Here is a 72,089-nt window from a genome sequence, read left to right on the forward strand (position 1 = left end):
CCCTTCTTCTTTAGACTCTCTGTCAGGTATTTCGTCACAAGCATAAAGTCGTTAACGCACGGCCTTCATCACTGCGCCCTCCCAGCATCCTTCCTTTCCTCTGTTCTCAAAGAGGCTGGGTTGCTTTCTTCAGCGCCTTCGCACATTCTGTTCCTAAAGCGTTCTTGCTCAGGTTAATTCTACCTCATGCTAGAAGCTCAACTTAACTGTCACTTCCGTGACCACTCTCCCTCCCCCAAAACCAGCTCAGGCCTCATTATCCTTCCTCATTGGTCCCTTGGTAACATTCATCAAATGTGTAGTGAACTCATTATCTGCATAATTATGTGTTCATTATCTATCTCCACCAACAGGCCATGAACACCACAAGGACAATGACTATGTATGTCTTACCCACGGTGTATCCCCATGGAATACACTTTTGACCTGTGGCACATAGGTGTTTGGCATGTTCTGAGTGAATGAGGGAGGAAGAAAATAACAATTGGCTGAGAAAAAGAATATACCCTACTCCCTGTCTTCTACCATGAATACTTTTAGTGAGTGCTGAATACCTAAACCTCTAGACTGATCCAAGCACACTTCTTGATCTGCCTTTGAACAGTCTACAAGTTCAAAAGGCAACATTTGCCAAATGTATATAATTTTTTCCATGACAAAGGGATTCTTCACTTAACAAAAAAAAAAAAAAAAAATCCCCTGGAAGGCGTTTTTAAATAGTGCTTTCATTCCCTCTGGTGCCCATAAGCCGTATTAAGAGCTCATTAATTATCTGCCAGGGAGGCTAGAACTAAGAGGCAAATGGTGCGGACAGTTGCCAGGGGAAGAAATGATGATAAATCAGCCCTTCAGGAGAGTGTAAATCATGGGAAACAGGACTCAACTTCTAGGAGTGTGAGTACACAGCTTACTGGGAAAGGAACTCCATCCTCACCAATGAGCTTGCTGGGGGTAGAAATATCCTTGACCTGGAACCTAATTTCCATCTCAGGAAGGCATCCCATCCTTCCCCTTGATCAATGCACGGTTTCTGAGGACGTCTCTGAGCTGCTGGCGTGGGACTGGAGAATGGCCCTACCCTGTCTGTCCAGTTCACTCGGTACACCCCAAACTCTCCACAGCACTCGGGGCTTCAGGTGACCTTCCCTGGTTTAGGGGTCAAATATTTTATGAGCACCCAGACCATCTCTAACCGGGGTGCCCACTACCCTGGAATGGAGGAAGGCCGTCCTCGGTCATGTTGCTGGGACTGCTCAGGGAACTCCATCAAGAGAGAATAACATTGATGACGTTGCTAGTGGGTGTCAGCACTGTCTACAGGCTTCTGTGTACCCTTTATCAAAACTGTGGCAACACAGGAAGCGCTCCTCAGTGAGAAGAGGCTATCTGCAGAGCTTGCCTCAGCAAGGGAGTCAGACTCCATTACCTGCACTTGGCAGAAAAAAAAAAAAAAAATGAGCCAGCAGGAGAGAGGGGAAGATTCCCCTGAGTCCAGGGGAGGCACGAGGAAGGGTGGGTATATGGACTAGACAGAAGAGGACATCTTGTGAGGTTCATTAGATGAGCAGATTTTACATTCTCTGGTTGGTCTCAAGTGGGAAAAGAGAAAAATTCAGGGAGTCTAGCAGTCAGTGATCAATCCTGGGAGAATGGGGAGACTTACCACAGTGTGGTCAGGGTTCTATTTTGCATGCATTTCTGCCATCGCTACTATCTATTGTGTATTCAGTCTCTCTCTAGAATGGCCCTGCATCTGCTTTCTGTGAGGTGGTTGCATTGGTTCCTTCATGGGCAACAACCAGACCTGTGACCCATCTTCTGAACATTTCCAGATGCCTTGAGGAGTCAGCTGGTTCTGCCTCTTCCTCCCAATTGCTCCTCCCTTCCACAGGCTGGAATCTGTACTTGCCAGGATTATTGTATATAAGCAATAGTCCCCCATACTTTTCCACTCTGCCCCAACCTTTTGTTGCCATGTCCCCCTGGGCCCTTCCCCGTGGTAGACAAGTCTTCAGCCTTTGGTATGGACATATTCATCTAACCTCTCAATTCTGACCCCTTCAGAGACTTGAGGACAGAGTCGGGTCTACGATATATTCTTGCCTCAGAGCCTAGCACAGCACCTGGGCTACAGAAAGTATGTGACGAATGTCACATGAATAATTGAATGGCTGCTTTGTTGTGGCTGCCAGCCTCATGACACAAAAATGAAAATAATGAAAACAACAAGCACAGGCAAATGCAGAAGAGCTTATGAGTCATCTGCAGGAGTGCTCCTGGCCTTTGATCAAGCATCCGCAGAGCCCAAGTTGGCTTCCCTCTCCTGGTCACTTCTCTGCCTGCTTCTCGTTAAGAAATGGTCCCAGATATGACTTCTCTTCTCTCTTCCATATTTTCCCAGCATTTGCAATATGGTGCATACAGCAAGATCTCAACATGCATCAGTCACCTGATCTCAAGGCAGGTGACAGTGGACAGAGCTGACAACAGACAAGATCACAGGAAGGACAGTCACCCAGGTCCAAAAGATATGAACTGTTCCTCACATGGAGTACAATGACAGCTAAAAGACCAATTCAAACAATCTCACTGTGAGATATGGGCAGTAGTGGGAACTGGGGTATGGCTACCCCAAGCTTTTCTTTGGGGCACTATGAGAAACTGACAAGAAAAGCCTCTTTATCTATGTCACAGGGTCCCTGTCTTTATGGCTGAGATGATCTAATTAAGTCAGGTAAGAGTCCCCTTCTTGGTCTGTCTCTGCCAGATAATTAAAGGAAAATCAAAGCTTTGAGCCTGAAAAATTGTCAACACTCCAGTGTTTAGCCATTTGTAAATACAGCACCAGCCAGCACCTCTCCAGTAATGGGTGGAGAGGCAAAGCCATTTTCCCCACTCCCCAGGCTCAGCCTGCTATCTGCAGTTCTGCATGTCGGTTGTGCAGTGCTAATCATGACCCCGAGGCCTTACAAGATTCGGAAAAGCCTTCCAAAGCATCAAACAGAGATTAAATTGTCTTGCCTGTAGTTGCAGCATTAATTTAAATTACAATTCTTTGGAAACCGATATTGGATTACCAGCTCTCAAAAGACATGAAATTTTATCTAAGGGTGAGTCTTTATGAACCAGGATGTCTGGTTGGTGAGAATGGTTTTCTTTGTGGGAATGGGATCTTTCTAGATGTATGAGAGTCTTAAAAAAAAAAAAAAAGAAACTTGATTGACTATGAAAGCTACCACTTACTTTGGAATGAACAACACAGTTTACCAGAATTTCAGTGTATTTTCTCATCCTTAACAGGAACTCCTCAGCAGAGTAGATGATGCAGAACGGCAGGAAGATGGCAGTGTCCCCCCAACTCCCTTTCTCTTCTCACACCCAGGTCTTGATGTGCTTCCATTCCAAAACTGCAGTTCTTCCCTCCAGCTTTTGGAGGCCACTTTATCAACTGGGTGAAAGGTTGGAAGTACCCCGAAATGTGCATTGTCTCAACCTTCCCCCAGTTGTAAGGGTGACTGGAACGGTGCGGGGCAAAGGGCCCATCCACATTGTCTCAGACAAGGACAAATGAACTCATTCTCCAGAGCTCCCCTGTGCTTCATCAAACTGGATGAAGCAATCCCTAGGCCCGCACTTGTGATCACAGCCTGGTTGGGCTCCACCTCTTCCTGTTCCTGCTTGGCCCTGGTAGCACCTTCCTAACGAACCGCTCAGACCTGCAGCCCCATGTCCAGACTTGCTCTGGAGGATCCCACATAAAATTCAAGGTAAACCTTCACTCTCTGACAAATGGGAAAATGGACTCAGAGAGTGTAATCCAACCAAGGCCACATATGCTCTATCTAGAACCCAAGGTTTTCCACTTATCAGCCATGCAATCATTATTTATCAGCACCCTCCACTCTGATCAGAATGGAGAATGGAAAGAGAGGTACCCATAGCTCCTAAGTCCATCAAAGGCATAAGCTGCTAAGGACAGCAAAGCCCAGTATAATGTTAGAGCATGCAATACTTCCATGGAAAGGATCCCAGAGTAAGAGCATCTTCCCCGTATCTTCCCAGGGAGATTGTGTTACAACTCCATCTGAAGGCAGTCAAAAAGAATGAGTGCTTTCACTGGACTCTGAACAGCATTCAAAGTGTCTGCAGTCTGACCGTGGACATGCCTGTCCGTCAGAGTCCTATACCCAAGGAAGTTCTGGGGATAGGAACAAAGAGGAGGGGGGAAATGGGAATTAACTGGGTCCACAGTGCGGAAGCACAGAGGAAGGGATGGCCAGACTTCGGAAGAGCCTCACACTGAGAAGACGGGCTTTCTGCCCTTGGCCACCATCACTTCCAGTTGTCCCCAGTTCCTCATACGTCAGTGGCCCTCTTCATGTCACCTTCTGCAAAGCTCTTCAGGACACCACCAGGACCGGAAGGCTCTACAAGCTAAGTCTCTGCATTCCTGAACCTGGCTCACTCTCGCTGAGACTCTGAGGAGTGCAGTTACCCACCCGACCCAGGGAGAAGCAAAGCCAAAAGCTGAACCCAGAAGCACCAAACTCTAAAACCCATTCTTGCAGAGTAATGAGGGAAGGGAAACGAGAGCGGCTTTCTCCTGGACACTCAATCTCCCAGCAGAATAAAGTGCATTGCTAAGTCAGGCTGAGTAGATTCCCAAACGGTAAAGGGAATGAAAGTCTCACTCAAGAGCAAAAGAACCAAATTAAGTCTCACATCACAAAGAAATAGCCTGAAAGGAAAAGGAAAACCTAAATGTGAGGTGGAGCGTAAAAAACAAGAGAAAAGTTCTAACTCTGCAGATAGGCAGCTCTGTCTGCTGGAGGAGAAGGCTAAGGAGAGAAGATGCTGGAAGCCATTAATGGACTCTTCCCTTTAAATTGGTGGCAACTTAAGTGCAATCTCTCTGTATCATTCTGTAAGAAAGGAAAAACCAGCCACCGAGTAAACATGAAAAGTATTACGTGGTTGGTCTGGACCAGGCTGTACTTAACAAGCTCAAGGTGCAAGATGAGACAAATATGTGCTTTCCTCCTCACACACACCAGTTGTGATGGTTTGAATAAGAATGGCCCCCATAGGCTCATATTTGAATGCTTGGTCATCATGGGGTGGCACTATTTGAGAAGGATCAGGAGGTGTGGCCTTGCTGGAGAAGTGTGTCACTGGGGGTGGGCTTTGACATTTCAAAAGCCCATACCAGGCCCAGTCTCTCTGTCTCTCTGTCTCTCTCTGTCTCTCTGTCTCTGTCTCTCTCTCTCTCTCTCTCTCTCTCTCTCTCTCTCTCTCTCTGCTTGCAAATCAAGATGTAGTACTTAGCTACTTCCCCAGCACCACACCTGCCTGCCACCATGCTTCCCACCATTGATGATAATGGACTAACCCTCTGAAACTGTAAGCAAGCCCAAATTAAACACTTTCTTTCATTACAGTTGGCTTGGGCAATAGAATAGTGTCTAAGACACCAATATACAAAATGAGGATAAAGAAGGACTTCAAAAACGGTAAAGTATCCAGTTTGACCTCATGTAGCAGAGGAAACCTTTGATTAGTTTAACTTGACTTCAACTCCTTGAAGAAAACATTATAAAGATAAGCAGGCCATCCCAAACACACCTAGAAAATGACATCTGAAAGGGATGGCTGAGGCTTAGGAATGCCACTTTCCCTGTGAGACTAGCCTCCGAATCTAACCACTTTTGAGCACAGATGTGTCCCCTCCCTTGAGAGTCACCATGTGGGAATTGGAGTCCCTTCTTCTGCTCTACCCACTAGAAGTCACCATGCTCAGGGTCAGGGAGAGGAGTCTGAAATTCTTACTTGATTTCTCTCTAGGGACTCTACAGCCCATTTGAAATGCAGAGAGCCGGGGAGAGAAGTGAAGCCCCATTAACTTGAAGTAGGGCCACTGGAATCTTCCTGCACATGTGTCTCCTCTAATGTGACCTTTGGCCCATTAAAAAATATGACGCTAATCAAACTCTTTTTTTAGGGGCTGTCAAGTGAACCCCAAGAACATGCAGAAGGGCCAGGCACACAGCAGATGCTCAATAGCACTACGTTATCTCCTGTAATGGAATACGTGAGAGACGAGGTAACAGGAGTAGGGCAGACTGGGAAGGGAGTTGTCCTGGCTAAAACAGCCACCAGGAAGCATCTTAACTGAGCTGCTCCTGAAGGCCAGGTGTCAATGCTCAAACTGCAGGGAGCATTTAAGACAATGGTCATTCTCAATAAACCCATCACAGACATTTCAAGACGAGGGAAAGCATGTGTTTCCTAAGATTGTAACACATCCTGGAGTTGCCTAAGTTCCTATGAGTGAGCCCATTTATCAGTCACCCAGGGAGTGTGGATATAGGATCCAGCTCCAAAAAGAAGCAGTGAATTGGCTGTACTCTTCAGAGACCAGAGCCTGGAGAGATACTTAAGCTTAAGGGAGTAAGAACTGAAGTCCTATGGCCTGTCACCAGCAGCTCTTTACCTCCGTTAGATCGGTATTCTCTATGGGGCTTATGAAACCACACATTGCTAAGCCCCAACCCACCCTTTCTTAGTCAGCCTGAAGAAGAGACTGAGAACCCACCTTCCTAACAAGTTTCAGGCAGTAATAAAGTTACTGGTATGGTTCATGTGGTGGATTGAATGAGAATGGCCCCCATAGGCTCATGTGTGAATGCTCGGTCTCCAGTTGGTGGAACTGTTTGGAAAGGATTAGGAGGGAGGTGTGGCCTTGTTAAAGTATGTGTCCCTAAGGGCACACTTTCAGGTTTCAAAAGCTCATGTCATTATCAATTAGCTCTCTCAGCCACATGACTGTTGTCTCAAAATGTAAGCTCTTAGCTACTGTTCCAGGGTAATGCCTGCCTGCCGCCATGTTCCTTGCTATGATGGCCCTGGACTCACTCTCTGAAACTGTAAGCAAGGCCCCAGTAAACTCTCTCTTCTATAACCTGTCTTGGTTGTGGTGTCTTTATGGCAATGGCAAAGTCACTGAGACAGTCCCATACCTTCCTTTGTCGGCCTGAGAGCCTCTGCCTGTGGCCCACGGTGACTCTCCTTCCTCATGCCACTCCTGCACTTGAGTTAAGGCATTGTACTGCATGAGCCTGGGAAATCTCCCAGCTTTGCCGTTCTGCAACTCGGCATGTGTCTAAGCAGTGTAGGGCACTCTCTGCCTAGCTGTGTGGTGGGTGTGCAACGGTAGGGAGACTCTCCGGAACACATCAAGAGTGGGGACCACATTTTTTTTCCCTGTTGCCCTAATTTTCTTCCTTAGTCCGAATTACTCTCTTGACTTCAATTAAGCTTGCCCTGGGAGCCTGAGCCTGGCACATATCTAAAGTAAAGAATGAGCTGTTTGGCCAGGTAAAAATTTCCTAAATGACCTACCCTAGGAGTCGCAGCCCCTATGACTGTGCTTCTGTGACTCAACACTGCCATCTGGTGACCATCATGACGACACCCCCCCCCCCCCCCCCCCCCCCCCCCCCCCCCCCCGCCGCAGTTACACAGGTATATTTCTAAAGACCATAGTACATTAACAGGGGTGCCTGCATCGCCACAACTGGGCTCATTTATTCATCACAGAGTAGCACAGTACATCCATGCTTCTCTGAGAAAAGTACTCCTTTAGTTGGGTGTTACAAACATTAATGTCTCTGATTTTTATTTCCAGTCTGTATTCACTGACCCATTTGAGAGGACCCAGTCCTTGGGAGACTGAAAATCCCACGAGGTGGTTGCATGTCAAGTAATATTCATTTTCGAACTGGTTAAAGGAGTACATCAAAACATTTGGCAAGAGAAAAAAAAAATACAGCCTAACTTTGCTTTCTACGATTTGATCTGAGCAAATAAATAAGTCATTTTCATTTCCAGTTTAACATAACAAGAATATTTTTACATGATAATTTGCTCTTAAGGATTCTAGCTGTGAAGTTTAATAACAGCACACGAAGCTGCCTGTCATCTTGTATCTATGTCCCAATCCTCATCGTGACAGTTTCCATGGGCTCCAGACTGCTCAGCTAGAGGTATTCTAGGCCATGTTTCTTAACAACAGGTAGAAAACTCAGCCCCAGAGTCAGCGAAGAATGGAAGGCTTTTATAGCCCCTGGTCACCTTCTAAAAGGCAAGCTTAAAATGCAGAGGAATGGTTAACCAAGCTTTCCCTGCTAGTCTCCTAGAATCAACCCAGGTAATGGATGGAACTATAAATTATTATATGAAGAGAATTAACCTAGACTCAGAATGTGTGTGTGTGTGTGTGTGTGTGTGTGTGTGTGTGTGTGTGTGTGTGTCTATGTGGGTGTGACATAGGCCATGAAGCCTAAAAAGAGGGCTTAAGGAAAGGAGGAGGCAGGGGTAAAAGGGTAACAGAATATATGTGCGTCCAAGTGGAATGTAGACTACTTGTGGGGTACCCCTTCTCCCCCAAGGGGAATGAAGGAGGGGAGTAGGGGATAGAATCAACAAAAACAAAGTCTGTATGGAAATATGATCATGAAACTCATTACTGGGACTGGAGAGAGAGTTCAGCAGTAAAAGCACTTGCTCCTCTTGCAGAGGACCTGGGTTCGGTTCCCAGCACCCACATGATGGCTCACAACCATCCATAACTCCAGTTCCAGGGAATCAGACACCCTCTTCTGGCCCCCACTGACTCAAACATGTGAAAAATTAAAATAAATAAATCTTTAAAAAAACCCAAAAACTCATTACTGTGTGCTAATTTCAAACAACAGCAAAAGATACAGCCAAAGGAGACTTTGCCAACCAATAACATCAGTCAAGAAAGGCCCTTTTCACACAAAGAATTGGCTGATGATGTCAACATCTGGTTCTCACTGAAGGCTTACTCTGCGTGGGGCTTTGACCTGGGACATCACACACAGCGGCCCCAATCTCAATGCAACATCAGGAAGTCAGAGTTATCCCAACACACGGATGTTCAAACTGAGGTCTGGATGGTGAATCCTCTCACAAGGTTTCCTGGTTAGCCTGGACCTGGGATAACCCAGGCATGTGATTCCAGATTAGTGAATGTCCTGGCTATGGTGAGTCAGGATGAGGGAGAACTGTACTACCCAGGCAAACCCTCAACATCTTCTCACCTGTCCTGCCCTTCTTACCACTGTCATGTCCACTAGCACAGGCCTGTCCTGCCTGTCCCTAGACAGCAAAGCCTCTCGTCAGTGACATTGCATCCCCTTAGGAACACACCCCTACAGGCTACTCTTGCTTTGAGAGGTTGACTGAGCATAAGCATCGTCAAGGCAAGGCTGCACATGGATCTATTCTGTACCCATCTTCATCACAAACTGGCAGAGGGCATTCTGAGCAGGCAGAGGGCAGGATATGTCTGTAGAATGAAGAGAAGACTAAACAGATATTGAAAAACACATCTTCATGTTGACAAATATCCTGAGGACAAGGAAGGAGCTATGCCCATGTTGGTGAGAAAGGACTGTGAGGTTGGGGTTGCCCACAGGAGAAGCAAGGGAAGACACTCGAAAGTGTGCTGTGCTCTAGGATGTCACTAAGAAACAGAGTATTTCTAATACTGACACAGACCACCTCAAACCAGAGTCAGGCACTGTAGGAGGAAAGAGAGAAGCCCTTTGTCATGCTCCCTCTCTGCTCCCATGGCAAGTTTGTGGGGGATATGGAGCACCCCATTTTCTTCTGGTACAGGATGGTCCACTCCAGCATCCCCTTAGCATCCCCTGCTTGCTGCTCCCGTCAAAACTGTGATCTCTCTGATTTAGGCATGGACTCTCTGTTCAGGTCTCCACTAAAGCCCAGGCACCCTTACACCAGCAGGGCTACATGGCAGAGGGAAGGTGGATGCTCACACCAGAGGCAGGGCCACAAGCAGACTTCCCAAGTCTGCCTCTGGAAGGGTGATGTATGTGTTTTCATATTTTCTAGATGCTAATTGCTGACAACATGATTCGGTGGCTCAACAAATCAGAACTGACACTATCAACCTGTTCAATCCATTTAGCATCTTTCATCATCAATGCAAGGGACTTTGTCAACTGAGCAGGGCTGGCTTCCCTGGTGAGGCCAGCATCGTGTCTCCTATTAGTGATGAGCATTACAAGTAAATAGATTGGCTTAGCATGTTAAATTGCATCCAACAGCCCAGCAAAAATCTCAAGCTAATGGAGGACAGTAAAAATCTGTGAAGGAGAGGGCAGACTCGAGTCAATGCACATTTACTGAGCACAGATTTTGCTAGCCAGTTTCTCTACCACTCTGCTTTGCTGCGCCCCACCCTCCACAGCATGCAAAGTGGTCTTTCTACAATGCTAATCAGCAGTCACTCCCTGTTTAACATTCTTTGGTCTCTCTCTCTCCCCTGTGTTTCCTGTCCTCTTAGATCCTCTGGGAACCCAAGCCCTGCTTGATTCCCTGATTCTCTAGCCCCACACCCCCTCCCTTCTCATCCCTCCACACCATGCCACCCACACCTACTAAACCACATCTCACGGCACACACAGATGACTGTAGCCACCTCCAGCAGGGCCTATAGTCGTGCTGACCACCTTTTGGAACAATTTTCTCTGCCCTTTTGTTTACCTGATTCCTCGAGCTTTAGTTCAACAGTCTTACTGTTCTGAAGGAGCCTTCCTTAATGTAGGAGGTAAAATGGTAGCCCCCCAAAGCAATAGCTATGCCCTAGCCCCATAGAACTTAGACATGTGGCCATATGTGGACAAGGATCCTTTAGATGTAACTAGGTTGAAAATCCAAGATGAGACCATCCCAGACTGTGGGAAGGAGAGCTAAATCCAACAGGGAGAAGGAAGACGGAGGCTATGATTGGAGAGATGCAGCCATGTGTCAATGAATGATGAGAGCTATCACAGATTGGAAAAGAACAGGAATGACCCTACTTAGGCCCTGTGGAGGGGGAACTGCCCTGCTGGCACCTGGGTGCCAGACTGAGCTCTGGAACCATGGGAAGAGAACTGTGTAAGGCCACCATGACTATGGTAATGTGTTACAGCAGCCCTGAAAGGTGACCCTGTCACCTTCCTTCCAGAGCCCAGTTCTGTGCTCCCCCAGCCCGCTCACACTCCACCTTTGTCCTTCCTTATGTGGCTCTACAATTGCTATTGACTTTGCAACCAAACCCTAGTGGCTACCAGCAGGTCAGAGTTAAAAAATGAAAGAGTTGGAGCAGGGGAAATGAATCAGTGGATAAAACCCTTGCCATATCAGTATGGGGAGCAGAGTTCAGATCCCCGACATTCCTGTACAGACCAGGTGGGCTTGGCAACCTACCTGTAATCCCAGCACTCCAGAGGCCTAGATGGGGGAATCCCTGAGACAAGCTGGCTAGCTAAACTAACCAAACTGGTGGGCTCCAGGTTCAGCAAGAGATCCCTCAGGGAACAAAAGATGCAGCGTAACTGAAGATGACCCCTGATGCCACCCAGCTTCTGGCCTCCACACACATGTACACAAGTGATCACACACATACACACATACATACATGAAAGAGTCCACATTGTTCTTTAAACTCCAGTTCTCTCACAAAGTCTTCTGAGTACAAGCCTATTACTCAGATGCTATGTTCCTCTAGCATCCCCATGGTCAATGTTTCCCTCAGTCCTTAATTCATTCCATACTTATGTTGACCACTTCCACCTACTTAGTTGGCCATCTGAATCGTGCATCTCTCTCCTTTGTCAAAGGGTGACAAACCCTTAAAATGATTCAGCAACAATTCCATGGGTTTTAAGCCTGAATTCAGTGCTTCAGGCTTGGGCACGTCTTTTGCCCATGGACTCATCTTCACTGAGTTGGAGGGTGGAGCTACGGTGATTGTTTCATTTATTTCCCTTTTTGCAATTGCTGTTTGTAGAAAACAGCACTACGTGGGCATGCACCATGACCATATTACCTGAAGTATTAAGTGAGCAAATGGAAAAATGATAAATGAAAGTTGATCCCAAGTCTCATGCTAAGTTCCATGAAGAAATCCTTGACTTAATCTCCTTGAGAGGAAGGGTGTATAGTCTGCATGAGCCTCATAATAATTAGCTAATGTAAGCCAGGCGGTGGTGGCGCACACCTTTAATCCCAGCACCCGGGAGGCAGAGCCAGGCAGATCTCTGTGAGTTCGAGGCCAGCCTGGTCTACAGAGCAAGATCCAGGACAGGCACCAAAACTACACAGAGAAACCCTGTCTCGAAAAATTTAAAAAAATAAAATAAAAAATGAGCTAATGTTTTCTGCTCCTCCCCAAACCCATTTCAGTGATGGCTAGTGCACTCTCGCTCACTTAGTGGGACGGCAGCTTGTGTTTTGTTTTGTTTGAGACCAAAAAAATCACACGTATCCCACTCAAACTCACTGGTAGTACAGGATGATGTGAACTTCTGCCTTTACTTCCCAAGTGCAGAGATATAGGTATGTGCATCCATGCCTGCTGGTATTATTTCTGATAAATGATAATTATCTCACTATATGTAACTCATTGTCCAAAGGTCTCACTTTGTTTTTAGTTTTAAACACACACACACACACACACACACACACACACACACACACACACACACGGAGACAGAGAGAGAGACAGAGAGTTGTAAGGTCTGTTTACATAATTACATGGAAGCTGGCTGGTAGACGTCATGAAAAATGAAAGAAACCACAGGACATTGCTGGTGGGAATATAACAAGACGCAGACCCTGAGGACAACAGTCTGCAGTTCCTCTACTTGTCAACACTGAGCTACCATGTGACCCAGCAATTCCCCTCCTAGGAATACAACCAGAGGAATTCAAAGCAGGTGTTCAAATACTTGTACATGAATATGCATAGCAACATTGTAACAGCACCCAAAGGTCATCAGCTGATGAACGGATAAACAAAATGTGATCTAGGCAAGCAACAGAATCGTTCTGGACCACAGCTAGGGAGCGAAGCATTGATGCATGATAAAGCATCTATGACATGAAAACATGACAGCACATGAAAGAAAAACCAGCCACAACCCCACAGACTGCCTGATTCTGTTTGTGTGAAATATCTGGAACAGGAGAATTCTTTTATCAAAATGCACACTGGTGGATACAGTGGGCACACCTGTTATCTCAGCACTTGGGGGCTTGTGGCAGTACAAAATCACCCTCCACTACACAGGGAGTTCAAGGCCTAGGCTACATGAGACCCTGTCTCAAAACTAAGAGGGAAAAAAAGCCCATTGATTTCCAAGGGGCAATAGGGTTTCTCAGATTGCCATAGCAAAAATACCATAGGCTGAGTGTTATGAATAACAAACCTCATGCCTTAGAGTTCAGGGCGCTGGCACCTAAGATCAGGGTGCCAGTACCACTGGGGTTTGGGAGGGACCTCATCTTAGACCTGCTCTGGTCTTTCTTGATATATGCATGCTGAAGGAAGCAGGTGTTAGACTCGTTCTTCTTTGAAGGATACTAATCCCAACATTGGGCTGTACTCTCAAAACCTCATCAAAGCCTAATTATCACCATAGGATCTGTTTCCTACTGCTGTCCCTCTGGAGCCAGAGTACCAGCATATGCGCTTAAGGAGATACAAGCATATACTGTGTTACGCAAGAAGTGATTGCTAACGGGCCCGGGGCTGAGTCTTCAGGTGATAAAGATGCTATGAACTAGACACTACTACTGAGTACCTACCCTTGAATATGACAAAAAGGCCACTGGATTATATGCCTCAGTTAGGCGGGATGGATCATACATTCAGTACATTATATGCCAATAAGTATGTTGCCAAGAAGAAAAAGGAGGAAGAGGAAGGGAAGGGGAAAGGGAGATAAGGAAGAAAGGAAAGAAGGAAAGAGTGACTGAAACAATGGAAGCAGGGACACAAGCTCACAAACATCAGGAATTAATCCAGATGCTGGCCTCTGAGTCGAGTGAGTGTTAAACTCTATCTACAACACAACACAGTTCTGGAAGGAAGCCGTATCAAACCCAGGGCAACAATCTGAGCACCCGTCTTTTCTTGAATATATGTTATCCGCTTATTATGCAGTGGTAGACCGTTTAGACACTTAAAATAGTGTAATATTTAGGTCACGTAAACCTCAAGGGTCCTATGCAGTAGGTAACGTGTGTTCTTTTCTACAGATGAGAGAAGTGAAGTTACTTATCAATAATGACTGCCTCCTCAAAGGTTGAACCTGACTAGAAAGGCCAATGCTCCGTTGGGTTGATAAGACACACCCATAGGAAGACGTGAGGACCAAGAAACAACTGGGACAGTTGCTGTCCTTGAGGCTTCCTGGAGGGGAAGTTTTTCTGCGAAGACCTTTCTTCCTACTGTGATAAAAAAAAAAAAAAAAAAAAAAAAAAAAAAAAAAAAAAAAAAAAAAAAAAACACACTCAACAGAAGGAATTGTGAGAAGAACTTGTTTTGGCACAGCTTAGGGGATGCAGGATGTAGCATGAATCTTAGAAGTTCTTATTAATAAAATCAAACCTGAGCCAGGTATTGGGGTGAACACTGGAAGTTCAGAGAGACAGAACAAGCCACAGCTAACCTTACCTGGCCAACTTCTCAGCTGGTCTTGTTTCCTCAGACTGGAAGCCTCTGTGTCCTCATATCCAAATGGCTCTCAGCTGAACTGCTGCTTGAAAGCCTGAAAGCTTAACCAGCCAAATGCTCAACCAGGCCAAATGCTTCTAGTTTCTGATCCTCACGCCTTATATACCTTTCTGCTTTCTGCCTCACTCCCTGGGATTAAAGGCTCGCTTTCTGGGATTAAAGGCGTGAGTCACCATGCTTGGCTGTATCCTTGAACACATGGATTTCTGCCTCTGTAATGCTAGGATTAAAGGCGTGTGCTACCACTGCCTATCCTAAGTATCTAGTGGCTTTTCTGTTCTCTGACCCCAGATAAGTTTATTAGGGTACACAATATTTTGGGGAACACAATATCACCTCAGCAGGATGTCACTGCAGCAAAGTCATGGCTGCTTCAATGGTAGCCTGTTCACATCTCAGTGACTAACCAGGAAGCAGAGAGGGAGATTAGGCAGAAAGCAAGGCTGGGCCATAACCTTAAGACCCCAGAGACCTTCTTCCAGCTAGACTTCTTGAAGGTTCCATAGCTTCTCAAACCAGCACAGTCAGCTGGGGTCCAAGTAGCCAAACATAGGAACCTGTAGGGGCCGTTCTATACTCAGACTCCAACAGTCTTCCAGGGCATTGTGGGAAGGGAATTCCCTGATACTGGGACAGTTAAAATGAGGAACTGATGGACAAATGGCAGCAGAGTGGCGACGTCTACCTAGACCCTGAGTGCACCCTCTAGGAGAGGCTCAAGCCGAAACCAAGGGCTTTCCTGGCTGTGCAGACTGATGAGTCTCACTCCAGATATGCCCAGAAATGTTCAGGTAGGAAGAGCATATCTGTATTCGGGCCCAGAACAAATCCGATTGGGCAGAAAGAAGTAGCTCACATCGTCTCTGTACTGGACACACTGAAACGTTCTGATACAGTTTTTCAATGGGTATGCCATGGAACATTAGTTCTACCTGATGCCAAGAGGAGCCTGAGGGGAGAAAGGAGGTATGTAGTTCAGTATTGCTAGCACTAAATGAAACAAGGTGATGATTTCTTAACCGAGATTTCTCAGCACCTTAGCTAACAGGCATCAAGAATCTTTGAGGGATTGGGATAAATTGAAACATTGGTCCAAACTTGGAGGACCAGGGCCTGGTCTCACAGGGTGCACTGTAGCCTGGCTACCCTTGTCCATTTCCCAACACCTCCCTCCTTATTGCCCAGAGGATGCTTGTGTCTTTCCTTGCAGTCATTCTTCCAGAGCTCTCTGAGAAGACTCATGATCTCTTCTTTATTATGGTTCCTAAACACCCCCTGTTCCTCCATCCTGGCACCCCGCATGCCTTGTATTGCTTCCTTCACCTTTTGCCTCCCTTGGTTACCTACAGCCTTGGTCACGAAGAGATCTCATCTGTGTCACTTAGCATGGTAAAAAAGGGGTCTACACTTCAGCCTCACTCATAGTAACTTGTCAGTAAGTTAGTGGTTATGTTCAGGGATGAGCCACATCTACTTTCAACCTCCTTTGCCCCCTGGAGAGCCACAAGAAGTCCGCACTTACTATCAATGCCGATCATTGTTTGCCCTGTCCACAGGCATCCCTGTCCACACTCCTCCTCTAAGTTCTATTCACCCACTGTGATGTTATCCAAAGTGCCAGGTTCACATAGCAGAACCGTGACCTATCCCTAGCCACCGATGGCCTAGAGAAAATGACCCAAAAGTAGTCAGTAACTGACCCAGACATTCTGGAAGATGAGCTGGACCAGTTAGAATCTCTCCTTTAGTTTCAGTAATTAGATATAAGACACATAGGAGGAAGTTGCCAACTGGTGGGTGGATAGTACACAAAGAACACCTGTTCAAAACAGTCTTTGAAATCTACTTCTATGCTGTTCAATATAGTAACCATTAGCTATTTAAATGTAAATATAAGTTATTTAACTTCAAAAGTTCCAAGTCACCGTAGCCATACTCCACAATCATGTGTTGCTAATAGCCTCCATACTGGAGGATGCCAATGAGAATGGTCCCATCACTGCGCAGAGTTCTGTCAGGCAATGCTACGCTGGGACTTAGCACCAACGCCCACTTACCTTGAACAACGGAAGGGCAACATCAGGGTCTGCTTCTTGTGACCAAAGGAATTTATACCAGAACACGGTTCTGTGCTTTAACCCTTCATTCACTTATAATCAAATTTGTGTCAATGCAAATATGTGTAGTTGAAAGTTTTTAGGGTCCTGCCCCCCCACTCACCGCCTCCCCTACCCCCTCTGCCCCCTCCATTCCCCCCCAGTCTCTATCTCCTCCACAACCTCCCACCCCTGCACTCAGGCTGGTGCCCTCTAATCAGAGATAGCCTCCCCCACCGCCTAGCTTGTGCCCCAGCTTTTCCTCAGCGAGCAGTTTCTCCAGCTTCCTCTCCCATCCCCAGAGCATATTTCTTTATGGTGATTATCAAGTCAAGGTGATTATCAACCATGATTTATAGAGGAATCAATAAAACATTATGCCCTATATGGGCATCTGATCCTTTCCAGCTGTCACTGCCATCCTGTAAGGACATCCCATGTCCCAGCAGGGGACAAGCACAGAGGGATCAAATATCTGCCTTGGATGGCACAGCTTGGAAGAAGCTGAGTAAGGATTCAAATCAAGACATTTTATTCTAAGGTCAAGGTTCCAATGAGCCACAACTCCAATCCTGTCTTGGGACTTCTGCACATCAGAGCTCCAGGATCCTTGGGAATTCTCCATACTTAAGACATCACCTTACCCATGTCTGCTTGCTTGTTCATTAGGCAGGCTATCACTTTGTAGCCCAGGCTGGTCTCAAACACATAATCACCCACCCTGCCTCCACCTCCAAGAATACCTAAATCTCAGTCTGAAGCACCATGCCTGCTCTTAATGCCTGCTTTCTATCAAAGCACACAATCACATAGTTCTTTCTTTTATGAGGCTATTTCAACAACAGACAACAGCTTTAAGGCTGATTCCCCTTGGAACAATTAGTATGACCATGTAAGCCAGAGCAATGAGTAAATAAACTATGGTTTGGTGGTTAAATCTGGCCTGCCACCTGTTTTTGTATGACCCACAAGCTAAGAATGTGCTTTACATTTTTTAATGGTTGGAAAAAAAAATCAAAGGAAGAATAATATTTTATGATGTGTGAAAATTATATGAAATTCAAATTTCAACGTCCATAAATAAAGTTTCTATGGAAAACAGCCATGCCCATTCATTTCTGTGTCTGCAGCTGCTTCTGTGCAACCAGTCAGAGTTGGGGGATTGCAAGAGAGCTTGGACGGCCACAATGCTGAAAACATTTACTCTCTAGACTTGATAGGAAATATCTGCAGACCCCGTCCGCATTAAGCCAAAGGTGTCGTATTCTGATGTCACCTCAGGCATTCTTCATGACGGAAATGGGAGGAAAAACTAAGACCGCACAGTGCACTTGGAGTTCACATCTGTGACAGTAAGACTCCCCAAGGCTGGGGTTGTGCTCATGGGGAACTAGGACCCAGAAACAACGTCTAGTAAAACTTATGGGTGGAGGTAATGAGGATTGTCTCGGAGCCTCAAGTATCCAAACTGCTTCATCTGATCTCTCCAGAAGCAACTTCCAACATAAGCAATACTGCACAAGATGCATTCTGGAAAGGGGAATGCCTGGAATAAGTTGCTGTGAGGGACCCCGCTAATTAGCCAACAAACTTGCATTAGCTGAAGCCTCCTCCAACACGTCAGGAGCTGCTCATGCACACATCATTTTGGTCACCCTCATATCCGGGCCATATCTTTGGTCTTCTAAGTGTCATGAGCACTGCCAGGGGTCAGCTCTACTTTCTTTTGTGCTACATCTTAACTTCTTTCCAGCAAACAGAAGGCAGAGAAGCAGGCACCCGCCTGCAGCCGCCTTTCCCCTGCTTTTCCTCCATTCTCATCAGCAAACACTGAGACTTGATCAGATCCCCACTCTGACCCATTACTCACACATGAAGATGGCTGGCCAGCTCCTTCTGTTCCCATGAAGGACAGAAAAAGGTGACGGAGACACTTCTTTGTCTCTGTTTGGCTTGGGGACAAAGTTAATGTTTAGGTACTACAACTATCCTTTGTCTAGAATTTGGATAATACAATCTCCCTGCCTCCAAAACACTATTCCAATATTCACTGTCATGTACCTTAAGTAATGTTTGGAAGAAAGAAAAGCATAAAGAGTAAGGATATTATATATATATATATATATGAGTATAGCATAAACATACACACTATGTAATTGTGTATAAAGAATACTAGGTTTAATAAATTAATAACCACTGACTATTGTCCACTTGCCTGAGCCCGGCCTCAGGTGCTTCACATCCTCTATCGCATTTAATCGCTTTGCAATCTTCTTCCTCACCCAGGAGATTGCTTCATTGGAAAGCCTAATTGCAAGCCTGGATCAGAATTTCCAAGATCACGTCAGGACTTTGAGCAAAAGTCAATTGCACATTCAGCAAGACACACTAAGTCCAACAGGGTTTTTGTCAACTTGCTAGATGCCTAAAAGAGACACATATCTCAGAGAAAGGTGACAGCCAGGTAGCAAGCTGGAGGTATCATGTGGTCAAGAAGCATAAATGAAGAAAATCACCCATGTACGTGGCAAGTGTTTACAGAACACTCCTCAACTCAAGGACTTGGTCTTGTAGGGAACAGCATGGCACTCTACCTCATGGAGCAGAATGGAGCATTGCTATGGTATGCTATCGCAGAAACCACAGAAATTCAAAGTCTCCTCAGCTTTGATGGGGAATCAAGACATTCAACAACCACTGATTTAGGTTTTTGTGATAGCCCTCTGCTTGCCAGTGGAGTATAAAAGTGAGTAAGACATTCACACCAGGATTCTGTCTAACAATAAATTTAATAATGAACCAATAAACACCAGATACTTCCTAGGGGATACAGCATCAAAAGTGAGCCTTGGAGGTGGCAAGATAGCAGAGAGGGTAAAGACAGTTATGACCTGATGACCAGAGTTCTAGTCCTAGAACCCAAACGGTAGAAGGAAAAAAATCGACTCCCAAAAGTTGACTTCTGTCTGCATATGTGTCAATGGTGCACATACACACAAACACAATAAATAAATATATGATAGATAGACAGACAGACAGACAGATAGATAGAATAATAGATAAATAAATAAATAAATAGATAGATAGATATAGATAGATAGATAGATAGATAGATAGATAGATAGATAGATAGATAGATAGATAGTTGGAGAATGGCTCAGTTAAAAGCTGCTATGGTTCTTCGAGAGGACCTGAGTTTGATTCCCAGCACCCATGGCGGGTAGTTTACAACTGCCTATAACTCTAGCTTCAGAGGATCTAATCCCCTCTTCTGGTCTCTGCTGACACCCAAACACTTATTGCATATACACACAGAAAGACATCCATGTACACATGAATGAAAACTGAAAATAAATCTTAAATATATAAATACAATTAAAAAAATTTTAAAGTGAGCCCTGGGACAAACCCATAGTTCAGTGGTAGAAAGCTGCAGTTAGAGTTTTTCTCTCCGGGGTTCCGCCAAGCCCTGGCAGTCCTGTAGCCCACTTATAAAATAAACATACAGACGCTTATATTATTTAAACTGCTCGGCCATTAGCTCATGCCTACCATTGTCTAGCTCTTACTCTTATACTCAGCCCATTTTTGTTAATCTATATGTCCCCACATGTTCCATGGCTTTACCTGCTGCCTTTACATGATGCTATCTGGATGGCAGGCTGGCGTCTCCTCCTCTCTGCCTTCCTGTTCTCTCAATTCTCTTCTCTGCTAGTCCTGCCTATACTTCCTGCTTGGCTACTGGTCAATCAGTGTTTTATTTATCAATCAATCATCCACAGCAGAACGCTTGTTTGGCCCGGTATGGCCCTTGGATTCTGACCCCAGCACTGAAAATACTGTTGTGGCTTTACTTATATGAGGGACTTTTATAGTCAAAAGTATAAGACGGACAGTAGAATGGTGGTTTCCTGGGCCAGCGGAAGAGGGACCCAGTCAGTTCAAGGCATGTAGAGCTTCAGTCTCCCGAGAGGAAAGGAGCTCTGTGGGGCACTGGAATGGAGGGTAGCACACAAATATCAATGCAGTTAACACTGGTGGATGATAACTCAATCTTGTTATGCTCGTTGTCCCACACATTTAAATTCTGAAAGAGAGCTTTGGTGATTGGGTCATATTTGGTCTTTGTTCTGTTTTCCTCTTGTTGTTGTTGTTGCTGCTGTGACAAAACACTGGTCCAAAGCAACTTGGGAAGGAAAGCGTTGGTTTAGCTTACAGGTCACAGTCCATCATGGAGGGAAGTATGGGCAGGAGCTCAAGGAGGAACCTGGGGACAGGAACTGAAGCAGAGACCATGGAGGAATGCTGGTTAGTGGCTTGATCCCCCAGATATGCTCAGCCTGCCACTGTGGGTGTGAACTTTCTACATTAATTAGCATTCAAGAAACTGCCTCAACAACATGGCCACAGGCCAATCTGATCTGGGCAAATCTTCAGTGAAGGCTCCCTCTTCCCAGGTGACTGTAGACTTGTATCAAGTTGACAGCTGAAGCCAACTATGACAGAATTGAACACAGAATCAAGGAGATGTAAATGAGAGTGATCACTGGTCACTAATCTAAACAGTCAAGAAGCAAAATGGCTGATGATACCTGTGGTGGTTTGAATAAGAACGGCCCCATGGGCTCATAGTTTTGAATGCTTGGCCATGAGGGAGTGGCATTACCTGAAAGGAATCAGGAATGCTGCCTTTTGGAGTAGGTGTGGCCTTATTGGAGGAAGTGTGTCACTGGAGGTGGGCTTTGAAGTTTCAAAAGCCCAAGCCAGGCCCAATGGCTCTCTCTCTTCCTGTGGATCCAGATATAGAACTCTCAACTACTTCTCCATTATCACGTCTGTCTGCATGCTGCCATGCTCCCCACCATTATAGCGATTTACTAACCTTTGAAACTGTAAGCCAGTCCCCAATTAAATGCCTTTCTATATAAGAATTGCCATGGTCATAGTGTCTCTTCACAGCAATGGAACATTGACTGAGACAATATCCAACAACTCCTGGGAGCCATACAACCTTGCTGCCTATAGTAGCAATATACTAGAGAATTTATTGGGAGTAAGAGGTCTCAAGCTGGGCCTTGCTAAAGAAAAGCCAAGTAAAGAGAATACAAGGGCAGATGCTGGGAAGCATTTATATCCAGGCATTTTACATGTGCCCATCACCTAAAGACTATGGGTAATGGGCCAACTTTACGTCTGTGACTTTATGCCAGCACTCTAAAACTGACAGCTTCAGGTCACTCCTAACAGGGCTCCAAAATCCATCATATCATCAAAGTGAAGCATGGAGTAGATGTGAGCAGGAAGAAGACCCCCTCTCTACTCAATCATACGCAACTGAGAAAAGCTCCCATTGGTACTTATAAGACTTAGTTTCAAGGTTTTGATGCCTGTGAGCTTAAGTTTTCCTGAAATTAGAGACTGAACCAAGGACTGGTGGTTTATTTGTAAATAAGGAGTCAGGAAAAGTAAGATGGGAAGCAGGGAAAGACCAAATGCAGAGTACAGGGCTAAGCTTACTGCCATTGGTCAAAGGGGCACACTCCTTCAGGGAGCTTTAGAGATGAGTGTGGAATGGCTCCCCAAACTGTTCTTTTGGAGGATGAAAGGCTTCAGATGAGGAGAAAAGTCTGGAGCATTCTCCCCCAGGCACCCAAGCTCTGATGGAGGAAGACAGATTTCAGGGTACTTTGGCACCTCCTGAGGCAGTACCCTCTTTTATGCTAAGTGTGTGGCTCCCTGCTGACATTTCAAAGACACCTTTCTGTGACCCAAGCAGACACTGTCAGCTCAGAAAGCAGACAGAAAGTGCACTTCTTTGCTTCAAGTAGAACACAGCAGATGAATCTGCGTTTCTACCTAACTGTCCCCCTGCTCTGTGGCTCAACTCAGAAGAGGACATGAGACAGGGGACATCAAAAATATCTTTATGTAGACCTCTGGCATTCTAGGGTAATTAAAGGGAGACAGAGGTGTGCATAATTTATGGTGACTCATGGCTCCTGTTGAATTTGAGCAACAGAGCCATGAAAGGGATAGGGCTCTCTGAGGGACATTTAAGCTTCCCAAAATGTGTATTATCAAGATCCTAAGAAACCTGTCCCATAAGGACAGGGCTGTAGAATTTTCTCCAGGTTTTAGCCAACTGAAACTCTCAACCAAGTGACGTGCTCACTTGCACAGTAGGACAAAGTCATGAACAGTATTGTCACAAACTCAGAGTCATTCCGGGCAGATGGGGGCCCCCAGAATGCTCATTTTAGATCCCCATCTTCAGGACCATGCCTGGCCATGGCCTAGGTCACTGTGTGCTGAAATTGACTGATGATTGGCACTGAGCTAACCTTCTTGGGCTCCCCATTGATGACAGGAGCTCGAAGGCAAGCCCATTGCTAGGAAACACAGAGTCCCCTGACATCTGCCTTTGGCTCACCTCCCTACAGCCTCACAGAACCTCCCACAGAGTCTGAGCTGTCTTTAAATGCCACATGGCCCCCTTCCTCCTCACTTACCCTTTGGGTGACATCTGTATGATAATCTAGACCTCTCCTTGCCTTGACCAATTTCCAGTTTTTTTCATGGGCGTTTCCCTCATAAAATCCATGTGTGTCTAACCCAGTCTTAACACCTACTTCTCAGAAAACCCAAACAAACATTGTTGTCACCAAACCTCCATCTACTTCCTGTAATGAAATCTACTCACTGTACCCTTCCCATCAACACCTAGACCTCGAATTTTTCTCATTTTTAAACCTGACCTCATAGTCTAAATGAGTACCAACTCATATAACTCCCATAAATTATAGAAAGAAATGGGGTGGGAATGAGACAGCACCTTGCTCTATAGCCCAGGCTGGCCTCAAACTCACCGTGGGCCTTCTGCATTCACCTCTTGAATGCCGGAATTACAAACATAAGCCAACATGCCCATCTTAGAGGAAGCACATTTTAAAATATTTCACAATAGAGGAGAAAAAATTACTTCCAGCAAGTACAAAATGGTGTGTTAGGTAAGAAAACTCTGGTAGAAAAAGCTCACAACCCTTGAATAATTATGCCTTTAGATCTACAATTCTTTGAGAGGAACCTAAAATAATATCCAAGTTCTGACCACCATCATATAAACAAAACAGTTCATTGTGGCACCAGAAAGAAGCCCTGTGCAGACCTCAAGGGAGTCTGCAAAGATGGGTGCAGATAGCTGCTGCCTCCAGCTACAGAGCCTAAGGGGCAGTCAAGCCAAGGCCAAGGACTTCCTCGGCAGCTCCCCAATAACAACGGTATAGGATGGTGTGCTGGTGTCTGAGCATTTCTGTCCTAAGACTCAAGCTGTCCATGGGCATGGCAGAGTCTTTCCCAGGACACCCTTCAGGCTTGGGCTTTTCTTTTCCAACCTTTCTTCCTCATCTCCTCCCAACAGGTGTGAAATCTCCACTGTGGTCTGAAGGTCCCCAAGTGTCGTAACTGACCCTTGGGGACAGTAAGTGCCACCCAGTGTACCTCAACAAATCCACACTAAAGCAAGAGATGGAGTGCACTCACCTTAAAGCCCCCAAGCCAGTGTTCTACTCACAGCCTAAACACGTACCTACAGAGGCTGGTTCTGGCTCACATAGCCATCATAGCCAAGCAAATTCCTGAACCTCCATGCTGCCTCATTAGGTACTCAGATAGCCAATTACATGTCTTCTCATCTCCATTTCTCATCCTATGAAGGCAAGGGGGCATTTGCCTCACATCAGCTCCTGTAGACTTGGCAAAGAGAAATAATACATTTCTTACACCAAGGGGGGAAAAGTCATAAATAATACAGAACTGTGCACTCGACTCTCACTTATCAAGGCAAATGATGAGCATCATAGAGCAGCTCCAAAGCCTGGGGCTTCTGTGTCTGCCAGAGCAGCATCAAGACGCAGAGTAGAGAGACAGGAACGTGGAAGAGCTGGGAGGGAGACTGGACAAGCCCCAGGAGAAAGCAAATTGGGCCCAGCCCTCTTAACGCATGCTCTTCCAAATGGAAAAAGAGCGTGAGCAAGCAGGCCACAAATCCAGGAGTTAACAGCACATGAGAGATAGATGCTCCAGCTCACTCAAAACTACAGACACCCAAAACTAAACTAAGAATGAGACAGCATTATAAATTCAAATTAGCTGCGATCACTATGCAGCAGTGAGGGTGTATAGGAACATTCTCTTAGTGCAAATGTAAATTGTTGACATTTCTCCAGAGGACAGTTTGGCAATTTCTACTAAAATGTAAAGTACTCATATGTTTTCACCCAGCCGTTCCACTTCTAACACTCATGCTACAGGTCTATTTGTACAGGATGGTCACAGCAGTAGAATTGGAAATAGCCAATCTCAGCAACTAAACTCAATTTCCATCAATAAAAGAATGGTTGCATGAAGTATAGTTAATATGCATGATAACATACAACACAATGTACTGGTATGGAATGGTCACCAAGTGGCTAACACTGCAAAGAAAGTTGCAGAAATGGATTATTATTTTAAAAGTAAACATGTATATGTATATGCACATACATATGTATGCATACAATCCTAAGTGCAGAAAATACTTTCAGAAGTAAACAAAGAATGGGATTCTATTCTGAGAAGGCAGCAGGGAGAAGGTGGTTTTCACCATACAACCTTTATATTTTATTTTTATCACTTTGTCTTATTTGAAAAACTAAGACCTGTCAAGATGTGTGCTTTCTCCCTGCAATATTGCTTATGGCAGCAAAGACAAAAACAACATAAATAATAATAACAACCAACAAGGGGCTAGCAAGCCATACTCCACACAGCACCACCCATCTGTTTCTTTGATGTGGGCAGGGAGAAATGTCTTCTGTCCCCACGTCTCAAAGAGTCGAGATCCATAGGGAGTCCATGAATGGCCCAAAGTCGTTGGAAAGGTCAACTGGAGAAAAAAGAAAGAAAGAAAACCCCCACTCACTTTCCCCATCACTCATGCCCACACCATGCAGGAAGGAAGTGGTGGAAGGTCCCTGATTCCCAGCCCATATCCTGGATCCTTTATCTCCAAGTCTCCTCCCTCTGCCTGAGCAGAAAGACAACCATTGGCTTCCATTCCAGAAAGAAACAATGAGGTTTTAAATAAACAATGCTTAGCAAATACAGAAAAAGATGAGGTCACAAGAGGTGCCTAAAGAAGGTGCCTGGGGTTGAGGAGGCTGAGACAGCAGAGGAAGAAAACTCCAGCATCTGCATGGCTGGTGTTTCCCCCTGCCTTCCCTACCTTCTCATGACCCAATCCAAAAAAGAAAAGAAACCTAACCGCCATGCCTTTTTCTCTACCCGCACGCCAGCAGGGACTCCTGGGGAAGAGGAGGGCTGGCAGGTGCTGTTTGTTCAGCAGGGATGGAGCAAGAGAAAGATAATGGGGAGGGTTATGAAAAGTATCTGAAGGAACAGGCACACTATCCTTTGTGGTGTGAAGGAGATGCAGTGAGTGAGCTCTGAGACAAGGTAGGCTCTTTCTGAGGAGCCCCTGGTGCTGAATGCGCAGAGCACCGTGTGCATAGAAAGCTTTTGATAATGTCAAGTGTGCATGCCACATCAGCAACGCAGACATGAGGGGCCTATTTGCAGGCCAACAATCTATTAGAAAGCAAAGTATAAAGGAGCATGCAGTGAGACATATGATGCATGCCTATGTCTCTGTATTTGTCATACATATGCATAGATTACACATGTATGACAGGCATTAGTATGCATGGTTATAAGGGCTTTTTCCTGTTCTTTGCACTTCCTCAGAATTTTTCAGATGTTTATAATACTCTTTAATACTATGACTTGGGTATATTTTCAGTGAGTAGCTCCCAAAGCTTCCTGTGTGAATTTATTCCTCTTGTGAGATATTAAGATGGGAGAAATCGAGGCTGGAGAGGTAACTCAGCAGGGAAGACCACTCGTTGCTCCAGCAAAGGACCTGAGTTCAGCACCCATGTGGAGAGGCTCACAACTGCCTGTTAAGTCCAGCTCCAGGTGATGTAATGCCCTCTTCTGGCCTCCACAGTGACCTATACCCACATGCACATATCCCCAAATGAGACAGACACAATAGATAATTTAAACTCATAAAGATAAAATTTTCAAAAGGGTAAAAATGTAATCCAACCATAGTGTTTAGAGGTGAGGTTTTTAGAAGGTGACAAGGATTGATACAACCATTCGGGTAGAGCTCCCTTTACTAAACCCTGACAGCAATAAAAGAAGGTAGAGAGAGACTAAAGGACAGAAAAGCGTGTGTGTGTGTGTGTGTGTGTGTGTGTGTGTGTGTGTGTGTGTGTGTGTGTGTGGTGTGTGTTCACATAATGCTCTATGCCGCCCCAGGACTATGACAGCAAGAAAGCCATCATCAGCACCTCAACCTTGCACCAATAGAACCATGGGGCAAAACAAACTACTTTTCCTCACAACAACCCCAGTCTGGGGTATTGTGTCATTAGCAACAGATAACAAACTCATTTCTATAACAAATATACATTTTTTTTTACATACAGAAAGCCTTGCTTTGAAGGTGACCATTGAGGAAGGGTTAAAAGAGGACTGGCTGTATTAAAATTAGTACTTAAAGCCATAGTGTCCAGAATTATACCCTCCCCACCCACAGCATTTTCCTACCGTTGGTTCTCTGAGACTAGAATATTTAAACAGGTCCTAATGTTCTGAATTGCCATTTCCAATAAAGAAGGTCATCAGATGATAACCCAAGTAACTTTTTATGTCAGATTTCTCCTAGCTGACATATGGAATCACTGTCAAAAATGTCAACATGTTATAGCATTGGTCTCTCCATTAATCCTTTACCTGGGGTAGAAGTAATGTTCACTCCTAACAAATGAAGCCACAGAGGAATATAGGACCAGGTTTCCTGCTCCAGCGCCTGGCTACCGACAAGGATACCCTCCTCGGAGCAGTCCTTAGCCAGGCTCTTCAGAGTCCCCATCTTCGCTACTTTGGCAAGAATATTTTGAAGCCAGCTTGCGGAGAATCCACTTCCCTTGACATCTAATCAATTTCCTCTTCCTTAACCCCTAAACTTAACCAAGATTTGCTTAATCATTTTCGTCTCTCCTTCCCCGTGCCTGCTAGCTATAAATCCCCAGCTGCCCTGCTGTATTCGAGATAAAGTTTAATCTTGCCTACCTCGTGCAATAGTCTTCAAGAAAGTGATCCCTGCCACTTTTAACAAGCTCGCCTTCCCCTCAGCACCACTTACCATGTGGAGCATGTCCCAGCCTCAGCAGACTCACTTGGCAGTTTCTTAGAAGTGAATGATCCTGGGCCCCACCTCAGACCTGCAGAGTCAGAATCTCCACTCTGACAGGATTTCCAGGTAATCTGTTTTATGCTAAAGCTTAATAAGCACTGATTTGTCTACATGAGCCAGTTTTTCAATACGCATGGGCCCCTGATTCTAAATCTCCAGGGCTCCTCTCCTTAGGACCAACCACTTCCAATGTGACACACCACCCATTACTATCTCCTAACTGGGGCAGATACCTTATTGGGAAGGTTTATATTTTTATTAGTCCTTCCACTTCTTAAGTGAATAGGGCTTCTTATGCAAAAGGGAGAGGAACTATAAACCTGGATATTAACAGGAAATTGGCCCCCAAAGGAAAAGAAGTTTTCATTTTCCACACTCTTTCAAACCACACTCCTCTAGGCCCATCTTGAGATGCTTCATTCCTGGCTCAGGAGCTATGAAGCAATCATTGTTCTGAGATCAGGTGAAATGGAATCTTTCCCGATAGATTTTATGTTTCTCTTTATATTCCAAGGAGGTCACCAACATGCTCCAGTAACAAAGTCTTGGTCCCCCTCTCTCCCTGCTCCCCATCCCCACAGCTGGCACTCACCCTTACCCGATCACAGAAAAGTCTCTCCTCCCAACCAAGGCGTCATCTTCAGCCCCCCTCCAAGCTCTGCTCCTATCTGCTGTTCTGTTAGCCATGGGTGGTTTATAGGTTTGGGGGGCTTAGATTGTGAGCTCCCTGAGAACAGGCTGTGCAAAGCTCCAACCCTGCTCCAGGCCCTGCAGGCAGAAACCCCTCCACAAATGTCGGCTTGTAGCTTTGCCTGAGCTTGAAAAAGAGACCTCAGCTGGACTCTGACTGACTCTGTGGAGCTGTGATTGGAACTGAAAATGAAGGGGCATCAGCTTGCTCCCGAATCCCTGCCAAGGCTTGATGCTACAAAAACCACTCACAATACTCAGTACAGTACACTCTCCAAAGATGGTCTTTGGCCTCAGAATGCACTGGTACTTTTGAAATAGATGCAAGCCCTACCATGCCTGCTGGGTTCCATTTTATAATCCACTGCAAGCACTGATAAGAAAAAAAAAAAAAAACAAAGGACTCACCTACACTACCTACCGCTTCAGCCACTTTCTTACTCGGAACTAGGAAGAGCTCCCAGGAGGTGGGACCTCCAACCTCCCAGGCAGGAAAGGAATAAAAACCTTTTCATGCTCCTTTTTCAGACTTGTGGAACCAGGGGTGGGAGCACTCCCAGTCACAGCCAGTTTTGAGATTCTACACAGCACAGAATGAAAAGCCTGGTGAATGAGGCTTCAGTGCATGATGGCCCACAGACTATGAAAATAATGCACTCATCCTTGCTCAGGTCTCAGGTCCAGCTGAGGGCCCAGAGCTCAGTGAGTGTCTGATAATCTTTGAAGGTAGTATCCAGTGTATCCAGATCTCATGGTCACACATCACACAGTCCACTCTGCCTGTACAGGTTGAGTTGCCTTCTCAGGTCTTACTCTGTAGCTCATAGCAATCCTCCTGCCTCAGCCTCCAGAATGCTAGGATTATATGATTCACCTCACCTTATCCTTCTGGGAAAGGCACCCAGGTTAAGTGGTCCTAAAGAGAAAAAACTTCAGACCACTGAGGCCTCTAATCTCATTCCTTACTCTTAATGTCCACCCAGGAAATTTCTCACTCTTTATCCCACCATGAGAGGACAATGGCATCTTTACAGGAGTGGACATTGTCTTGTCACCCATAGATCCACTTCTGTCAATCTGAGGCTGCCACACCCCCTAATCTATGTTCCTCAGGCAGGACAAGGATCTAAATTCAAGCCAATTTCAATTTTCAATCCCAAAATGGTGGTGGCTTGTCCAAGGAGAGCAGCAGTGACTCTGGGTGGGCTGGCCCCACTCTCTCCTAGTGCTGATGTACAAACCTTAAGGATGCCCTTTAGAAGATCCTGAGCTAGGAGAGCAAAATGCTAAGGCTGTGAGCAGGGCCCTACCTGTTGGGAGAAACAAGCTGGCCAGAGTGAAGGCCTGCTCTTTCCCTCCCTTGGGGAGCTCCTCCAGCATGCAGGCCCTCTTTATTAAGAGGGCTCAAATTAGGTTTTATGGTTTGCAACAAAAGGAGTTGTGACTGCTCTATGTTATAACTTTCCCTCAAACTAGGACTGACACTTGGAAAACTGGCCTTCTTGTAACAGGAGAGGGGAGGTGTCAGAACAGACAGATACAGAAAACTGCAGGCTTGTATGACGTCATGGGATGCTCTTTGAGTGAAGCCATCCTGATCAGTAATGCATAACTTCAATAACAGAGACACCCCTATCCAGGTCAAAACTCAACTGAAGAGAAGCGGACAAGGTTTCGGTGAAACTGAGGCAGACGTCAGGGAAGAGCTGATCTGGAATAACAGACAAAATTGAGTAGCAGTCTGCCATTTCGGGGTGCCTCAGTGGATCAAAGGAACGCAGGTGAGTTGCCCCCCCAAAAAACAAGCCCCTCTAATAAAAGACTAAAAACGGCTCCCAGGGTCCTCTTCCCAGCGCCTCGCTACACCACCCCCTTTTATGTTCTGCGATTTGACACAGCTAATGTTCACATGGACCTTCTTAACAACCTTCTCTTTCTTTTAACTTCAAACACTAGATTTGCTATCTAGCCTGGAATAGCAGGAAAATACTATTTTTAACTAGCACCTGAGAGGTTTTTTTTTTTTTAATCCTGTCATTTAAAAAAAAATCTATCTATAGTAAGAAACATATTTTGCTAGACTGCACTCTGTGAAAAAAATGCGAGACCTCAAACCTGCCTCATAAGGAGAACAAGAAATGAAGACAGAGGTAGGCTTTTCTGCAGAAGAAATGAGCTAGACTATTTCAGGCATAAAAGAGGGTGCAAGAGAGGAGGGGAAACAACATGGCAGAGAGTTGGTGTCTGCACATTGAGGGTGCCAGGAAAAAATGCCTGTGGGGCAACGGCCAGGGACATTTTACAAACAGCCTGTCAAATGGACAGTCCTAAGTTATTTTGTATTTAAGATTCATAAACAAACATCTTCCATTTTAAAATCTTTAATGGTCTGAGGACTAGCAAGCACAAAAGAGAAAGGGATAGAAAGTGAAGAGGGAGGAAGAAGCAAGCAAGAGATCATGACGAGCACTGTGCTGGGGATGGCAAAGATCGGAGCTAAGAGAACCCTTGGAGGAGACGCACAAATTCACGAGCCTAGTCCTGGAAATGAGAAGCGAACCCTCCCCCATCAGAGTTTCCACAAGAATTTTAGGGAGAACACTGAGTAATCCTTGTGATGTGGAATAGAAGTCTTCAGAGACCTCATCTAAAACTATCAGCTTCCAACGCCCCTTTGCCCATTCCTGACTGGGCTGGATACTAAATCTATTTCCATGTGCTTGTGAACTCACACGGCTGAGTTCTCTGAGGACAGGGTCATGTTTTTCCCATCTCAGTGCCTGGCACAATGTCTGAATGCATATTTTAATTGGAAATAAGTTTCATTTTTTAAAAGTAACATTAGGTTTACAGAACAATTGCAAAGACGAGGTAGCAAGGTCTCACAAACCTTACAATGACGGTTAATGAACCCACACCCACTCACTATTAGTAACTACAGCCCACACTTTATTCAGCATAGCTTAGTTTTGCCTAACACTCTTTCACTGTTCCAGGATCCCATCCAGGATCCCACTGCATTTCTACATCATGTCTCTTCAGGCTCCTCTTGGTGGTGACAGTTTGCCAGCACTTCCTTGTTTGACAGTTTTGAAGCCCTGGCCAGGTGTGTTATAAAATGCCCCACAGTTGAAATTTGACTGATATGTTTCCCTTAGGAACAGACCAGGGTTTGGGAAGTACGGCCATGTAGGTGAAGAACCATTTTTTTGTCACATCATATCTAAGGTATAAGGTAGGTATGAGTGTGACTCACCACTGGTAATTTGACCTTAGTCACCTGACTGAGGTCACGTTTGTCAGGTTTCTCACTGTAGAGTAACTATACCCTCTAGCTGTTTGTCTGTCTGTTTTGTTAACTCAACCCAAGTCAAGGTCATCCAAGAAGAGGGAACCGCAAATGAGAAAATACATCACCTCCATCAGACTGGCATATGGGGAAGTCTGTGGGCTTGTTGTTTGTTTGTTTGAGGGGGATTTTGGCTTTTTGGTTTTTGTTTGTTCGTTTTTGATACAGGTTCTCTCTACATAGCCCAGGCTATCCTGAAACTCTCTGTGTAGACCAGGCTGACCTCCCATCACTATGGCTTTGTTTTGAGGTCTGGAATGCTATAGGTATGCCTTGTGGGTTTCCTATCCCAAGTTGTAGACTCCAAGATGACCACATTTCTTGTATCAAGGACTGGTATTAAAACCACAGTGTGAATAGCAAGTATACTGGATGTTAATGGGGTGCTGTTACCAGACTCACCCAGCTAACTAAGCAAGGTAATAAATATAACAGTGTATTGAGACATCCAGGTATCTACGAGTCGTCTAGATCGAAAACTGCTCTAAATCCAGGTTTCTGTCACTATTAACACTTAACATGATCAGGTTGTAGAGAGAAAGGGTTTGGGGGCTCTGGTTTTAGAGGTTCTAACTCATGACCAGTCGGCCCTGTTGCTTTTGTGCAAGGCTGGGGCAGGGGCAGAGCAAAACCACTTGCTTCATACCAGGAACAAACACAAGGAAGAAGAGATGAGGCCTCTTTATCCCCTTCAAGGGCATCCCTCCAATCTAAAATCTTCCACTAGGCCTACCTTTGAACAGCTACAGAGGCTGGGGAGCAAGCCTCTAATGTGTGGGCCCTTGAGAGCCGTACATCCAAACCACAGCACTGTATGTACTACCATAAACATGGATTTGGATTGATACCCCCAACGCTAATTGGTTATTATATGATTCACGTTCGTTCCTCCTCCTTGCCTATCAGTAAGGTTACACTGTTGTAGGGAGAAACCTAGGTCCCACACTGACTTAACTGTTCAATTCCAATACATAAATGTCTATGGCCATCAAAATTGCTCATGCCTATGCTTCCATGAGGTGCAGCTCTATCAAGCAGAAACCCTCAGAAACAGCTTCTTCTGCCTTAAGTCTTAGAGATTCCACGCGCGTCCAATGTCGCTTAGGTCATCTCCTCTCCCTCTGACAACCTCCCATCCAGGGAGGCTGCTTCATCTATTTATAATAAAGTTAGATTGCTTTGTCACAGTCTTTACTTCACCCTGAGATTTCTAAATGACTTTTTAATTTGCATACATTAAGGTTCATTCTTTGTTGTAGTAAAGTTCAATGGGTTTTGACAAATGCACAATATCATCTGTCACAATGAGAGTAATGAGGCTGGTGAGACGGCTCGGGGGCTGGAGGTGCATGCCACCAAGTCTGACAGCCTGAGTTCGATCCCCAGGACCCAGACCCACATGGTGGAAGGAAACAACTGACTGCAGTAAGTTGTCCTCTGATGTCACATGCGTGCTGTGGCATGTGCACGCGTACGCACACACGCACACACGCGCACACACACACAAAATAAACGCAAGGAAAAAATCGAAGTGATTACAGGAATCTTCAGAATAGACGTATTATCCTAAAAATTGCCCCACCCTTCACCTATTCAACACCCCCACCTCCTTCCAATCCCTGGCAAACCACTTAGATGATTGTCTATATAGTTTACCTCTTCTAAAATGTTACATGACTTAAATTAAGTGATATGTGGCCTTTGTAAATGGGCTTCCTTCACTTAGCAACAAGCACTTAAGACTCATCTGTCTTTTCCGCAGCTTGATGGTTCATTAGTTTCTCACTGACTAATATTCCATTGAGTAAATGGACAACATTCAAACTACTCACCTTTGGAAGATACTTTAGTTGCTTCCAGTTGGAGCTGATTATGAATAAAGCCAATATACACATTTATGTGTAGGCTTTTATGTGGACACACATTTCAAATCACAGTACTGGAAACGTGGCTCATTTATTAAGACCATTTGCTGCATTTCCAGAGAACCTAAGTTCAGTTCTGAGCTCATAACTGCCTGCAACTCCAGCTTCAGAGGATCTGCTGCCCTCTTCTGGCTTCCCTAGATACCTGCATATATGTGCACATACCCACACATAGATGCACACACACATATATAAATGAAAATGAAAATAAATACCTTTTAAAAAATGTTGAATGTGGGTGGTAAGACTGTCTTTCTTAGTACCCAAACTTAGGGACAAACATCCATTTTCTCATTATCCAGTATGATACTGGCTGCAGGTTTTTGACAATGATCCTTATCAAGCTTAAGAAGTTTCCCTCTATTCCCATTTTGCCAGGATTATTTTAAAGACTTAGATTTCAGTGAAGTGAATGAAGTTGCTACAGAGGCTAGAAAGGGCCAGATCCCCTGGATCTGTAGTTACATGCAGCAGTTAGCTGCCTAAAGAAGGTGCTGGGAACTGAACTTGGGTCCTCTGCAGGAACAGCATGCACTCTTAACTACTGAACCATCTCTCCAGCCTCTACTGAGAACTTTTATCATATAAAGATTAACTATCAGATCTTCAAGGGATGACTTAATACTCCAACAAGCAGTTCCAACAGAATATGAATCAGCACCCTCCACTCCACCCCCACCCAAGGCACTTTTTTTTCAGACCACTCATTTTCTGTGAGTGATAGAAGTGTGGTATAAAGGTCCATACAGGTCTGTCCAATCAGGATCAACTCAGAAGGAGGGAAGAGCCAGAACTTCCACAGAGTACTGCCAGGCCTACTTCACAGCTCAGCTTTTCACTCTATACACCCCTGCTTCTTTTTTTCTCCATTGGCAAGTGCAGATTTGAAATAAGCATCCTGCACACAACTGCTTGGGTGTCAACCTTCAAGAGCCTGGCTCTCACAAAGGAAACTCACTTTCCATGCCACTTCACAAATTATGGGGTGGATTTTTACTAGTGCTCCATTTTGATGATAGATGCAAGGTCTAGATTTGTTTGCCAGTATCCCTCAGTAGACAGTCATCCAAGACATCTTATCCATATCACAGAATAATACAGTCATATTCACTGGCATGCCTAGACTCTGAAATGGCCTGGCTTCTATCCCCAGACAAGGGAAGAACTCAGGACATATGTTGCAACCAGAGAGCTTCGTCCAAAAACAGTGTCATAACAGCAACTACCAAACCAGGAAGCCAAAAGGCTAAATGAATGAAACATGAAGTTCACATTGGAATCTGTCACAGAATTTTCCCCTAAATGCTCTAGCTCAAGGTCAGGAAGTAGTACCACCTAGAACACTATCTTGCACATACAAGTAGATGCTCAAGGGGCCAAGAAGATGATAGCAGTTCTCAACCTGTGGGTCGTAACCCCTTTGAGGGTCAAATATCAGATATCCAGCATATCATATATTTACATGACAATTCATAACAGTAGCAAAATTACAATTATGAAGCAGCAATAAAATAATTTTATGGTTGAGGGTCACCACAACGTAAGGAGCTGTATTAAAGGGTAGCAGCATTAGGAAAGTTGAGAACCGCTGGCTCATCAGGTAAAAGCACTTGCTATGTATGCAAGATTGAAGACCTGAGTTCAGCCCCCAGAACCCACATAAAAGTGCTTCCAGCGGGCCTAAGGACAAGAAGTAGGAATAGGAGAATCAGGCAAAGGTTTGATGAAGTGCATAGTACAGTGGCAGAAATAACAAGAAAGATCCCGCCTCAATGAGATAAAAAGAGAGACCTGTCTCCCAAATGTTGTCTTCTGACATTCAAACACATGCTGCAGCCCGAACAGATCCACACCTGCACCCGCACACCTACACAACAGACATACACACTTGCTGCATTTCCAGAGAGCTCAAGTTCAGTTCCCAGCTCACAACGGCCTGTAACTCCAGCTCCAGGGGATCTGTCGCCCTCTTCTGGACTCCATAGACATCTGCATACATGTGCACATACCCACACACAGATAGAGTGCAGATGTTCAATTATTTCTTGCTGAATGGACCAGTGAACATTAATTTAAGGTTAGGAGTCATTGATCATGGTATCAGTCTTTGAACACATGTAGATGACTCAGGATCACCTACACCAGTGTGACATGGGCCTTTCTTCATGATTTCTAAGCCATCCACATGTTGATACTTGATAGCCCGAATTCCATGGCAATGGTTTACTTCCATAGATGACTAACTACTTCACAGTAACATTGGCCAGCCAACATTTCAGTTTTAACAGCACCCTATCCTTGAAGAATATTTGTCCGATGATATGAATGCTATTTTGTTCGCATTAGGTGCAAAACTTAGTGGTGGTGGAAGAATAAAAATGCCAAATATGCTGATATCCATAAGAAGCATAGATCTCATTAACGCGATACAATTGAGACAAAGATAGAACTCGTTAGGCCTGTAGAAAGTGATGTCATTAGCCTCAATCAGATACTCATTGACTTCAAGCTGGTCAACCCTGTGCTCTGCTATTAAGGGAAAGAATGAAATGAAAGAACATGGATGAAATGTATAAATCAGCGCTGGCGACGCCTGAGCGGCAGGGTGTAATTAAGGAAGCCAGAATGTGTTCTATCGCTCTGGTAACAGAACCCACATAGAATCTCGCTCAGATTTGTATGTTTTGACTTTTGCACAAATTTTATGTATAAAATCTGGAGACTGTTTCAATTAATGCACAACCTTACACTCTTCACAGAGCTGCTGGGTAATTTATATTAGAAAACACCCACACTAGGTGTTGATCATGTTCAGAGAAACCTTAACTTTGGCATTTTTTTCTGGGTTAAAGCCAAAGATTAAAATAGATGGGCTAGAAGATGAGGGGCACCCAGACTTCATTGTGAGTGTCTTCTGGGTGGGACGGTATCTGAGGAAAACAGGTAGATATTCTTATGTGTTCCAAAGAGGACGCTGATAATGCCACCTTCCGGTGTTACCCTGAGTACTGGAAACCTTTCCTGTCATTGTGCTCCACCATCTTGCTGGGGACAGGAAAGTCTTTAGAAGAATGCAAATTAATCATTTCCCTGTTCAAATTTCTGATGATGTCTGAGAGATTCCGGGGGGACCGATCTTACTAAGACACTAACTGGCCTTCCCTCCACTGGGAGCTGGCTGGTGTGTTAGTCACTCAAGTAGCAGAGAAACCAGTTAATGGTATCTTGACCTAAGTTTGCCTCTCACTGCAGTATTGATGATGACTCTGACTCTAAGAATCTCTGTTTGTGTGGTGTGTGTATGTGTGAGTGCATGTGTGTGTTGCTATAATTTGTATGTATACGTGTGTGTGTGTGTGTGTGTGTGTGTGTGTGTGTGTGTGTGTGTGTGTGATGTTATAACTTGGTTTGGTTTAGAGATGGGATCTCACTAGCTGGCCTCAGGCTGACTTCAAATTTGCTAGCCCAAGTTCATCCCAAACTCACAACCTCTGCCTCCCAAGTACTGGTATTAGAGTGTGTACTACCATTCCATGCAGGATATCCTTGGAGGTTTCAAACTACTAAGAACCCACCATGGAGTTCAATACTGTTAGGAGATAGGTTACAGTAGGTTAAAAAATGCAGATAGCTACAGCCTGTAAGATCCTTCCCAGCTATCAGAGCCAGTGGCCAGAGTGGTTAAAAACAAGCCAAACTTGGTCTACTTTGCATTTTGCCAGGGCATTGCGCATAACAACACAATAACCTAAACTTTCCTTGTTTGTATCATCTGCACATTGGCTATTATTTAAAGTATGTCTTCCACTAGGGTTGAATACTGCTGAGCTTGGCTGTCTGGAGCAAACAGCATTCATTACCTGTCAATGTCTGCCTCGCTTTTCCCTTGCTAATGACCCCTCTGGGTTGTCCATGGCAACAATAGACCCACTCCCCATTTTCTGAGCTCCCCTATGTTTGGGGATTGCCTTATGAACCCAGTTCTGACCAAAGAAGTCTAAGAGGAAGCCATCAGGAAAACATCTGATTTAATTCCACACTCACATCCAAGGAACAGATGTAACACAAACTACGGCCACTGAACATGGCCATTGCACAGAACGCTTAGGCAGCCTTCCTGCAACCATGAGACAGTCATCAGTTGAGAAAGGCTGGGTCTAGACTTCAGTAGAGGGATGGCAGCCCAAGAGGGAAAGCAATAAGCAAGAACTGAAGTGGCAGTGGGTCCCGATATTTTTGAGTCACTGCACCAAAACAGTATTTTGTGTAAGAAAAATAAAAGCCAAGTTTTTCTTTTTTTTTTTGGTTTTTGGGGAGGTTTTTTTGTTTTTTTGTTTTTTGAGACAGGGTTTCTCTGTGTAGCTTTGTGCCTTTCCTGGATCTCACTCTGTAGACCAGACTGGCCTCGAACTCACAAAGATCCGCTTGCCTCTGCCTTCCGAGTGCTGGGAATAAAGGCGTGCTCCACCACCGCCCACCCAAAAGCCAAGTTTTTATAAGCCATTATTAAATATGCATATCTGTTTACTGTGCCTGAACAGATACATCATACACACACACACACACACACACACACACACACACACACACACACACACACACACGTTTTGAATGCATGCTTCCTATAAAGTCTCCAGTGCCACTTTCCATGGCAGTAGACATCTAAGAGACTGAGTGTAAGCCCCGCCCCTCAGGTATGCTTCCTTACCCTGCCAACCAGAGCACAGAGCTTGCATGGGAGTCCTGTCTTTGGTTTCTACCACAGTTACTTCAATGAAGTTCAAACTTCAGTAGAAATAATAATTGAACTGTGATATACCGTGTTGTCTCTTTATGTCCCAGTTTTAATGTCACTGAAGCACCAATGAACGATATAAGAAGGGCCAAGAACATAGATCACCAGTAGAGAGCCAGCCCAGTGCCATGGTTTAAATGTGAGATGTCCCCCACAGACTCATGTTTCAACAGTTTCAGCCCTTGGGCCCAGCTGGGGTCATTGATTTTAGAGATTATGGGGACTTCAGGAGGCAGGATTCAGATGGAGGAAGCTGGACACTGCAGGGTGGACCTCAAGGGTATTACCTCAGTCTTTTTTCTACCCACGATTTTCTCAGCTCCCTGTTCTATCAAGGCGAGGTGGCAAGGTACTCCTGGCACATGCTCTCACACACATGATGGGCTGTATCCCCTACAACCATGACCCAAAATAATTCCTCTTCCTTTAAGTTGCCTTTTTTCAGGTATTCTGTCATGGTAATACATCTAGCAAGATCAAAGCCTTGGGTTCAATCCCCAGCTTTTTAGAGACCAAAGGCATCATGGCCCAGGTTTCAAAAGAGAGAAAGAAACACACAGAGAGAACCCAATTTCATGGTAAGTGCTGGAAGAGAAAATGGGGTGGAGAGGGCAGTCCAGAAAGAGGAAGCAAGGACTGGCTGAATGACATGACCAGCCTGTCAGGAGCCCAGAGCAGGGAACAAAGGAGTGAGTGAGAAGACATGGGGTCCCTCTGGTATGCTTGTGAAGGGTCCTCATGGGCAGTGGAGTGCTCAGGCTAAGCAATTCCTTTCCTAGGAGCTCCAGCAGCAAAGAAGACGTAACGATGATGCTTCCATCCAAAGGGTAATAAAACTCTGCTCAATTACACTAATCTTTTTGGAAGTACCTACTGTAGGCCAGATTGCATAAGAACAGGGACATTAAAGGGGATAAGGCAAAGGCTGAGGCCACAAGGAAATGGTACTCTATGACAAGACATATGCTCCCTTGATGGATAAGCAGAGAATTCACCACCTTACTTTTTTTATTCAGGTAGGAATGTGATGACTTCATCCTCCCTGGAGTTCCAGTGTTTCCCTGTGTGGGTTACTAAGCCAGATGCTGTTGACTGTACTTCATGCTGGCGTTTGGTGGGGGGGATAGAGGGGCTCGTTAACTTTCCATTCATCCTCAGCCTGTGCCATTCTGCAGGCAGGATGCCCAGCCTGGATGTCAACTTTTTACAAATAACAATTGAAGCTGTCAGTTATCTTGATGAGCAAAGCTCTGTTGAAAGAACAGCATAATTGGGGGGTGAAGTGTTAGTGAGGTAATTTTTTTTTTTCCTCCAGCAACAAGAACAAAACCTCTTTCTGGATATAATGTACTTGCTGTTATTATTTGGTATGTAGGACATAAAATTCAAATAATACTAGAGTGAAAATACAAAATTCCTCAGCTTTTCAGAGGCCAAACATATCCTGGAGAGAAGAAGGGGAGGGAGAAGAGAGAGAAGAGAGAGAACCCTATTTCACTCTCTTTCTTGGCTCAAATTTAAACGGAGAAATTGTGGTGCTTATTTTTCTTGGGTATTTGTGTACTTAAATACAAGGCAGACTGACTATAAAAGAGACCCAGTGTTTAAGCCTTAAGGCAGAGATGGTATGAATTTAAATGATCTATGCCATTGTCCTGCACACACTGGATGGCTCATTATTAAGTCAACCAAAATGTAATTTCTGGTATTCTCTCCACCCCTCCTAGTCTATAAATCCAAGACTCCAGCAGCTTGCCCACACCTACTTGTCCTTCCTAAAGCCCTTAGAAACCTCCCTTTGCTCACACCAGGAACGCAAACATTCATTTTCTCCTGGTACCCATCCATCTTTCTCTGTCTCTCCTCTGACCCTTCTGAACGACTCGAATCATACTTATCTATTGGTTCCCTCTTAGAGAGTGAGGTACAGGAGATGGAAGGAAACTCAGTTTATTCAGCTTTGTACCCTGGGATGTAGATGCTCAACAAGTGTTTGATTGATGGGAAAAGGAAAGAAGGAGTGTGGTGGGAAGAGAGTATCTTAGAGGGCACTTGCTACTCAAAGGAACCACTCTAAAGTAGGGCAAAGCTCCAGGGCCAGGAAAGAGCAGCAGAGAGTTAAGGAGCAGAAACTCAGCAGGGTTATCAACTTACTTGAAGGTTTTCCTGGTCATATGAATGGGAAGGGCCTTGTAGCAGGGTAGAAAAAGCAAGCCCAGTGATACAAAGTATCAGGGCACATGCTTGTCATATGCCATGGGATGCACAGTTAGGACATCAAACATGAAAAAGAATTCATGAGGACTGCCACAGAATAAAGAAACACTCACCATGAGTCCAAAATAATTGGGATGGATTATGGTCTGTGGCACAGGTCTGAAGAAGTCTTGGCTCCAGCATGGGCTGTCCCTCAGCTGATCTCAAGGCCTTGTTACCCAAGAGGGAGAGAGCATGGAAGGCAAACCCTAAAAGTCACACTGACTGGGACACTAGCAGGAAGTTAGTGCTTGGAAGAGACCTAAGGGTTAGACATCACCAGACAGGAATTGAACAAGGAAAGAGACCAGAGCAAAAGATAGCAAGAAGGACCTACTGGGGATCAGCAAGACAGCTCGGCCCCAGAAAACTGCACGGTGGAAGAGAGAACTGATCCCAAGATGTCCTCTGACCTCCACGGGAATGTCATGGTACGAGTGCATGCACACATCCACACACACAATAAATAAATGTTCAATTTTCTTAAAGGTCTTCCTGGTCAGTTCAGGACCTGAGTAGAAGGGGGGAAAGAGTTGTGCTTTAAAGGGGCAAAGCCTTGTCCCTCTTGAGGCCAAGACAACCCACTCCTGGCCAGGTTCTGCCCCTCAACACCAAAGTACATGATTCTCTCTGGGGCTGGAAAGATGGCTCAGCAGTTAAGAGCCCCTGCTGTTCTTTTAGAAGACCGGAGAGTCTCCTGACCGCACATCAGGCAGGTTACAATTGCCTGTAACTCCAGCTGTGGATGATCCAATGCCCTCTTCTGACCTCACTGAGAACTCACACATACACACACACACACACATACACACACACACACACACACACACACACACACACACACACACACACACACACACATGTGCACACACTCAGATACACAAAAAAAGGAAGGAAGGACAGATATGACTCTCCTTTCAAATCTGTCATTGTAACTCAACTATCCCAAATGTCATCTAATCTCATCAATGTCTCATCACTGAACAAAGTTCTAGTGACATCAAAACTCAATGAAGCAAGGCAGAAAATTCAAAATTAGTCCAAACCACTCATACATAATATACCCACAATCTCAGTATTGATGGTATCTCCTAATAGTAATGTACTCTGCCTGCTCAAACTATGGCCCACAAGCCAGAGGCACTCTCATTATCAGGAGCTGTTAAAATGCAGACTTTTATTCCCCAAAGACCTACTAGCCTTCATCCTAACAGAACCTCCAGGTGATGGTGTGAGCAGCCAAACCCTACCCATCACCAGCAGCATCCCCAGCCTTGGTAACTATGTTCTAGTCACATCAGTCTTCTTTCTGCTCCACAGATACTCTGTGAATATTCCCAGCTGAGGCATCTGTCCCCAAATGTCTTCTGTGGTCCCTCTTTCCAGGAACCATCCATACTCAGTCCAAGTAAAATACCTAAGCATGCTCAATGATGTGAAGCAATTGTGTGTCTATGTCATCTTTGCATAACAGTTCACTGAGCTGAACTGACTTCATGATCATCCAGAGAGCTTGTTAAAGCTCACCTTTCTGCACCTACCCCAGAACTTCTTGGGTGGAGTCCGAGAATCTGCATTTCCCACAATTCCAGATGATGGAGATAAAGTCCTCAGCACTGTACCTGGTGTTCTCCGTGACAGTCTCTTCGGTAGCTTCATCTCCATATGAGTGTCTGTTTTGAGAGGAAAGGAGTCTGTATGTTTCCTTCATCCTGAGTCTCCAGCGAGTGATTCATAGGAGATGCCCTTTAATATGTGTCAAATAAAGAATGAATTAGTTAGTAACTGATTCTTTACATTATGGATTTTGTGTCTTTTGTGTTCCACTTAATCTAGTTTAGCAACAATTTTGCATTCCATCCTGAGAGTCTATGGAATCAGCCACGAGAGATTTATATTTTAACCAAAGCGTAATTTACAAAAATACGAACCACACACAGAGAAGAGTGTATTTACTGTTACTGTGATTGACAGTGTACTTATGTTTTCAACGTCATTAGCTGGTCTTCCACTTGAGGGCAAAGATGCAGTCCAATAGAATTCTAAGGGAATGTCCCCTTCTTTTAACAACACAGCCTCAGTGGCACTCTGAGAGTGCAAGATCCTTGCCTCCAAAACTGAACAGGAAAAAATTGTTAATATTTGTATTGTCAATCTTATTCTGAGAGTTAACATTTCTCAGACATCAGAATCAAACACAGCATCATAAAATATAACTGACTGTTATGAATACATCTCAGAAACAAGCAGACTCCTGTATTGCTAATAAGATTATGTGCTGACTCCCACAGGCCTGGGCTGCTCTCAGCCTTCGTCCAAGAAGCTCCTTTTCTCAGTGGGCATCAGTCAATGGAGAAATGTTTAACTAGTCAGAGTGGTAAGAATAGTTAAGAGACTGAGTGCTCAGGCCTGAGTAGGACTTAACCCCACCACCCCCAAGGCTCAAGAAGTACTATGGGAAAGGAGGTGTAAAGAACGTAAAAGCCAGAGGCTGGTGGAAGGATCACTGTAAAATACTGTCCTCTATACATAACATGGTGACTGCCTTCATGAACTCGCGGCAGGTGTGGTGACATGCACAAGACTTACCGAAGAGCCAGGCAGCCAAAATTCCAACAAACATGGAACAGACAATCTCCACGTCCCACCCCAAACTCAGGGGCTAGTGGATATTTGCTGGGAGAGGGATCACCCTTGAATGGGGACACATAGCCACTGGTAAGTTTCCCACGCTCCAGGGGATAGCCACACACCCATGTACATATAGGCAGTAACTAATTGGACTTGGCAGGTTATCACAAAACAAAACAAGACATGAAGCTGGGAAGGGGTGTAGGGGGGACACAGAGGAAATAGAAAGGGTGAAATGGAGGGGTAGGTAAGATTGCATTTTATGGGGTACATGTATGAAATTCTCAGAAATACAGAAAATTTTAAGTAAAATGCATTAGTGAGAAACAGGAAAAAAAAGATTATATTTCACCCATGACTCAGTTTGAGCTTGCCTCCAGAGAGCTTTATCAAATCACATGTTCTGGGATTATTGACCAGGCTGGCTCGCTGTCTGGCCCTCAGCGGCCCCACCCCTGCATTTGCAGGTCACAAGTCATACGGCCAGAAGAGCCACACTGATGAAGGCACAGACCCGTGTGCCCACCTGCCTCTCCTTCCACCCCCCCCTGTCATAGTCACTGCCACTCTCTCCCCTTACCAGCCGGCTGACTCTGACAGGCTTCCTGCCCACATCGGACTGGCTGATCCCACCAGAACCTGGCTCTCATCTTCCCTGACTCATGCCTGCTTCCATCTCTCTAATGCTGAGGCAGAGCCCCTGCCTGCATAATGAGGGGCCACAATCAAAAGCCAGGGCAGTCACTTCACTCCACAGTTGGTCACTGGGGGAGGCACCTGGGGAGTTCAGGGCAGAGACAGTAGCCTTGCTAATGAAGCCAGATTGCAGGAGCCTGGAGTCTCCTGTGAGCTGCATAAGCTAAATGGCACAGCTGAGGGGCCAGTTCCTGGAATGACAACCTTCCTGTCACCACGCTGACAGGCCAGAAAGTCAGTGGCTGGGGAGATTTGGTCTCTGAGTGGCTTGACTGTGTCACAACATCCATGTGGAGCACTAATGACCAGAGCTTGCACTGAAGAAAGCAGGGGTCCTAAGAGGTGGGTCACCCCTGGCACCACTTATTAGACATGATTAAAAGCACTGACAGGGATGGCGGTGTCTGAAAAGGAAGTTTCGTCACCAGTCAAGAACAGGAACTCGAGCCAAAGTGCCCTATCAATCAAATAAAGTTGATCTGAAGACTCTGAAATGGCATTTTAATTATTATCCATATTACATTATTTATAGATATTAATTAATTATATTAATTGCATAAAAGGATCTGATTCTGGACTGAAGAAACTTTATTTTAAATGCTTTGCTTCAGTTTTCAATACAGAAAAATATTTTGGTGCAGAACCTATAGGTGAGCATTAATTCTGGCTTTGGCACATAACTCCTTTTATATGTGAGACCTGTTGGCTCATTCAAGGAAAGCATTTGATATATATATTTTAATGACAGGTTCTCATGTAGCCTAGTGAGCCTCTCACTTGCTACATAGCAGAGAACCTTCAATGTCTGATCCTCCTGCCTCTGTCCCCTGAGTGCTGGGATTATATGCATGCACCACCATGCTACATTTTTTTGTGGTGCTGTGGATCTGTCTCAGGCTTCCTGCATGCTAGGCAAGTGCTGTACCCACTGAGCTACATCCTCAGCCCCTTGACTGTCTTTATGAAACTTCCAGACTCCAGGACTCTGAGGATAATGACTATGATGGTTAAGTTTCTCTGTCGGTTTGTCTGGGCTAAGGAGATGCTAAGATAGCTGTTAAAACATGCTTGACCCCGAAGTTGTGAGCATGGGAGAGCTGCCCCCATTTCTCATCTGCCTTGTGGTAACATGGGGGAAGAAGGAGGATGGGAACAAGAGGGATCAGGTAGGAGGAGGATGGAGGGAGAGAGTACTGGGAGAGACAACTGGAATAGGGGAAGCATCTTAAGGATGAGCTAGAAATCTAGTGCAATGGAAATTCCCAGTAACCTATGAAAGTGACCCAAGCTAAGACTCCTAGAAAGTTGGGGGTAGAGGGATATGGTACCTGAACTGGCTATCTCCTGTAACCAGGCAAGACTTCCAGTGGAGGGATTGGGGCACCAACCCAGCCACATAACCTTCAACCTACAATTTGTCCTGCCTACAAGATGTATTGGGGTATAGGTGGCACAAAAATTGTGGAAGTGGCCAGTCAATGACTGGTCCAGCTTGAGATCCATGTCATGAGAGGAAACCCATCCCTGACACTGCCTGAAGGTCTAGGACTCAGGGGCTGGATAGCCCAAAGACCTAGGATAGAACCAAACATGACAGAAAAAAAGCCAATGAAATGATTCCTAAGGATATTCTACCATACTCATAGATTGGTGCCTAGCCCAGTTGTCATCAGAGAGGCTTCATCCAGTAACTAATGGAAACATGCAGAGACCCACAGTCAAACATTAGGTGGACCTCAGGGAATCCTACAGAAGATGAGGAGGAAGGATTGTAGGAGAAAGAGGGGTCAAAGACACCACAAGAAAACCCACAGCATCGACTTACCTGATCTCATAGCGGCTTACAGAGACTGAACTGACAACCAGGGAGCCTGCATGGGACTGACCTAGGCCCTCTGCATATATGTGACAGTTGTGTAGCTTGGTCTTCTTGTGGGACTCCTAACAGTGGGAGCAGGGGCTGCCTCTGACTCTTTGGTTGGCTTTTGGGACCCTTTTTCTCATACTGGATTGCCTGGTCCAGCCTTCAATTTGATATACTATGTTTGGTTGAGAGCCATGGGAGACCGTCCCTTCTCTAAATAGAAACAGGAGTGGATGGGGGAGCAGAGGGAATGTGGGAGAGAGGGACTATGAGCAGAGGAAGGAGGGGAAACAGTGGTTGTAAAAAGTAAATTAATTAACTAATAATAATAAATAAAAGATAAAAATATTTTACCTTCAAGAATGAAAAATGATGGCCAGAATACATCAATCATTTGCAAATTATTTTGAAAAATAATATGGAAGATTCTACAAGTGGAAACAATTGCAAAAACAGTTCCATGAAGAACTAATATTTAAATTGTGTTCTATGTTCAGAATTCTGCTGTGATTTCTAGTTTTTTGTTTGTTTGTTTGTTTGTTTGTTTGCAAATAGGATATACGGTGGATGAATAAGTGGATGATACACTGTTAGAAAAGAAACAAACCCAGCAGGACAGCATGACTCCTACCAGAACCCAGCCCCTTGGGAATGTGTCTTATTATTAAAATTACATCATTGAAGAAAATTTAGATGGTTTGTAAGGAAAACAGCATTCATTTATGTAAGTACATATATCAGTGTGTGTGTGTGCACACCACGCAATCCCAACACCACAGACTACCTACAACTCTCTCATCCGTTGGTTCCCAAAAGGACATTTTGAGGTTTGGCTTATAGCTTGTGCAACCATATTGTGCTCCTGTATGAGCTGTCCCACAGCCTGATAACACTGTTTAAAACTCACTGTCTGGCACAAGTTTTAATTGAATCAGAGAAACAGCAAGGCCCGCTCTGACTGGTGATGGGCTACTCATCTGCTGTTGGCCTCTTGCTCATCAGCATTTCTGAAACATCAGTGCAACAGGAAGCCCTCTGAGGAGTGCACCACCTGCCTTGGATCAGGCACTGCCAGTGGCCAGCCTGCACCGGCAAAGGCCCTCTGCTCCGCGCAGAAGCCACTCACCTAACTTGCCTGAGAGAAGACATGATTGCAGAGAGCTGTGCTCCCTTGAGGCAGCCCAGTCTACCCAAGATATGAGCCAGGATCAAGCAATGCCTTCTGAAGGGGCATACTCAGGTACCTTCAGTCTTTAAAAGTAAATCCTTACTTTTCATTTTAAATCAAATACTTAACAGTAAGAGATGTTTATTTGATGTGGTTTTTTTTTTGAGAGAAGGTCTCACTATACAAACCCAGATGACTTCAAACTCGTGATCCTCCTGCCTCAGCCTCCTGAGTGGAAGGATGACAAGCTATCGTGTTATGATGACAAGCTATCACCGTCAAGACTGGCTTGCTTTATAATTTTTGATAGTTTTAAAATATTATTCTTTTTTCACTTCAATGGGTAGTACATAAATAGAACATGGATATGTTCATGTTCTATGGGATTCAAACATCCAAACATGCACCATTTAAAGGACAGTGAGTTCATATGTGCAGCTGCCCTTCTGTGTCCAGACAACACTGTCCCACTGTGGTCAACTACCACCTCTGGCTCTCTTTCCACTCCCTCTTCTGCAATGATCCCTGAGCCTCGGGAGGAGGCAGTTCAATCCAGACTTCATACTGAGCACTCAACAATCTTCTCTTCTCTTCACCTTAACCAAGACCTATGCAAGCTCAAGCCTGACCAAAGCCCAGCATAAGAGGGGAGGTGGGCACAAAGCCCCACCCCTTGTGGAGGAGGAATTGGCAACTGATAGCTGCTGGGAGGAGAATCAGTTTTCTTTAAGGGTGTGGTCCATGGTAGGTCAGCCACCCTCCAATGGAAGGTCTGGACTGGTGAGTCTAAGATAGATGGATGAATGGATGCATGGATGGATGGATGGATGGATAGATAGATAGATAGATAGATAGATAGATAGATAGATAGATATAAAGTTGGATGGATAGAAAAGGGAGTGGTCAAGGAAGAGTTGGGGGAGGGATGCATATGATCAAAGTATATTGTACAAAATTCACAATGGATTCATAAAAATTATAATAATAAAATTAAAACACAAATCCCTTTCTTTACTCATTGGTGGGTAATCTACATGTCATTTTGCATTCCTTTAATTCACAAATATAAGTACTTTTTAAATGCAGAAAGGATCAGACCCTACTATCACCTAAGGCTGGCCTTGAACTCCTGATCCTGTGCCTCTCCCTCAGAGGTGCTGTGAGTATAGGCTTGACTACTACACCAGTTCTCTTCTCTCAGTGCTGTGGCTTACCTTCTGCAACGTAACAACACATCCTGGACACTAACACTTCTTCTAACAAGATAGGCAAATGTGTACATCTTCCTCATATTTGATATTATCAGTTTGAGCTAGCAATTGAACCCAGAGCCTTGCACATACCAGACAAGAGCTCTACCGTTGAGTTACGTCCACAGTCCTAAGTTTCCAAGTTCATTGATGTTTTTACATTCTAATAGATGAATACTATTACTTTATTTTCACTTTTATTTTTCTAAACACAACTTTGCCTGGGTTCATTTTCTCAAATGCTTTGAACATAATTTTTCTTCCTTTTCTAAACTGTCCAATCTTTCTTTTTCCATATATTTTGTTGTTTGCCAATTTGTACTTCTAATTATAGGCACTCATTGTTAAATATAATAATAATACACTCCCTGCTGTGTATGCTGAAATATTTATCAGTCTGTCAAGAGCATAACCCTTAAGCGCAACATAAGTCCTGATAAGTTGCCTTTGACATACTTTGTGAGGTAGAGGTGGGTGTGTGTTTTAACTTTGGATGGTCAAACTTCATGACTTTGTGTTAATCAAATTGTTAATCTCAGGTCTTTGTAACTTTATATAAGTCAAAAATCATTCCCAAACTTTGCACATGTGTCTACATGTGCTGTTGTTTGTTTTTTGCTCTTTACTCTTTGGGGGCCTGCCACCCAGCTCCCAAATAAATACCTGGAGATTTATTCTTTCTTATGAATGCCCAGCCTTAGCTTGGCTTGTTTCTAGCCAGCTTTTCTTAAATTTTCCCATCTACCTTTTGCCTCTGGGTTTTTATCTTTCTCTATGCTATATACCTTTCTTTACTTCTTACTCTGTTGTTTGCTGTGTGGCTGGGTGGCTGGGTAGCTGGGTGGCTAGCCCCTGATGCCCTCTTCTCATCCTTTTCTTGCTCCTCCTTTTTCTCTTTTTCTCCCTCTATTTATTCTCTCTGTCTGGCAGCCCCACCTATTCCTCTCCTGCCTTGCTATTGGCCATTCAGTTCTTTATTAGACCAATCAGTGTTTTAGATAGGCATGTAGCTGAAAGGTTTCCTGTGTCCCACCCAGTCTGCAGCCGCTCAGACCCAAGTAAACACACAGAGGCTTATATTAATTAAAACTGCTCAGTCATTAGCTCAGGCCTACCACTGACTAGCCCTTACACTTAAACTCAGCCTATTTCTGTTAATCTATATGTTGCCATGTGTTTCGTGGCTTTACCTGTGTGCCATTACATGCTGCTCCCTGGACGGTGGGCTGACATCTCCCAACTCAGCCTTCCTCTTCCCAGAATTCTCCTTGCCTGCTTATCCTGCCTATACTTCCTGCCTGGCTACTGGCCAATCAGTGTTTTATTAAACCAGTGTACCAAAGCATTATCCCACAGCATAGGCATAGTAACACAGCTTCACAGAGTTAAACAAAGGCAGCATAAAAGAATGCAACACATCTTTGCATCATTAAACAAATGTTCCACAGCATATACAAATGCAACACATCTTCAACTAATAGTCCACAACAAAATATTCCACAACATACGTGTGTGTGCCTTTCATGTCTTTGGGAGTGCTTCACTATTAAAGATTACAAAATATTACTTTCCTGTTCTGCTAATGATTTTATAGGTTTTTATGGTCATGGCACCTTTTGCATTTAGTTTATTAACATCAGGAATCTATTTTTTCTGTGTAGGATATAATATGTAAACTATGATGCCAAGAATTTCATCTAGACTCTCTTCCAAATGACGAGCTCTTGGTCCCAGCATCATTTATAAAATATCCAACATTATTCCACTGACTAAACCCCTTGCTTTCCCATTAACTGAGGTCCCATATTTAACCAGTCTGCTTCTGAATTCTTCCTGAGACTTGTCTTCAATTTAGCTGCTAAAAATCAATGCCACACTTTTTGAAGTACTTATGTATCACAACATATGCATTGTCCCTTTTATACTAATTTTAGACAGGCTTTCAATTCATTGCTCTTTCTCTAGTTCTTTTTTTCTGAGATAAGATTTCATGTAGTCCAGGCTGGCCTCCATCTCCTGCACCATCACACCTGGTTTATATAATGCTAGCAATTCAATCTGAAGGGAAATAAGTACCTTCACAAACTATTATTCTTCCATCTAGGAACAGTTTGTCTCTCCATTCTTTTACGTCTTCCCATAAAAAATTATAATTTCAATTTTCTCCATTTAAGTTTTATTCATTTCTTACTGTTCTTTAGTTTCTAAAATACTGATGGATTTAATTTGTACTGGAAGTGGAAGTATTTTCAATTGTATTTTCTAAGTCTTTATTGCTCATGCATATGTAGACTACTGATTTTGAGTGAGCCTTTCTCTAACTGGCATATATTTGTGCATGTTTCTGGAATTGAAATTAGATACATGTATACAATGGTTAATGGCCAAATCAAGATGATCAGCCTTTCCAGCCCCTCAAATACTATTATGTCTATGTGTTGAGAGCCTTTGAGTGTGACTCATATCTTGTCACTCCATGGAACTCTCCCTTGGGATCAGAGTTTCTGTTTTCCTGGCTCTTCTACTACCATACTAAGCATACACAAAAACAATGGCATTCTTTTATTCTCCTCAGTGCTTTTACAGGAGGAAGAACAGAAGGCAGGCTGGGGCTGGACAAGAGGCAGGCTTCACCTTAAGATCAGCAGACACCATCACCATCCTGATCATCAAATGCCAAATGTCAAGACAACAAGATCGTAGCTCATCATGTCCACGCATTCCAAAGCTGAGTTTGTTCTGCTCCGTTTACTTCCAACCAATGATGCCTTCTGTGAACGTAAGATAGCTGCAGGGTCTCTCTGCTTTACTTCTAGATGGAGCACAGAGCTTTTCTCCCCAGGAGTTAAAGAAAGGTCCTAGGCTTGGCTGTCCCTGGCCACCACTGGACTATGTACCTATTCCTAAATGAATTCCCATGATTAGGGTTTGAAGCAAATGGGTGTCCAAGCTTCTCACATTGCAATATGATGTTGTCATCTCAAAGTTTATGTTCAATAACCACATAACCAAGTTACACACACACACACACACACACACACACACACACACACACACACACCTCCAAATGTTTATTTCATGGTGGGCTGTATTCATAGTGATCCTGGGACACACATGACCCACAGGCCACAAGTTGGACCCACTGAGAGACTGAAACCTGCTGTCTTATTTCTTATAGCCTGCTGCACTTGGTTATAGTGAGAAGGATGGAATATACAGAAAATTAATCTTTTAAGTACATTTCAGAGCTCTGTGGCCCATAAGAGTAAGAATTGAGTTGCCAAAGCCGCTGTTCATCCCCTGGCCTCGACTTGATGACAAATTCTACTGCTGCCTGCTGCTGCCTACAAGGTCACTGTCACACCCCATGGGTGATTCAGATACTCTGCTTCTGGAGCTAAAGGATCTGAAAGGCTGATCCTCTATTGTCAAAGTCTCTACCTACAAGCCTCTGGCTGTCTTGTCCTCCATCAATACAAGTGCACCTGCACTTTTTCAAGCACTGTCGAGTAGACTCACATGTGTTACTAACATGTTTATAAATTTAATTCATACCATAGTCCCTCCACCTTTTAAACAATCATTCTGATTTTTATACAATCCCATTCTGGTCTTTGTCCACCTATATAGAGTCATATTGCCATCATAAATGGATACTTAAAAGGTCTACATTCTTATGTTCCATTTAGTATACTTTAAACATTTTCCCATCTAATCTTCCTAATTACCACTCTGGTGGCTTCATCACAGTACATTAAGGTGATCTGGTATCATCTGCCTAATTACTTCTCAATTTTTCACTATTAGTGACAAGTGGAAATGAATACTTTCAAACATTTGCCTTCTCTTTTAATGGACTGTGTCCTTGCTATGTGAGGAATGGGACTAGAGTGAGAAAACAGGAACCATTTAAGCCTCCAGTGCTATTGTGTCCTGCTGCATTTCTGAAGGTCTTTGTCTCTGTGTTCTTTGTACTCTAATTTTATCAGTATTATCATGATGGCTTCATTAATAAGTATAAAGTGTTACCTTGATTTAACAATGGTTTGGTTTGAATTCATTTAGCAAGTAGACAGACAGATGGAACATTCCCTTCATTATTTGCTTTCCCTGTTAAATATCTCATAATCAAATAAGGTATGAATTTTATTTCTGTATTTGAATGAGCTTTTTAATATTGAGTAGATATTCATTAAAATCTGTGAAGAGGCAAGTATCTTCCCCAATTTCTGCAGTGTCCCTTTTAATGATAATTCTAACATTTCACCATAAGGAATGTTTTATTTTATACTGCTAAATCTATTTTTTCCTCTGTGGTTTCTTTCTTCTTCAAAACTGAGAAAACCATTTATCCAAATTCTCCAAGTAAATATTTAAACTCTTAAGATAATAATGACTTGATTTTACATGTCATTTGATAATAAATAAATGTTTCTTTCTCCTACTGCAGACACTCTGAGAACACATCCTTTCAAAATAAACTAAACTTAAGCAGTATCTTGGATGTGGGGATTATGTGTTTTCAAAAACAGTCAGCACCAGCTACATGTAACTACAAAGCTTGAAATGTAAATAGTACAAATTGAGATATGCAAAAAAGGAAGAAAGTAAAAGAGGTAAAATTTACATCAGATTTCCAAGAATAGGTGTTATAAAAGAATGTAAAATATCCCGTTGATGGTTTTAATTCGAGTGAAACAAAACACAGTAAAATTAGTTGATTCATTGACTCTTTTTCACTTTGTACACGTACTGTAGAATATCTGAAACTGATTCTGTGGCACTATTTCTGCTGGACAGTACTGTCCCCACAGGTACCTTTTCTGTCTCAGTTCTTGATGGGAGCAGTTCTGAACCAGGGCATGGTGGTGACTCCAGCTCTCTTACCAGGGGAAATACTTCATCAAGTTTAGTGATATCAAGAGCAGAGGCTTTCCTCACTGCCCCACGCCCTGCAGGACGCTCTTGCTAAAGAGGCTGACCACCCCTTAGCAGATAATATTTTAACAGACTCTGAGCTCACACGCATAGTTTTCGAAAAGAGGGCAAGACTTGATCAGTGTGAAACTCCCCGAGGAATGTCAGCAGTGGCTCGAACCAAACTTGATTTGATTCCTTAGCTACGTGATTCTCACTACTGGAGTCTTCTGTGTCAAGACTATGCATGTGCTCACTTTTGGGCAAGATCCCTGTAGCGGTGAATACCGTGAACTTGACAGACTCTAGACTCACATCAGATGTAAGCCTCGGGATATGTCTATGAGGGTTCGTCTATACTGGGGTGACTGAGGCGGCAAGACACACACTGAATCTGAGCAGCAGCGTTTCCTTGGCTTGCAGCTTGGACTGGATAAGAAGGAGAAAGTGAATGGAGCATCAGCTGCCCCCAGATCCTATTGCCATTACCCCAGCCACAATGGACCAAAGCCTGAAACTTCGAGCCAAATTAGACCCTTTTTCTCCGGTTGATATTGTCAAACATTTTATCAAGGAAAAGAAACTAGGACAATCCCAGTTTGAGTCACTGTTGAAAACACCCAGAGGTCCAAGAAGGGCCAGAATATAGAACTAAGACTAGCCAGCCTTTTAGTAGTTTTTTTTGGTGCATTCAGTGTGTGTGTATGTGTGGTGGTGGTGGTGGTGGTGGTGGTGGTGGTGGTGGTGGTGGTGGGGTGTGTGTGTGTGTGTGTGTGTGTGTGTGTGTGTGTGTGTGTGTGTGTGGTGTGTGTGTGTGTATGTGTGTGTGTGTGGTGTGTGTGTGTGTGCGCGCGCGCGTACGCGTGCACATGTGTGCATGCATGTGAGCACACAAATGCTGCAGCACATATGTGGAGGTCAGAGGACAATCCAAGGTAGCTGGTTCTCTCCCTCCATCATGTGGAATCTGGGGATCAAACTCAAGAGGTCAGGCTTCATTGCCAGGTACCGAGCCACCTCGCTGGCCCTGCTCCTCCTTTTACAACCAGACATTTCTAGCCCTACCCTTGCCTAGTTTGTCAGAACATTACAGGCCCTGAGTCCTTTCCTGCTCCCCCTCCCCCTGCCTTCCGACAGCCCCTGGCATCTGTGATGTGACAAGAGCTGACACCTCTGTGACAAGGGTTGACACCTATGGTCTTGGCTAACTTCCCCCAGCTGAGATCAGAATCCAGATGGGACATTGTTGTCTTTGTCTCATCTCCAGGACGACTTTTTCTATTAGATAGGTCTCTTACATAGCTAATCAGGTTCATTTTATTCTTTGGCCTACATTATCTAAATTTTTAAAGTAAAGTAACAGTAACTTCATGTTCCAGTATTCTCTAGAAGTACTTTTTCACTCTAATGATCTCTTTTAAGCCCAAACAGGATCCAGCTTTGACTTGCCAATTTCATACATCCCTGTTTCATCATGGGAAATAGTCTAAGGACAAAGTAAAGGACTCCAGCCCCTCTATTCTGCAAAGCTTTCACCATCAGGAGCACTGGCTCTGCCGCAGAGCTGTCTGGAACAAAGCTCCCCCTTCATAGCATTTGCTAGGCCGCCTCCACACATCAGCAATTTATGCCATTGGTAACTTCCTGCCTCTTTGCATGGGACCACGTATTTATATGACAGGAAAAGTGATTAAATAACTACATGGACCTTGTAGCAAATGAGTTACTTCTTTGCTGCCATTATGTCTGATTCGCCATAGATGATTCAGGCTGAAGGCTCCTTAGGATCATAAGTAGCCAAGATCATTTTTCATCTCATCATCCCATTATCCATAATGAGAAAATACTTCTAAATGTGAAGATTACTCTTTCCGAACATCCCTGGTGAACACTCTCATCGACATTAGTGCAATTTATTAACTGTCCTTTTTGTAGCCACAGTAGGAAAGAGATGCTGGGAGGCACCCACATAACACTGCAGGCAACTGGCAGGAGTCAGGCTCTTCCCAGCCTTTCTAGGGTCCTTCAGTGTACTCCTAGTGAGCTTGCGACTGACCGCACCTTATCAATCATAATTTTACAATGTACTAATGGGCTTTGAGTCCCTGTATGATGTTTTTGGGGAGAGGGCAAAAATTGATTTACTGTGAAATTTCCTGGGGTTGGGAGATGACTCAGTTCACAGATGCTTGCTGCACAAACCCGGGAACCTTAGTTTGGATTCCCGGCACCCACAGAAAACGCCAGATGTGCACCTGGAGTCTCAGTGGTGGAGAAGCAGATAGAGCAGGCTTAGAGCTTGCTGATCCGCCAGTCTAGCAAATTAGCAAGCTCCAAGTTTAGTTGAAAACCTTGTCTCAAAACTTAAGGTCAAGAGCAGGACAAAGATATCAGACATCAACTTCTGGCCTCCGTGAGCTCCCACATACGTACACACGTGGATGCAGCAACATGCACACAAAAACTCCTTAGGAGGGCCAGGGGGTCTAACCAAACTCAGTTTGCTTCCATGGCTGTAACCACTTCTGTAAGTGCTTTACAGGTTGAAAGGGGTTGCCACCTACATTATCCTGTTTCAACTGCATACATTCTGAATCCGATTTTGCACTTTTCAGATGGGGAAAGCATGGCTCGGTGACAATCCTGGACCAAAGTCACAGATGCAGTTGACTTCAGAGCCCAGGTTGTAGCACAAATCTTAAAAGGTCTTAGGCCACAGGCAAGTAGCTTTTTCGCAAATTCGTACCACAAACATTGGGCTCTGGATGTAGCACGAATCTTAAAAGGTCTCACTAATAAAATCAAACCTGGAGCCAGGTATTGGGGTTAAAACTGAAAGATCAGAGAAACAGAACAGGCCACATCTAACCTCACCTCGCCAACTTCTCAGCTGATCCTGTTTCCTCAAACTGGAAGCCTCTGTGTCCTCATCCAAATGGATGTCAGCTGAATTGCTGCTAGAAGCCTAAAAGCTTAACCAGACTCTAGTTCCTGGTCCTCACGATATACCTTTCTGCTTCCTGCCATCACTTCCTGGGATTAAAGGTGTGTGTCGCCATGCCTGGCTGTTTCCAGTGTGGCTTTGAACTCACAGAGATCCAGACGAATCTCTGCCATCACAGTGCTAGGATTAAAGGTGTGTGTGTCACCATTTTCTGGCCTCTATATCTAGTGGCTATTCTGTTATCTGACCCCAGATAAGTTTATTAGGGTGCACGATATATTGAGGGGACACAAACATAATTTCAGAATCCACTTGGCCACTAACTTTGTGTAAGTCACTTCACCAAAATGAGTTGGTGTAGCTTGAGTTTTCCTGCCTGACCCACAGTCAGGACAAATCTCTCTCACCCGCCAGTTTTACAGCCACTCAGACCCAACCAAATAAACACAGAGACTTATATTGCTTACAAACTGTATGGCCATGGCAGGCTTCTTGCTAACTGTTCTTACAGCTTAAATTAATCCATTTCCATTAATCTATACCTTGCCACATGGCTCGTGGCTTACCGGTACTTTACATCTTCCTTGTCCTGATGGTGGCTGGCAGTGTCTCTCTCCCCCAGCTTCCTGTTCTCTCAATTCTCCTCTCTGTTAGTTCTGCCTATACTTCCTGCCTGGCCACTGACCAATCAGTGATTTATTCATTGACCAATCAGCAACACATTTGACATACAGACCATCCCACAGCAAGTTGGACTGGAGGCTGATACTCCTTCCTACCAGAATATTCTAACGACTCCCAGGTTCTCATGATAATTACCCACCAACATCTGTTCTTCCCAGTCCTTCTGATGGATCTTTCATTCTCTCCTAATGGCAGCAGGACCTCAGAGCCTCCACATGCCCTGATTCACTCTGGGAAGAAGCAGAGAATCAGATTTTTTTCCTCTGCTGAGGAATTCCAGAACCCCATGGTTAAGAGGCAGACTTCATCTCCTTTTACTGTGCAAACTCTATTTGAAATAGGTTTAAAGTAATTTAAAAATGTTATTTATTATTTTGTGTATGTATGATGCAGGCATTGGGAGCATGAGTGTGTGATATGGCTTGCATTTTGGAGTCAGAAGACAGCTTCATGGTTTTCCATGGGCGGCCAGCACTTTACCTGCAGTCATCTTGCCAGCCTTAGAGTTCTTCCAGTAATGATGTCTATATTATACATCTCACAAACAGAGCTCTTAAGAAATATCTACAGGGCAGAAAGTCTGTATCCTCTTCTGGAAAATAAGTTCAGGAACGTGCTAGTCTGCATCAAGTGATACAGGATCGGCCCCTGAGTACATCCACTTATGCTGAAAAATGAACACTCAGTTCAAGACAGATGTCTGTCCTTGGTTCGTCTGAACATGACAAATTTATTTTTTATCGAATTAAACATGTCTTTTTCTTGAAATGTCTCCACTAAACTCTAACCCATAATTCATGGAATTGTTTGGCCACAAAGAGAGACACTATACCACCTTAGATAAAAGTCTCATGAAAAATGTAAGTGGAAGATGAAAACCAATCTGCTCTCTCTCTCCCTTTCTTCCCACTTCTCTGCCCCCCTCCCTATTTCTCTGCTATAGAGAAATTTCAGTGGCCTTATTTATTTTGTGTCTTTTCTCCAGGAGAACTGGAGGGGCAAGCTAAAACCCAAATGTGCTCAGGGTTCTGAGTTTAGCTCAGGTGTCCTCCCATACAGTGAATCGGCAAGAATAATATAAACTGTGCACACAGAAATGAACATGATTTAGAATTTGAGGGGGAAAACTTAAAAGGTCATTTGTTACTGTCCTATGCCTCCAAGAAGAATGGACTTCAAATAACTCATCTATTCCTAAAAGAGTTAAGTGCATGTGATGGCTAGCCATTGACTGCTTCTGGGATAAACTGGAATCCAAGCTGCTGGTTATGCCTGTGAAGGATTTTCTTAATCAGATTATTAAAGCAGGAAAAAATCTTGGCCATACCTGGTGGCAGCCCTTATAAAACGACATGGAAGGACATGCTTTTGCCTGCTTGCCAACACTCTTGCTGGCAAGTTCGTCTGCCCTGTTGCTGTAGCTGGTATTAAATCCAACTTTTTCAGGATTCCAACATAGACTGATGACCAGCGGCTCTCCAGGAATCCTCCAGGATTCCAGCCACATGGGGACTGCTGAGACACCCAGCCTTGTGAACTGAACAACTAGGAGAGCCCATCATCAGACAGCCATTGTTGGACTACCCAGATCACATCCTGTGAGACAGTCTAATAAATCTCCATTTAATACATATATTCATTCTACTGGTTTTGCTCTGATAAAGAACCCTGACTAATACAGTGTGCCTCACGTTCACGGGAATGAGGCATTGATGTTCTAAGGCTTAATAATGCCGCATCTGCAGGAATAGGGTGTTGTGGTATACATGGTGGACCTGCATGGCAAGGCAGTGCCAGGCCTGAATACAGCAGCATTTCCTGACTAGCTGTTGTGTCTTGGCAAAACTCACGTTATTTCTATGAGCCTCATCTTCAGCATCCATAAAAGAAAAGAAAAAGCAGGTGTCATAGCGGAGCTGAACATGAACCATCCATGGCCAGCAATACATCTAGATTATGATTTATCAAAGAAAGAGGAGCCTGACTCTCGTGAAGCCTGAAGACCTAACTATCGACTCACAGAAAATACAGGGAACAGAAGCCCACTTTAAACTATACCACAGGCACCAAAATAGCAAGCTCAACCTATGGTAAACTCTCATATAGATAACCCTCATGTTTTTGACACTAACGGGGCAGGGGGGCGGGAGAGAAAGGCATGGAGAGAAAAAGACAAAGAGGAGAAACTGAACCAAAGACCTAAGGGGTGTATCAGCATTCAGTCTGATCTGGATTCTGACTCAACTGAAAAACAATTAGGGAACCTCCAGTTTCCATTCAGATGTGGCACTGGACAGACCATTATCCTCACCCTCATGCCAACAGCAAAACAGTAAGGCCAAACACTGCAAGTGTTCAGCATCTCAAATGCATTGGAGAACTGATGTCTGAAGGCAACTGATTGATCGGACCACACCAGGAGGAAGAGATATCGATATGGAGAGGAGGGGAGGGGAAGAGAGGGAGGAAGAGGGGAGGGAAGGGAAAGAGAAACCAGGAGCCTGGGGTAGACAAAACTGAATAGACACCTGCAAGAAGAGTTTAGCTAAAATAATTATAATGTTATGATATTATTTTTTAAAGGATAAGTAGTTCTGGCACTGTTTATATCTGAGAAGTCAAGAGCACTGGCTGCTGTTTCAGAGGACCAAGATCCAATTCCCATGTGGCGGCTCACAGCAGTCTGTAACTCTAGTCCCAGGGGACCCAACTCTTTCTACAGTCCACCACAGGCACCAGGTACTCATATGGTACACAGACATATATGCAGACAAAACACCCATACATATAAAATTTTTTTTTAAATTAAGGATAATTCCTCACAACCAAGTGGAATTTGTGCTGTGGATGCTGCCTTAATACTTGAAGATTCGTCAACACACAACACAATTTACAATGTGATCAGGAAAAGGAGGAACAGTGTATGGACTGGTTAAAAATCTCAATGTTTTCTCATTAAACGATGTTCTTCCATGACTTCTATTCAGCATTATGTAATTAATTAAATTTCCACACCTAATGAATCCTAGCCCTTGCAATAAAGTAAGAAATACAAATCGAGGCAGACAAATCAAAAAGGAAGAAATAAAAAGGTCTGTGTTAACAGATAACATGACTGTCTGAATCAAAAACTTAGTGAGACATATCTCTTAGAACTAGCAAGTTACTTTGTCAAATTGATAAAATACAAAGTCAACTTGTCTACATGTTAGAAATCAAAAAATAGAATTAAATTCTAAGCTAAGTATTATTTATTATAATACCCCAAAATTAAATTTTTAGGTATATATCTAACAGAATATGTGCAAAATCCAAACACTGAAAATAACAAAACAAAAATCATGCTCATCAAGGACTGGAGAGATGGCTCAATGGTTAAGAGCAGGTACTACTCTCGCAGAGTGCAAGAGTTCAATTTACAACACCCATGCTGGGCTTTAACTACAGCTCTAAGGAACCCAACACCCTCTTCTGGACTCTGTGGGTACCTGCACTCACAGATGCATAAGTCCACACACAGACACATGATTAAAAGTCAATCTTTTTAAAAACCATGTTAAGATATCAACCCTTTCCATGTGAGCCACATATACAACACATTGATGATCTACAATGACCTTTTGTGTTGCTTTTGAAATTCTTCTGTGAGTCTAATGTTATCTAAAAAAAATTATTAAATCATTAATTGAGACAAAGTGATACTTGGTTATCTTAAGGAAGTCCTTTGGTTTTAAACAATATGAAGGTATTGGGGTGATGTTTTTAAATCTTTATCTGTTAGAGACATACATTTAAATTTTAAATAATTATGAAATTACTAAATTATAGCCACTACCACATTATTGTATTTAGGCAAGAATATGGCTAATAAATAAAAATATCATGAAGAAACCAGTTGCTTGTCACAAAGTATCTCCCCATCCTGTACTTACTAAATCCCACGAGGATGACACAACCTGACAAACACTCCTTCACCCAAGCATTGCCTGACCAGATGCATGGAAATGGGTATGGTAACAACTTTATGTATTTCTGCCAAAACTACACTACTTGAATCTTAATCACATAGAAGCATCACATGGGTGACGTTCTATTAAGTAACCTGTGCTTTTCAAAAAATGTGGGACTCATGAAAGACAAGGCCAGGTTGAATTACTGTTTCAGACTAAAAGGAGACTAACAGACCATGAGATGTAAATGCAACATGCAGACCTGAACCATAAAAAATTATCTTTCCTGTTAAATGTAACAATGGTCCTTTGAAAATTTGAGTTTCCTGATTTTGGTCATTGTATTATAGGCATGTTTGTATCATAGAGAATGATTTTGTCTTTAGAGACAGAAGGAAGTGTTTGAATACAAGGGGACATCACACCTGTAGTTTACTCTCAAATAGTTCAGAGGGAATAAATCATCCATATACATGAATATGCATGTATGCATATGTGTGTATAAGGAGACAAGATGCTAGAATATTCATTATATCCATATAGCATTTGTGTGTAGCATGTGTTATATTTATAGACTATATTTATCTGGAGAGAAAAAACACTGAAGCAAGTGTGTTAAAACGTTAACATTAAGAAGGTCTATGTGAGGGCACATAAATACACTTTATAACATATTATGCAACTTTTCTAGAAGTCTGAAACTATTCCCCCAGAAAAATTTAGTGTCAAAAGGGGGAAATGGTAACTTTTGAATCCACATATTCCCACCAAATTTCTGTCTGTCCCAAAGCAAAACTTCTCCACAAGTCCATCACTCATTAGACCATCTTGAGCACTTTTGAGTTCCTGTTGCTACTGTACTATACTGCCATAAACTTGGTGCGTTAAAACAAGTAAGCTTATTGTCTTGAGTTCTGATGATCAAGAGTCTAAAACAGGTCTTCTTGGGCTGAAACTGAGGCCTTGACTCAGCCGCAGCAGGCTCTGTGCAGGCTCTGGGGCCTTGGGCTTCCTCACCTCTGCCAGCTTCTAGGGACCCCTCTTCCATCTTCAACACCAGAAGCACATGGCTTTCAAGCCCCCCTCTGACCTTCTCTTTTGATTCCCTTTTCTACTTTACAGCATGATTAGAGGTCCTCTAACATCATCCAAGGTGATCCCCCGTAAGATCAGCACATAGGCAAACTTAGTTCCATCTTCAGCCCGGGTTCTTCCTTACTATGTAACAGAAGACACAGCTTCCTGGGACTGGGAAGTCAAGCTCTTGGGAAACCATTATTCTGCCCATCACAGGTGTCCTTTGTGCTGAATGCTGGCAAGTATGGCCTGTAGCAAACTCCTTCCAGGTAATCAGGTCCCCAAACTAGCTCTTCCAGAACCACATCTCTAGTTAGTTGCAAATATTGTGATCAACACACATCTAGCTCCCTTACTCTTCCCACTAAGCTTTCTGGCTGAATTTATTTCTGGCTTTGTTTGTTTGTTTCAGGAACAGCCTTTCTTCCTTTGACTGTTAGTATCACTGTCTAACTGAGCCTATAAATTGGAAGGCTGTTGCAGACGAATAAATTTTACTGATAAGAAAACTCTTCCTAATATTTTCCTTAAATTGCCTTTGTCGAAATGTTATCATATTTCTTCCTGTCACCAGTGTGACAGTAACCGAAAACAACTAGTCAATATCTACTTTATAAAACCCTTTTAGATTTAGAGGCTGTCGTTCGGTTCCTCCAAAAGCTAGATAATATGTCAGCCAACCAGCCAATCCAGGACAAAGACAAGTCAGGCTGGATTTTCAAGTGATGGAGTGATAAGAGTCGAGTCCTAAGATAAATCTGCTCTGTGCAGGTTCTGGGGCCGTGGGCTTCCTCACCTCTGCCAGCTTCTAGGGACCCCTCTTCCATCTTCAAAGCCAGAAGCACATCCCCTTCAAGTCTCCCTCTGACTCTGACTTTTTCTTCTTCCTTTTTCCACTTTAAAGGATGGTTAGATCAGCTCCTCTGGTATAATCTGGGGTGGTCCCCTCAAAATTGACCTGTGTGACCCCTTCAGACATCCTCTCTTAGTCAGCACAGCTCTGTCTACCCCTTACCTGTACCTTAAAGTTCTTACTGTTTAGATCACACACACACACACACACACACACACACACACACACACACACACACACACGCACACATCTGGCATAAAGCACCCCTGGGAAGCCTGAGTAAGCTCAACTCAGTCCCAAAGCCTTTTCCTTTACTCACTCACTGGTAAAAGCTTCCTCATTTTTTAAGTCTCTCTCTCTCTCTCTCTCTCTCTCTCTCTCTCTCTCTCTCTCTCTCTCTCTCTCTCGTGTGTGTGTGTGTGTGTGTGTGTGTGTGTGTGTACTTGTGTGTGCAGGTCCACATTCACGAGTGTGCGCATGCATATAAAGATCAGAGGACAACCTTAGCCGTTGTTCCTCAGCAGACACCATGCACTCTGTTTTGTTATTGTTTTATTGAGACAGAGCATCTCACTGGCCTGGAACTATCCAACTGGGCTAAGGTTGGCTAGCCAGCCGGCCCCAAGACTCCCCCAACTCGGTTTCCCCAGCATTTAGATTATAAGCCCATGACACTATGCCTAGATTTTATTATATAGGTGCTGGGGCTCAAACCCAGATCCTTTGCCCCATGACCTATATCTGTAGCCCTCAAGTCTTTATAGTTCTTTTTTCTTCCCCAGGAATAATTATTCATTGTCTTTTCTAGGCCCTTCAGGATGTACTAGAAGTTCATCCCTCTCACAAGCAAATAACTTGTGGTTCTGTAATTGCTATACTGTCCACTTTTTTCCTCTCTTTTTGTCATTAGGTTTTATTTTTTTATTTTTATTTAGCTCAGATCTGGTCATTGGACAGTGTTGGCAAGGCAGAGCTCCCTAGCAAGCTAGTCTAGCCTACTCCAGGAGCGCCAGGCCAGTGAGAAACAGGGTCCGACACGGGGATGGGGGGAGAGCTTCTGAGGAATGACACCTGGCAGTGATCTCAGGACTCAATATGTACCAGAAGGAGGGGGTTATTTCAGGAGGAATATCATTAACTTTTTCTCAACTCTATTCCATTTCTTAAAATTGCTGTCGTGAGACTCTTTCCTTGGAGCAAATAGACAGAGATAGGACAGATACCATCTCTCTTTTTAAAAATATATAAACAGGAACTAGCCTCCCCCAGAAAAAGAATAACTGAGAAAGAGAACAAATAAAAATCATCAGCACAGCTAAGAAAACCCCACTGAGAACTGAGACAGCGACGGTCCTCTCCAAAACAAAAGCGTACAGGGTATTGACCACAGGAAGAGTAAGATTTATATATGAAAACAAACTCCCCAGAAACACTCGGAGCCCTCCCTCCTGGCCAGAACCATCAATTATGATTATTAAGTGCCTGCTCAGCTGTGCCGTAGTGGAAGAGGCAGGGAGGTTCGGTAGCTAGGCAACGGGCTGGAAACTCAAAGGGTAGGAGTTGATTCTGGCTCCTCCATAAAAGTGATGAGTGGCCTTGGGTGAACTCCCCTGCCTTGTTCTCTTCATCTGGAGGGAGGAAGAGCTGAGAGAACCAAACACTGCCATTGTAGAAATGTGAGCTTATGGCACCCGGGAAATAAGAGGCTCACGGGGGACCAGCCTTCCATCACATGACTGTTCACTAATGGTTTGAGACTGAGTACTGTGGTGATAGACAGGCCCTAAGATGCAAATTTCAAAGTGTGGTTTTTTAATTCTATAGAGTCTAAGGGGAACCTCAAGCTAAGAAACCCCCACCCTAAGTACCCTAGAGATTTCCCCAGGATCCTTGACCACCTGCTTTGTCCCAGCTCTGAAACATTTTGACTATATTTCTACTCAATTCCACATTGTCTTGGGGTTTCTTTGTTTATGCTGCATTTTTTTTTATGAACTTTCAAAAAGCCAGAGCTCATTCTCGTATGCATCTTGCCACCACACAGTTTTTCTATACAGAGTGGGGTCTTAATACACACTTGTTGAGAGGTGGGAATGGATGAAAAAAATAGTGAGTAAAGAGATGATCAAGGAAGAACAACCCAGCTGACCCTGCAGTGCACCATCCAAGTTTCCCCATTCACTGCTTCGATCCTACTCCACTCAAACAACCAAGCTGTGCTGAGGGAGACAGGGCAGGCACACAAGGCACAAAGCCACTCGGGGAGGTAGGGATTCCAGGTGCCAGTGACAGGGAAGCAGAGAAGAAAAGCCTAGGTGTGAAATCTACTAGAGACCACACAAATTCCAAGAGCTGGGACAGAGAGAAAATGGTGACAGCCAGAGGGGACACATGACACCCTCAGTGGGGGAGGGCGGGAATCTGGAGCTTATCTGTGTCCTGAGGCAGGACCTAAGCAGGTACTAGTGTGTAGCTGAGTGAGTCCAGAGCCCAATTAGTCTGCCTCTTCTCCAGTCTGTTTCCCCCACATAGGGTGAGAAACTGTCTTGGGGCTAAACTAAGTTAGTGGAGATGAATGTCACCAAACCACAACTCACCACAGTGAAAAAGGAGAAACTGCCTAAATATCTAACCATCCATCAGTGAGTGAACAAATCAAATGTATCTACTCATGCCGTGGGTTCTTTAGCCATGAGAAGGACAGGATAGGGTAGAAACATACGAACACATAGGACACTCAGAGATATCGTGCTAAGTGAAAGAATTTGGTCACTGAAGTTTATAGAACAAAATAGCCCACTCATCTGAAATATCCAGAACATGTAAATCTGTAGACAGAAATCAAACAGGTGGTTGACAAAGGCCAGGGTGGACGGGGCAGAACTGCGCGATAGGTATGGATTCCTCGTGACTAGAGACAGGGCTATCTACATCATGAATGCCACTGAACCGTACACCGCAAAATGATATTTTATGTGCATTTTGCCTCAGCTTAAGAAAATACACAGTGCAATACACAACCACCTTGATGTAACCCATTGTTGGGGTCTTCCTACATCCTAGGAAGATCAAAACTGCAGTTTAGGCAACACAGGGGCTTCTCCAGCTCGAGGCAGGGCTATATGGACACTTCCCTCCTGGACCCTCCACCCCTGAGATTTCTCCTTTCCTCTCACAAATGCAGACTCCAGAAGGGTGGAGATGGACAGGCCTGTGTCCTGCACCCACACAGTGTCCCAAGCAACAGAACTGCTAAGTGCCCTCCAGCCCCTTCCCTAAGTTGTGGTTCATGGTCTCTTCAAATCTCTTCAATGACAGAGAAAAGGCCCCTCCTCTGCATTCACCCCAAGTAGCTTCCCAACTCTGTCCTACCCTCAACTCCAGGCTTCACACAGCCTGTCACCTCACATCTTGTCCACCACTTCCCCCTCAGATTCAGGCCTGTATCCTACTTTTTGTCAAGGCCACCACACTCTTTGGTCACATGGCCTTAGCACATGTGATTCCCCACCTTCGTGGGAAGGTGACATGTGACAAACTATCCCAATCCACTCCCATTCTTACCTCCCTTTTACTTCTTGTAAATGTCACAAGCAACTGACATCTCCAGGCTGCCTGGGCTAGGTGGAGCCATGCAACTAAGTCCCAGCTGAGCAACAGGCATGTTCAATCCACCTCTTGAAAGACCATAGCGTTTTTCCTCCCACTGGCTCTGTATGGAAGCCACAGGAGCCTCTCTAGAAGCCTAGTGTTGAGGCTGACAGAGCTTCCCACCAACCTCATGAGCCTCTGGACCATCAGGTGGGAAGAGGCCTACTTTACCTACTGCATTTTAATGCATTTGTTAAAGCAGGTCAGCTTGTATCCCAGCCAGTCTACACCCATCTTAACTGAACCCTATCAAAGCCTTTCCCTGTCCAATACGACCAGTCCAAACATGCCTATTTATGCATTCTCCCATCACCAAGACCCTTTATTTTTATTGAATGTGTGTGTGTGTGTGTATATATATATATATATATATATATATATACACACACACACACATATGGGGGGATAAACCATTTTTAATGCCTGCCTCATCCTCTTTATGAATCCTCTAGACAGCAGAGGTCACACATCTTAACACACCATGCAAATCCCAGCATCCAGCACATCACTGGCACTCAATAATTTTACCATGTAAATGTACTAATTGTTAACATAATATCATCTTCCTAAATTAGATAAAGTTAACATATGAAGTATAAATGTTCCTTAAAGAGAAAGAACAAACAAAAAACTCCATGTGACTTTGGGGAAAATGGTGTAGATCCACGCTGTCTGGGGAAGAGTCTGTGCAAGGTCAGGAAAAGCCACGGAATGGGGGTGATTCTTTGATTGATTCTCTTTCATTATTTTTACTATTATTTAGAATGGTTCCAAATAATACAGTTATAGCCCGGCAGTACATTCCTCCCTCCAAATATAACTGTCATTCCTGTAGAGTAAGTTTCAGAAATGTTTATATATTATCAAAATTAAGTTTCAAAATGAGCTACAATATCTGGAAAGGGAGGATAATAATATTTCACAGAAACTAATTGGAAACTTGTTTTGAAATAAAGTAGTTATTATTTCCATCATGGAGAGATGAAAGCGCTGAGATTTCCTTTTATCTCACCCAGCCTCGTATCTTACATTATTTATTCAAACTGAAATTAAAACCTGGCCAAATCCTACCGAGGCACTGCCTATCAGTTAGAGATTATTCTGCTGGAAATGAACTTTTGTTCACAAATTTCATTATGCAGTTACAAATGACTATTATTAAAATGTAACGTATAAAACTAAACTGTCTCTCCCCCCTCCCCCACTGCACAAGGTTCACTTTCCCTTCTAGCATTATTCTTTCTCCAGGACTTAGAATATCATGTGGTCCCCTGCCTAGTCCCCTAACATCTAGAAGAATCTACAACACTCTTCCCCGTCCCACTGACCTCCTGATCAGCATGCTTCATGGGTCCCACAGAGTCCCAGGAGACCCTTAATGACATTTTTTTTAATTGTCTCAGTCTTCATATTCTTAAAAACAAACACCCAGGAAAATTCCCAAGCCTGATGACACTACCAAGGCCTGTTTCCACTTTTTCTTCTTCTTTTCTTTTTTCTTTTCAATTTTATTTCTATTCTTGAACCAGGGTCTCACTGTGTAGTTCAAGCTGTCCTCAAACTCATGGTCCTTCTGCCTCTTCCTCCCAGATGGTGGAATTATAGGCAGATAACAACTCATCCTCTTTGCAATTTCTACAGCCTCAAACTTCAGAGTTACCACTCTGAATGAAGTGTTGGCCCTCCTGCAGGTTTCTGAATCCCAACCTAAGCTCTTTCCTGTGTCCTGGTCCCTAAGTCTGGTCTGTTCTTCCTTGTTCCTTGAGTGCCTACATCCAACTGGCCCTTCCAATTCTGTCTGAGACATAACTTCCTCCACAAGATTTCCCAACCTTCCTCTTGGCTACCGGCTCGGCTGCAGCTGTACCGCCACATCATTGGCCATTGCTTAGCATTGTGGCTTTCTCTTTTTCATTTCCTCCATCTCCTGTGGGGCCAGGGGCATCTCCGGCAGCAAATACAATGACAGCACAGAGCAACTGACCAATAAATGTCTCATTAGTCTAGGATTGAGATTTCATTATGGTGTCTGGCCTCTGGAAATACCAGTCTCCCATGGGAATCCTAAAGAATACTCAGTACTCCTGCTCCCTGGCATTAGTTTTGCAGCTCGCCAGAACTCTCGGTGGTTCCTCATGCTGGTCCCTTTTATTCTTGTCAATCTGTTTGAATTTTTAAGCGGTGTTTAAATCTTGTCATACTTGGAGGAGTTCTTCACCTCCAAACCCCATTTTCTGTGTGGCTGCCTTTCACATCTAACTCTCCAGACACTTCGCAGCTCTGTGTCTTAGCAAGTGCTAACATGGTGAGCCCTGGTTGACAGATGGCACAGGATGGGCACAAAGGTAAAGACAAGGGCGTTCTCAACCTTAGCTTCTGTGCTCTTGGTCTGGATCGCTGTCCCTTCTCCCAGGGCAGTGGCATGCCTCTATTTTGTACACTTAAATAGCTTCGCACCAGGACTGGAAAGATGGCTCAGCAATTAGGAGCACATGGTGCTCTTGCAGAGGACCAGAGAGTGGTTCCCAGCACCCACATCAAGCCACTCACAACCACCTGTAACTCCAGCTCCAGGGGGTCCAGTGACCTCTTCTGGACTCCTAAGGCCTCTGCATTCATCTGTCCATACACACACACACACACACACACACACACACACACACACACACACACACGACCAAAAGTAAAAATCTTAAAGACAAAAACAAAGTTGTAAAAGCCTCATGCCCTAGGCCCTAAGAGTCACTATCCAGTCAGCTCAGTTCATCTCTTCTCTCTGCCTGGAGCTGCCAATAGCTCCTTTTTCATCACAGGCTTCCAGATTTACGTCTTGCCTAGTTGTTTGCCTTTCTGTTTGTTTAACAGTGATAAAAGGTAGAACTAAGAGCAGATTTTCCCTGGGAGTAAGTCAGCTAGCTCATTTGTCAGAGTTTTCCTAAAGAGGTTCTTACTTACAGGTAAAGAAAAGAGCTAATCACGATTTCTGACCTTGGCTCATGGTAGTTGCAATATTTGAGGCACAAGAGCATCAATTAAAAAATATTCCTCTTCCTTTCTTAACCTAAGAACTAGTAGGGAAGATGGCTCAAGAGACCAGCAGAGATTAAAAATGTCAACTCTGTGATTATAACCAATAAGGCTGATTAGAGAATTTGGCTGCAGAATCAAGCATAAACCCATTTTTCCGGTGTTCTTTCCCCATTAGGCAGATTGACCCACCAGCTTCCAGCATCATTAGGATAATGCAAGACCCTCTCACCAGGCAATGGCACTTCTAGGAGTCTCTAGCATGCCAGTATCCTAACATGACAGAGAGAGAGAGAGAGAGAGAGAGAGAGAGAGAGAGAGAGAGAGAGAGAGAGAGAGAGAGATCTGAATTAGTCTAGTTCTTTCTCCAATCAGAGAACACCAGGATTGTGATGAATGTCACACATGGGTCTCTCCCCACAGCAGCTCAGCCAATTCTTCCAAAGGTTACATCAACTCCCCTAGCATGTCTGAGAGTCTGATAGGCTCGAGACTTGCTCTGGGATCCCAAGTTATACTTCTTTGCTGTAACAGAACAATAATATCTGCATGACGTATAACAGATTTGTTTGGCCTCATCTGGGGACCAAGATAAGTTTCTCATTCAACATAAGCCAGAAAAGGGTTAGATTGCAAAATGGGTACCCTGATTACTTGGATTCCCAGTCCTTTTCTACATCTATTTCCAACCAGTCTGAGCTGAGTCTTAGCAAAAACACACTCAATGCCACCATGAGCACATGGCATGCTAGTCCATCTTTGAGAGACTCATTTCACTGTCTTCCAAGTAAGTTTTTACGTTTGCTACTGGACACAAGAAGACAGAAGCTACAAAGAACTGGACTAAATGTGCCCTAACTATGAGGCACACTACAGCTGACCAGGAAGCTCTCTATTGAGCTCAGACTGTTAAGAACACTTGTGAAAGGTGGCTGGGCTACACTAAAAGTGATGGTGGGCAGTGTGGTGATGGTGAACAAGATGAATATGCCACATACTGAGCCCTTTATATGCATTGAATCATTTATACTCTCAAGCTGTAGGACATAAGTATTTACCCCTACCTTACAGGTAAAGAACTCAGGTTCAGAGATGCTAACTCATTTGCCTATGGTCTGCTGACAGGAAGTGGGACAGCCAACATTGAACCTACATGGTTTCAGAGCCCTCCCTCAAGATGTACACTGGGGTGAATTAAACATACATGATAGAAGAGTTACTTCCCCTCCATAAATTGATGTAAAATGAGCTTGAATGCACATCTAAAGGCTCAGAAACACATAAATACCCATTATCAGCTACAATCAAAGTAAAAAGATGAACCAAAAATACACAGGCTCACTGCTTGGGGCAGATGATAAAACATTAACAAACAACAAAGAGAAAGTCATGTATCTCAACTCCTATTGTATTTCCATCTTCTTTATCAAGGAGAGAAATCTTGAAACTTAGGAGGGTTGAATAAATGGAGTTTAGAAGAAATTGAAGTGTAAGATAGGTAAGGTGATAGCATGAGACCATCTTACTGTTTTAAATCACTTCAAGTCTCCAGGCCTAAACAAATTCTATCCCAGAGGACCAGAGGCTTCACAGATATAATCTAGGAGTCCTGTCAGTGATCTTTGAAGAATCATGGCAAACACAAAAAGTGCTAGGGAAACAGATCTAGAAAAATAGCATTCTGATTTTTATACTTGAGGAAAATAAGTGTATCCATGATCTACTACCTATGAGATTGATTTTGATATTCTAAAATGAGTATTTCAAATATGTGAGTATCTAGAAAAGGAGGTCACAGTCGTTAGGAGCCAGGGTGGATCTATAACAAAGGCAGAGTGGAAAAACGACAATGATCCTGCATATCTCTCTTTGTGGGTCCAAGGGCTGGTGAGAGTAACTTTGTCATGTATACCATGGGGGATGTGAGAGAAACCTCTTTGCATCTCTGTTAGGTAACAATGCAGGGTAGTGGGGGCCTTTCTTTGATTTAAGCTCCATGAAGCTAAGAACTTCCTCAGAGAAGGGGTTTTTTAGGGACTAGGAAAAACAACTCCCTCCCGTGTCTTTCCAGTCCCCCAGACAAGCTCAGACCCATGTGTGACTTTTATCCACGAGAGCAAGCATGACAGTTCATCTTCATTGTCAACTTAACTGGAGTTGGAGTCACCGAGCAGCCATTCCTCTGCATGTAACTATGAGGGCATTTTCACAGGGAAGACCTGCCCTAAATATAGAGTAGCATCATGACATGGGCTGGGCCTGGGTTGGGCTCCCTACCTGAACAACATGGGGGAGGCCTATTGAGCACCAGCATTCACCTCCCCAGCTGCTTCCAGTCCATGGACATGGTGTG

This window comes from Peromyscus californicus, unplaced genomic scaffold (assembly GCF_007827085.1).
Source record: "Peromyscus californicus insignis strain IS unplaced genomic scaffold, ASM782708v3 Scaffold_8__1_contigs__length_139910024, whole genome shotgun sequence".
Classification (NCBI taxonomy): Eukaryota; Metazoa; Chordata; class Mammalia; order Rodentia; family Cricetidae; genus Peromyscus; species Peromyscus californicus.